The sequence below is a fragment of the Rutidosis leptorrhynchoides genome, chromosome 10 (genome assembly GCF_046630445.1).
Source record: "Rutidosis leptorrhynchoides isolate AG116_Rl617_1_P2 chromosome 10, CSIRO_AGI_Rlap_v1, whole genome shotgun sequence".
Lineage (NCBI taxonomy): Eukaryota > Viridiplantae > Streptophyta > Magnoliopsida > Asterales > Asteraceae > Rutidosis > Rutidosis leptorrhynchoides.
The window spans coordinates 247,619,402-247,691,490 of NC_092342.1; the positions used below are offsets into that span (position 1 = coordinate 247,619,402).

The following is a 72,089-nucleotide window of genomic DNA, read 5'->3' on the forward strand; positions in this document are numbered from 1 at the left end:
ACCAAAGGGAAGCCCTAGTGGAACGAAAGAAAAGATTGAGACGAAATCAGAAACTAGTGGTCCCACTCCGAATTTGACACTAATAGTTTACGAAGAAACATTTGAAGAAGAAGAAGAAGAAATGGCAGAGAATCCGAATGATCAACCGATGTGGACCACTTGACAAACTGAACCTCCAGCAATTTTACCCGTCATTCGAAGGCCTGACATTACGGGCTAGACTTGGGAGGTTAAGAGTCAATTTATTCATATGTTGCGTGATACATTATTTGATGGAAGGACCAACAGTAATCCAATTGAACACATGGAACAATTCGAGGATTTGTGTCAATTGTATAAGAATCAAGGTGTAATTGACGACGCTTTTAAATTGAGAACTTTTCCGTATTCCTTATCAGGTGATGCTAGTGCATGGTTGAAATCTCTGCAACCAGACTCCATTACTACGTTTGCTCAATTGAGGGATAATTTTATTTCGAGGTATTTTCCACCGGCTAAGACCGAAAAGTTACGAATGGAGATTAATTCCTTTGCTCATAAACATGATGAATCACTTTATGAGGCTTGGGAACGATTGAAGAGAATGTTGATAAATTACTCGCAACACGGGTTACAAAAAGGGTAAATCGTCCAAACTTTTTATCGAGGGGTCGATGAACATACACGAGGTATTCTTGATTCTTCGGCGGGTGGTGTATTTTTGTATAAGTCTCCAAACCAAGCTTATCAATTGTTGGAAGACATTTCCGTTCATACGTATGAATGGACACCTTCAAGGGACACCCCGATAAGAAAGAAAATAGCAAATGCGGCTTCGGAGGATGATAGTGGTGAGAGGATTGCTTCATTATCTAATCAATTCAAAAAGTTTGGAAATGAAATTGAGAAGTTAACCTCAACGGTTTTCGCTATGCAAGTGGGATGTGAGATTTGCCACGACCCTCATCTTTCTAAGGATCGTGATATTAATGATCGACCGATGATTTAAGATGTGAATTTTTTGGCTAATGCTCAAAATCAAAGTGGAAGTTCAAATGCATACCAAGGAAGGAACATGGGTTACCAAGGTGACCAAGGTAATCAAATGACCTTTGCTTTTTAGCGGAATGGACCCCCAGGTTTTAATAACTGAAACCAAAACCAAAATCAATACCAACCACGTCAACCACACTATCAACCACCCTTAAACCAATACCAAAACCAAAATCAATACCATGCACCCGTTCAACCCCAAGTTCAACGACAAGTCCCGAAGAAAGATAACTTGGAGGATTTGGTGCGCGGTTACATGGTTAAACAAACACAGGAGGAAGAATTAGTGCAGCAACAATTGCAAACTCAACAAGCCTCGATCCAAAATTTGGAGCGAAATATGGGTAAAATGGCAACAATGTTAGTGGAGAGACCACCGGGTACTCTTCCATCAAACACCCAGGTAAACCCTAGTACAGGTACAAGTCAAAGTGCACAAACGAACAAGGCACCCCAATTTTCCAATTACTCGCAGGTTAACGCCATTGCTACTTCTACGGAGTATGGTGATTTTGTATTTCCCAATTATACCGACAAGCTAAATTATACTCATCTCTGTGACTCAGGATTTATGAGAGTGAAAGAGGAAGAGGACAACTTGGAAGTGAATAGTGGGTTGAGTGTGAAGAGTTTGAAGAATATATGGGAAAGTATGAATAATGTTGATCTTAACATGGACGATGGAATACGAGTTCGTGATATCTCTTCTGAATTTGGGAACTCTTAAATTTTTGAGATGTCCAATAGTTCCGAATGCTCTACATATCCTTCATTGAATGTTTCGGAAGTGAATAGTATGGACACTACCGAGTTTCCAAGGTTAAAAGTTCAAGATTTTATGAAAAGGTTTGAAGCGAAGGTAGAAGCTAAGGTGAAACCGTCACCTAAGTGGAAACCGGTTGCTCTCTCGACAAATGTTCAAGTGAATTCAAATGTCGAGCTGACAAAAAGCAAGCATGTAAATTCTATTACCACCCGGGGTGGTTTGATTGTTAACACGGAGACTTCCGAGTCTCTACCTATTGTTTATCCTAATGTTTTGCAAGTACCGATGGTGGAGGAGACTGTGATTGTTGAGAAGGAAAAAGCGACCGAGTCTCATATGTCTCGAATTAAACGTGAGATGGAAGCTAGGTGGCGGATGAAGTGAAAGTTCAAAGTTCACCAAAGTTGAAAGTTTATGAACCTCCAGTTCCATACCCGCGAGCGAGAGACCGAAGGAGAATGGTTTTAAGTCTAATAATACTAATAATATTTGTGTGAATGTGCCCTTGGTTGATATGCTTGCAGGTATGCCTAACTATGGGAAGTTTTTGAAGGATTTGTTAGATAAGAAGGGTGAGCACGAGAAAGCATCTACAACATTTCTTGAAGTAGAATGCAATGCTCTTATGAAAAAAAGTGAGTTGCCACATAAGTTGGGTGATCCCGGGCCATTCATTGTGCCTTGTCGAGTGGATGGATCTGATTTGATTCGTTCTTTAGCGGACTCAGGTGCAAGTATCAAGTTAATGCCCTATATTTTATACTTGTGGTTAAATTTAGGTGACCTGGAGCCAACAACCACGGGTGTGAGATTAATTGACCAATCAGTTAGTGGACCCATGCCAAGATTTGATTATTAGAGTTGGTGCATTAGAATTTCCCGCTGACTTTGTAGTTGTTGACATGAAAGAGGATACGGTTGTACCACTTATTTTAGGTAGACCATTTTTAGCGACTGCAGGTGCTTTGACTGATTAGAAGATTGGGAAATTAACTTTGAGAGATAGGGGTAAGTGTATAAGTTTCCTAACCATGCATAATGTTAGTCCATCACCCATTCCCGTAGGTTCTATAAATGTTGTTGATAGTGATGAACCCGCTGACGATACGACAAGATTGGGTAAAACGCCTAAGTGTGGGAAAATTCTGATGGTAAACCTTTGTTTAAACTGCCCAAGGATGAAGTTCTTGATAAATCGATGCGAAAGTTATATGGGCGAGTTCGTAATGCCATGATTGTGAAAGATGAACATGTGAGGAAAAGGTTGGTATCTAATTTGTCGAGAAAGGAAAAGGATAAATTGAAAGAGTTTTGTGAGGAGTCAAAGATGGCGGAAGTTTGGTTGTTGACTCAGGTTGTTAGTAATTCTCGTGGTGGTTCCGAAGGTGTGAAGGATGGAACCTACTACCATCCCGGGATTAGTTGAGATGTGGTCGAGTCTCGTGCGCGACTCGTTAATAAACGTGCACATGTACCATTGTACAATATTGTATATGTTAATTTGGTTTCTTTTTCTTTTGTTTGAATAAACAGGTGGATGGCTTTGCTTATTTGTTGGCTTGCGTGCTCGGGACTTTGTGCTCGTACTTCTTGCTCTTATTATTTGTCGATTGTTTTTCGCTGGGAAGTTCTCGCTCCTTTACACTTTTGCCTCTCAAATTTATCGTTGTAGTCTGATTTCATGCAAGTGAGGGCATTGCATGATCTTAAGTGTAGGAGGGAGATAAATTTTCGAGGGTTTGTTAAAGTTGGATTCTTATTTACCTGTGACAAGCTTAAAATGGTCTTATTTTTCGGAACCATGCTTAATTGGACTTAATAATTATTCGGGTAAGGATTTCCTTTCTTCCGATACTATTGTTGTTGACATACGAGATGTATCACTTGTGGAGTCGACCGTAAGGTTAAAACTACATGACTAGTATTTGTGTGTAGGTTGTGCTGACTTTAGACTTTAGTGTGAGTGTTTGACCTTAGACGCTCGTTTTTAGGTCCCTGCCTATAGATGTGTGATGTTGTGTAGTGTATTTACCTGCTCCCTTTTTGAACCAAGTGGGATCACATTTCTTGTGATATAAGTACGGTAGATGATAAGTAGAACATTAGGAATCTTATAGCTTTTTATTTTAAAACCAATTTGCAACCAGTCCACCCAGGTCGCTAGCACCCATTCTGTGTGCTAACATTCCATCTAGTTACCCTTAGAAGCCTAAGACGCTAGAAAACCACAACAAAAACCATATTCCCATTCCTACTCGATTTTTAAGGGTTTTAGCCAGTGGCGGAAATAGCATGGGGCAAGGGGGGGCAGATGCCCCCAGTCGATTTGCAATTTTTAGTGTAAAAATTTTGGGTTTTTCGACTTTGCCCCAGGTGAATTTTTTTTTTGCCCCAAAACCTCCATATTTTGCCCCAAAACCTCCGTATTTTGCCCCCAAAACCTTCATATTTTGCCTAAAAACCTCCACATTTTGCTCAAAAATCACCATATTTTTCCCCAAAACCTCCATATTTTACCAAAAAAAGTTGATACGCTTTAAAAAAAATTTCGCCCCGGGTGAAAAAAAATTCTGTTTTCGCCACTGGTTTTAGCTCCTTATTACCTTTCCTTTGACTCGTTACTTAGTGATAATGGATAAAAGAATAATTGTGGCTGCCTTGATTGCAGAAGTTTTCACACATGGGAGAGTGAGGGGTTTAGAGCATTTTTTAGTGATCTTTTTGTATGTAATGGCCATGATACGCATTGTGAGGGCCGTGACTTCCAGAGAGTGTTGTTCATTTATGTAATTTGCTTTTCATTGTATGGTATATGCTTCTTGAGGAGTCAAAAAAAATCATCAGAAAAATGAAAAAAAAAGAAAAAAAGAGAGAAAATGATGAAAAGAAAAAAAAGAAGTAAATTGTTATGTTATTTTTGTTTCATTGTAATGATAGTATCGAATAAGGTTCCAAAGGAAAACTCCCGTGTGTGAATCCGAATTTGGTTAAGTGAATAAACCGTAGTGGCTTGTCACTCGATTGGTAATAACTAGTTAGCTTCGCTTTTACACCATTTTATATATGTGTCATGACCACCAAATCCACCCATCCGTATATCTTACCCATATTATGTCCTCCTTTGATATCATGCTTGGTGCTCACGTCGGTTCGGATGTATGTTTAGTGGCCCAGACTATACTGGCTCATCCTTATTCGTGGAGTGTAAATTCCACTTGACCCGATGTCTTGCCAAGATGGAAAGTTGAGTGTTTAATCTTTACCCATTTGGTGAGGTGCTATGTCATGCTATCTCGGCCCTAAATGTGATTTCTAGAGACGATTACTTAATTGTGATTGTTAGGCATCTCGTAGTTTTGAGAAATTAAATTTGTATGATATGCGGGATTGCTTAGGTGACTAACGTTGCTCGAGTCCTTTGCTTGTTCATACATTTCTCTTAACGCTTGTCTTAAACTTGTGCTGGAGGAGAACTTAGACTTAATTGTTTTAATATATTTTCTACTTATCTCTTGCTTGAGAGCAAGCAAGGGTCAAGTGTGGAGGGATTTGATATTGCTCCATTTATATACATTTCTAGTCGCAATATCGGTCCGAGTTGTTGTGTTTTTGAATCGATTGTGTGAACTTTCGGTACTTATTTGAATGAAGTATGAACTCAGGTGTACGTGAATGAAAAAGCTTGGATTAGTGCTAGTTTGTGGAGTTTTATTGAAGATTTGGAGTCGAAGGCGAGTCCCAAGCCAAAAAGTCAAAAAAGAGAAGAAATATGTCAGAACTTGATCCCATTCCGGGATCCATGCTTCCCATTCCGGGATCTATGCAGTTTTTGGTTGATTTTGATCAGAACTTGATCCCATTCCGGGACCAAAGAGATCCCATTCCGGGACCAGGTCTGAGTGAAAAAAAAAACGAAGTGTTGCAGCTGTGGTTCGAACCTGTACTAAAGTTATAATTCAAGGGATCCCATTCCGGGATCGTACAATCCCATTTCGGGAAGTGCCTAATTTCGGCCAAACTGCTTTTAATCCTAAAAATTTGAGTAGCTAAACAGTTTTTTCATATACCACTTTGTTCCAGAACTCTACAGGGGCGATATTGAGGGTTTACCCCCAATTTTTCATCATCTTTTAATTATTGTAATCATCATATTGTGGGATTGATTCAACATCACGATTGGTACTATCGAATCTCTTTTCTTATCAATTTAAGTATGAAATTTGTTGGTGTTGATTACTTGTTTGATCTTTCTCATAATATGTTAGGCTAATTTCATTGTGTGTTTACTTGATTGTGAACCCTTGATTGTGGATTGTTAATTTACATGATTTTATAAAGTTGATTGGACTTTTAATCGTTGTGTTCAACCAAAGACCCATCGTTGTTTAGATTTGATACTTTACTCCAATTACATAAATTGTTGAGCGATTAACGAGAGTTGATTTGCAATATATGATTTGTGCTTCAACACCTCCAGTGATCTAGACAACTACTTTAGTACTTCCGAGAGATCGGTGTACAAGTGTAGTTGGTGATTGGTTGGTATTGAAATCTTTACAATTGTGTAATCACATTCGGGAGACTGTTGTGGTTTGTGGTTTTACAAGAGTAGAACTGGGTTGAATCTCACGATCACTAGTCAGGTATAGCTTGATTGACAAGGAAAGATTGACGAGAGTTGATTGATTCTTGTTAGTCGGGGTTTCGTGATTATTGGCCAGTAGTCATAAGACTATATATCTTTCAACAATATAATTGGTTTAACTGTTTACAATCCACATCGAGGGGAACAATTAAGTGGACATCGTCTTTTATCATTGTTTACTTGTTATTATCTTATTTCGTTATTTAAATCATTATCACTATATTGAGAAAACTCCCCCCTTTTGGTTTAATTAATCGCGATTCAATTCTTAAACACACTACTCCCTGCGTATCGATCGGACTTACCTTTAACGAAGCTACATATGATTGGGATTTGTTGCCCATTTGTGTGTTAGTAAAGTGGTTGTTTTGTCCCATTTTTATAAGTATAGTAAACACACATCAATTTTAGTAATTTTGATTTTTGTTTGCGTTTAATTGCTTTTCGAGATGATCTATCTTTTCAATTACATGCAATCACAGGGTGTGATAGAGAATAAATGAAAAGCATGAAAGACAAAGACTTACGTATATATGAATGTTGTTCATGTTGAACAATGAAGACACCATAGATACAACATATTATTAATTAACTATTTAATAGATCTTTGAAACCTATATAAATCCTAACTCACAATCAAGCTTTGACTAATCAAATACTCCGTAATTGCTTTTCTCTCTTTTTTATATGACCATGTTCACATAATTAGTCCACTTTGCATATCTCTGTCTCTACCTTATATATAATAAGAAACATAAAAATTGATATCTAAATTTCTATCGGTTAATCTTAGTCTTTCATTCTTAACATTTCTCTTAATCTACACCCTTAAAATCTCCACATCATAATTATGACCTCATAATCTAAATAATTAACACTAATTTGACTAAATTAGCCTTCATTTTAGAAAAAAAAGACATCAATAAGAAAAAATAGGGTTCTTTAAATTTCAAATCATTCACTAGACACTATACAGTTACGTCAAAAAAAAAAAAAAAAAAAAAAAAAAAAAAAAAAAAAAAACTAATTCCCTCTAAAAACAGCCAATCTTCAAGAACGCAAATCAATTCTTTATTCATCTACATCGAATTCGTACACGGTAAAGGCACAAGAAGATATCTTGTCGTTTTCCAAGTCAATCAAACGGTACTCTTATTGGGAAGAATTATATTTGAACAATTAAGATTCGATTGTTGGAGCAAATGTCGATCCACCAAAGATCTCTAATCAATCTCCTGCATTCGACTATTACGCTAACGGAATGGTTTTAGTCTACAACGCCAAGTTTATAAGGTAAGGTAATAAAAGTTTTATTTCAGTTACTTTTAATTATTGTATCCATATCGAATCACTCACAATATGAGTATGAGTGTCTGATCGTCTATGATTTGGTCATATAAGTATAAGATGTTACTTAAAATATATTATTAGAGGGATACTTAAATTATACATTTGTGTTGATCCATATACATTTGTGTTGATCCATAAAACGCATAGTGTTCATCATTGATTAATGTGAATTGTCTTATATGAATGTATTATATGAACTTATATGAATATGAATATGAATTCCTGATCTGAACTTAAAAATATTTAGTAGAGATATGATTCATCAACGGATTTAGTCGTAAACAAGGAAAAAAGCCCGCGTTTCGCTGCGGGGTTATTTTGGTCAGTTAACGATCGGTTAATTAAACGCTTAAAAATGGTTAACGGTCGGGTAATAAAATGTTTTGAAAATAAAGGAATGAAAAAGAAAGTGAAAAAAAGTCGTTAAAAAATAACTTCACTGTGGGGTGATTTTGATCGGTAATTTGACGTTTAAAAAACATGGATTATGGTAGGTTACTTAAACGTTTAAAAAATAAGGGAATATAAAGGAAGGGGGAAAAAAGTGTAAAAAAGGAAGTGAAAAAATAAGATTACATAAATTCAAAGGTTGCATTAATCGTCTTACAATATTTGATGTTATTTATACATATACATATCACTTTGAAAGCAATTTAATAGGAGTATATAGAGTTGTAATCTCTTGCATCCAATAATTTGCTTGAAATTCAACGAACCAATCAGAGTGCGACATGTGACGCGACAATCACATGTGATTGGAAAAAAAAAAGGTCAAAACTTTTTTTTTAAGTTTTTTGAAAAAAATTTAAAATTTTTTTTTCAAATTTTTTTTTTTTTAATTTAGCATGTCAAATTCAATCACATGTGATTATCAAACCCAATCACATGTGATTGTAAAACACAATCACATGTGATTCTGCATGTTAAATACAATCACATGTGATTGAAAAAAAATTCAAATTTTTTTTTTTAAATAAAATTTCAATAGGAAATAGACTTTAATTCGGTGATTTGATTAAGTTTGTTAGCGTTTCGTGATCATATCTTCAAAATCTCAGACTTTAATTCGGTGATTTGATCAAGTTTTGATCAAAAACTTGGTGTTTAAAGATTTTAGCACAAATTTACTGAAATTCGTCATTTTACTAAATAAAATTTTTTTCAATCACATGTGATTGGATTTGAAATGCAGAATCACATGTGATTTACTGCATGTCAATTCAATCACATGTGATTAAAAAAAATTCGAAAAAATAAAAAAAACAAAATTTAAAAAACTTTTAAAAAAAAAAATTTTGAAAAAAAATATTTTTTTTTCCAATCACATGTGATTATCGCGCCACGTGTCGCACTATGGTTGGTCCCTTAAATCTCAACTTAAAACTTGATTTCATTTGAATATTTCTCAGGAGTATATAATATATAATATAAGAATGTAAGATTGTATGTATTGTAATATATGTATTATATATGATAAATACATATAATTATAATAGCTAAATATATGTACTTGACGTACAGATAGTACATAAAATTTTATGATTATGGATGGCGGCGACTTTACATTGTTACCCGTAGGGTCACGGGACACTGCTAGTTTGAAATTTTTTAGTAAAAAATACTCTGTAAATTATACATGACACCACTAAATTTAACTGGAGGACCCTATATATTTTTCGAATTTATAGTTATTCCTTTAAAATGTATAGGACACCACTGTATTTAACTACTCGGACCCAATATATTACTTGCACTTTTAGTTTTTTGAAAGTAAACAACTACTAAAATAAAATTTAAATTTAATTAGTACTGTAAAAAATTTCAGGATCTCATTGAATTTATATCCTAGAATCACCATTGATGGATGGGGGTCATGGTACAAAGGTTATCATATACATATGTACGTTATCGGTTCACTGTATAGCAAAAGTAGCATATAATGCATCTTGTTACTTCGCGTTTAATGCATCGGGACTGCAAAGCTTTGGTTGACAGAGTTAAAAGCAAGATTGATGATTGGAAAAATAAATTTTTGTCTTTTGCGGGGAGGGTGCAGCTCATCAGTTCTGTGATTACCTCTATGCAAATCTACTGGCAGTCAGCTTTTATGTTACCTGCGGCTATTATCAAAGAAATCGAGGCCTTGATGAGGGGTTTCCTATGGTGCCAAGGGGAGATGAAAGCAGGAAAAGCTAAGGTTAAGTGGTCAAAGGTGTGCTTACCAAAAGATGAAGGTGGTTTGGGCATCAAAAGACTCAAAGATTGGAATATGGCTTTGATGTCGACTCATATTTGGCGTCTTTTATCATGTAAGAATTCACTATGGGTGAAATGGGTTCATACATATCACCTTCGTAACAGTAATTTTTGGGATGCTCCGATTCCTGCGGGTATAAGCATAAGTTGGCGTAAACTATTGGGTATTCGAGATGCTATTCGTGGAAATTTTCTGTATTTGATTGGTAACGGATCCTCTATTTCAGCTTGGTATGATAATTGGAATGACTATGGGCCACTTGCTGATTTTATTTCTTTTCGCTCCATTGTTAACGTTGGTTATGATCGAAACACCAGAGTTCGTGAGTTAGTTAGCGCTGATGGTTGGCAATGGCCGAGCTCATGGATCGAGAGGTTCCCTGGTCTTGCGAATATTCCAGTGCCTGATCTTGTAGATAGGAGTGATGAGATTAAGTGGCGTGATAAGGATGGTTTGTTGTGTAAGGTTTCTGTTAAAGTTGTTTGGGATACTATCCGCCCAAGGGCTACTTGCGTTCCATGGTTCAATGTGGTGTGGTTCGCTAATTGCATCCCTCGACACTCTTTCATTGTGTGGCTCCTTATGGGTGAGAATCTTCGTACTCAAGATAAACTAAGTGCGTGGGGTTTGCGGTCTGCCACGCCTATGGTATGTTCTCTTTGTCGTATGGGTCAAGACTCTCATGGGCATCTATTCTTTAACTGTCCATATGCGGCGAAGGTGTGGCGGTTGGTTAAACCTAACATGATGCATCAGATCAAAGCTAGTTCATGGGAGGAATTTGTAGAAGGTGCTTGCTCGTGGCCTGCTACTCGAACTGCAGCAACTATATGCTCCAAACTATTATTTACTGCGTCAGTTTATTATATTTGGCAGGAGAGAAATGCTCGTTTGTTTAAAAAAGAATTTCGAACTCATGATAAATTGGTTTCGGTCATCTACTCCACGGTTCGATTAAAGTTGCTATCTATTAACTGGAAGAAGACTACTCAGCTTAGGGCGTTTAAGGATGCTTGGAAAATCCCTTAATTGTTTTATATGGGTTGTGTGCCTCTGTGCTTGTGTTTTTTTTGGTTGTGGCTGTTTGGCCGGGTTGTGTGTTTAGTGGTGTTCCACTTTACACTTTTTGTTCATAACGTTTATATCGTTCTTTTAATAAATTTTCACCGGGTATGAACCCTTTACCCAAAAAAAAAAGTAGCATATAAATTTGTGGGCTTGTCTTGTGAAGAAATCATTATGGCCCGTCTAAGGCTTGTTGGGCCTATCTTGTGAAAGGAAAAAGTCATCAGCATAATGTCTACAAATAATTACCATGAAGTGTATACTAATTACCATGAGTAAAGTTACTGTAATACCCCTGTGAACAGTAGAAGTTCATGGTAATTAGTATAGAGTTATAATAATGGTCTTATATTAACATCTGATTAAGCTTAAAAATATTGTATGAATATTTTTTTTTTCGAACGGCAGAAATTTTATTAACGAAAACTAGCTAAACGCTAGAAAGAAAAAAGAACAAAATATTTACAACAAATTACAGGGAATGCAATGGAGACATCAACCATTGATTCCAGTTACATCTTTTCTTATTAAATCTAGCAAGGAGCCAATTAAAAGTCGTCGTCACAATACTATCAATAATATGGCACTTCCGAAAAGAGCGATCGTTGAAGGAGATGCTGTTTCGTAGCCTCCATATATTCCAAAGAGCTGCGTATACAATGATCTTCACTATGAGCCTCTGATTTTCTTGAATAGGAACCCCATCAATCCATGCCCATAAATATTGTATGAATATGTTACTTAAGTTTTACATGTGTACTGATCCATAAACGAATCATGATCATCAATGGATGTTGTGGATTATCTTATTGCTAAACTTTTTATCAGGTTTATACAAACAAAATTTTGTGACTAAATGCTCTGAAATTAGCGTGTATAATGAAGCAATGATTTTTTGTTACATCTGAACATAAATATGATACTCTAATACATTCATAGTTAATCACTTTGATGTAGATTAGTAATAGATTAGTATTTGTATAATAATAATAATAATGAGTCTTATGAGGTTTTTGTTGGAAAATCGTGTGTACTTTTAAATCGGATTAACGCATCGGATAGTTAAAATAATAATCAATTATTATTTTATAAACCATTTACAAGATTATATAGTCATATATTTAATGAAACATGCACACGATTAATTTATCCCAATAGTCCAATTACACCATAATAATTGCCATGAATATTAAATCATAAGATGAGTTAACGATATCTTGAAGAAATTGATGAACGGGGAGAAACTTACGATCGAAGAGTATGATCGTCTCTTTGGATAGTCCACACTACACTTCAAACAATGCCAATGGATGCTAGTCCAAACCCAAGTAACAAATTAATCAACCCTTGATTAATTGTGAAAACAATTAAAATGATAATACTCGTCCTTGATTTCAAACAGAACCAGTGGTGGAGAATTTGGTTGTAATAAGCATGAGACTTTTAGTTGTTGTGTAATATCAAAAAATTTGTGTGAAAAATGAGTACCAAGAGTTGATATTTAATCCTCTTTTTCATATTACTATTAAAATGCCTTTTATGGTTTTTATCTGTTTTCTTGAGCAATCACACAAGTAGACTTTTTAAAATTTGATATCAATCCAAATCTTTATAAATCTACTTTTAATATTTGATATCAATCCAAATTTTATTTTCCGTTTGATTTGGTTTTAAAAAGTCGTATTTCTCAAATACTTTAGGGTTATGTTATGTAACTTATAATTAATAATTTCTATCATGTCGCTTTCATGTGAATAGCAAATTAATTAATTTCGTTTCATTTACTATTCATATGAATAGTAAATGAATTAATTTCGATTTACTATTTTGTTACTTGAGTAATATATATATATTTTATTTGACGTCTCGGTGTATATGTGTGACCCCGAAGGCTCAAATGAAGTTGGCCATATAGTTATATGTTGTACCTTGCACATTAATCCTACAGACTCTCACTTGTGCATGGCACAACACCAAGTAACTATACAAACAATGGTAAGCGTCTAGCAACACGTCACTGTCCCAAATTCATGTGAGGGTAGTTTCTCGAAACTGTTTATGGTAAGTTTTAAATGTCATTCGTCCTTTTGTTTCAGATACTTTAGTTAAACTTGAGATATGGATCATCGGTCATTCTCATTTGTTTAACAATTTTGTTTCTCGATCTTAGAACTGAATTAGATCACTAAATTAATTAAGTAACACCTTAATTACATCTGGGTGAGGCCACACAAATATCTTATTCATTCATCGAGGAGCTCAAAAAGTATCTAACTCCAAACATTTTAGAGGAACAAATCCTATATTGCATACACGTGTCGATCACGAGCTTTACATTATACCCAATAATGGCCTTAATAACAGCCTTATTCAGGACAGCGTTTATGTAGAGACCCGTCCTAATCCATTCGGACGAAGTCCATATCGATTATAAACGATTCACAACAGTTGATTACATCGCGAGGTACTTGACCTCTATATGATACATTTTACAAACATTGCATTCGTTTTTGAAAAGACAATCTTTCATTACATCGAAAGTTGACGGCATGCATACCATTTTATAATATATATAACTATAATTGACTTAATAATAATCTTGATGAACTCAACGACTCGAATGCAACGTCTTTTGAAATACGTCATGAATGACTCTAAGTAATATCTTTAAAATGAGCAATTGCACAGCGGAAGACTTCTTTCATACCTGAGAATAAACATGCTTTAAAGTGTCAACCAAAAGGTTGGTGAGTTCATTAGTTTAACATAAATAATCATTTCCATCATTTTAATAGACCACAAGATTTTCATTTCTCATAAATATACGTCCCATGCATAGAGACAAAAATATCATTCATATGGATTGAACACCTGGTAACCGACATTAACAAGATGTATATAAGAATATCCCCTATCATTCCGGGAAATCCTTCGGACATGATAAAACAACATCGAAGTACTAAAGCATCCGGTACTTTGGATGGGGTTCGTTAGGCCCAATAGATCTATCTTTAGGATTCGCGTCAATTAGTAGATCGGTTTACTAATTCTTAGGTTACCAAGCAAAAGGGGCATATTCGGCTTCGATCATTCAACCATATAATGTAGTTTCGATTACTTGTGTCTATTTCGTAAAACATTTATAAAAATTGTGCATGTATTCTCAGCCCAAAAATATATATTGCAAAAGCATTTAAAAAGGGAGCAAATGAAACTCACAATACTGTATTTTTACATATGACTATTTTGAACAACTGAACAATGCAGGGTTGGCCTCGGATTCACGAACCTATATCATTTGTATATATATTAAAACACATACTCGTAATCGAACAATTTCATATCTTATAATCTTATATATTTATATTTAGTTTGTATATATATTTGAAAATAATTATTATTTATATGGTTATATTAATATGTCTATATCTGAAAAATACCTAATTTGTTGTATATAAGTTTTTATATAAGTAAAGTTAATATGCTTTATATATAGTTATATGGCTTATTAATATAATTTTAGTATATGTAATAAGTATGTTTTATATTCAAAATATTTTTTTGTTTAAAAAAAAATGATGTTTTTGATAATAATGTTTCACTAAGAAATATAATAATACTAATAATAACTTTATTAAAAATATGATAATTTTAATATTAATAATGATATTGTTAATAATGATACCTTTATCTAATTATAAGATTAATAATACTAATAGTTACAAAAGTGATACTAGTATTAATATTAATCATAATCATATTAATAATATCACTAAAATGACAAGGTTTATAATAATCTTACCTATAACCAGTGTTGTAAATCTCCCGAGATCTCCTCCGAGATCTCGTTTTTAGAAGGCAACCGAGACGAGATGTTCATCTCCCGAGATTTCTCGGTCAACGGGGTCAAACTTAGTCAAAGCCATGATTTCTCGAATTTTCTTACTAATTTGTAAGATTTTCTTGTAAAATTCGTAATTTCTAAGATTATCTCGCTCATTTCTCGGATATTTTTGTAAAATCTCGTAAAAACATATATAAATATACATATATTTATGTTTTTATGTATATGTTTATTAAAAAAACTATAAAGTCAACGAAAGTCAACGTCCGAGATCTCTCCGAGATTATTCCGAGATGCCGAGATCTCCCTAAAAAAGTCCAAACGAGATCTCCCCGAGATCTGAGTTCTCCAACCTTGCCTATAACAATATTAATGTTAATTATTGTTTCTAATACTTATAAAAATAATTATAATATTTGTAATACTAATAATATCAATAATAATAATAATAATAATAATAATAATAATAATAATAATAATAATAACAATAATCCTAATATCTAATAAATAATACTAATAGTAATCCTAATCATTTTACAAAAATAATAATACATACATTAGTAATTAGTAATGGTACTAATAATAATAATCATAATACTTGTAATAATAATAATCAATAATCATAATAATAATAACAATAACAATAACAATAACAATAATAATAATAATAATAATAATAATAATAATAATAATAATAATAATAATAATAATAATAATAATAATAATAATAATAATAATAATAATAATAATAATAATAATAATAATAATAATAATAATAATAATAATAATAGAAAAAGAAAACTACCTTAGAAATAAAAGAATGCACCAAGACGGGTTTGAACCCGAGATCTCTCGTTCATAGACAAACACCCCGACCACTGATCTGCTCACGTTTTTCTGATTAAACCTAGAACTAAAATTATAAAAACCGTATCTCTTTTATTTCCCGTGTTCTTCTTCGTTTTCATAAACCCAATCGGCTGAAATCTCCCAAACTCAACAGCACAATTAATTCAATTTAGGACATGTATTTGAAACCTAAACGATCTATGATGGGTGTATGGATTTAACAGAAAAGAAAACGAAAGAAAAAAAAATCAAGCAGTAGCAGGAACACGATGAACCATTTAAACTCAAACTTTGATTTTACAATTCACACATTTTTAGGTTATGGTTACTACATGAATTATGTAGTATTTCCATCATAAAACCTTCGGAGATAATCAATTTATTCTAAAACATAAATACGACTTCGAATTCGAAGATGAACACATGTTTGACTTTTTATATTTAAAGTTTGACCTCAAAAATTCTTACTTGGATTTGTAAATTAACGACTGAATTTTGCAAATAGTTTGAGTAAGGGATTCCTAACAAGTCTGAATTTTTTTTTTTTTTGGAAATCGGTTTGGAATTGGGCTGTGGTTTAGAACATGACGCGAACAGGGCAGTACCTGCGTTCATTTTTTTTTAATTTTTCGGTTTAATTCACTGATATAAACTGTCAAAGGTATTTGTGTTTGATATTGGTGGAGGATAATCGATTGATTTTTGTATTAACAACTTGAGAAGATGAATCATTATGTAAAAGAATTTAGGGCGACAAGAAATTGACAGGAAATATAAGAGTGAAGAAAAAGAATGAAATTGAATTGTGATGTTTAACAGATCTTGTTTTCTTTATACCAATTAATCGACAACCAATTCAATCAGACAAAAAAAATAAAGTGAAATGGATACAAAGCAAGATTTGATCCTTTTTCTTTGATTCTATAAATATAATATATATTTAATACTAATAATTAGTAAATATATTTATATAGATAATAATAATAATAATACTTTTAATATTATTTGTAAAATTAATAATATTAGTATCAAAATAATACTAGTAACACTAATGATAATGATAAAAGTAATAAAAATTTTGCTAATGATAATTTTATATAAGAATAATAAATTTTTAGTAACAATTTTAATAATAATCGTAATAATACTAAAATTATAATTTTTCTACTATTTACAATAATAATGATATAACAAATTAAATATATATCAGTTTTATATCTATATATTATATTAAAATAACCATATACTGATTTTAATATTAATATTAATATTAACATTAATAATAAGAGTGATAATAATATAAATTACATGTAACAGATTTCATATTAATATATTATCTTTAATAATATAACCAATACTGATATTAATCATTAATATTAGTAATAATAATGAAAGTAATAATAATATTACTATAACATCTACATTTTATCTTGTTAATAGTATTTTATTAATTATGTAATATTTGATAATTATAATAACTTTTATAACATGTAATTATTTCACATAGAAATCCTATATATTTATATATATAGATTCATTTTTAATTTACACTTAATTATTTTGTATTCTATTTTACATATTTAATTCTAATGCTTAATCTATATTTTATAATTTTCAAATTGATATACATATATTTACATTTACATATACATATTTATTTACAAACAATTGTTCGTGACTCGTCGAGATTAGTCAAATGTATACATGAACAAAGTTCAAAGGTTTTGAGACTTCAACATTACAGACTTTGCTTATCGTGTCGAAACCATATAAGATTCAAGTTTAAATTTGGTCAGAAATTCCCGGGTCATCACAGTACCTACCCGTTAAAGAAATTTCGTCCAGAAATTTGAGTGAGGTCGTCATGGCTAATAATAAATATGTTTTCCTGACGAATATGAGCTGATAAATAGAGTTTTATCATTATTGAATAATACAGATAAAATAATTCGATTATTCGAAGAGCACGAATGAAGCTATCACAAAAAAAATGAAATGAATAAATGAAGTTTCGTTTTAACTTTTGACATTGCCTTGGTTGAATTCCAGAATTCAAGGAATTTAAAGAAAATCTTCGAAATCTATAAGATTTGATTCTTCAGCGAATAAGAAAATTAAGATCTCTATAATTAAATACGGTGATCTGACTCAATTACTCTGTCTGATATCTCCATTATAAATTAAGCTCTTTTATTCCATTATTCTCATCATTCCTATACTTTCTTTCTTAATTCTTACCTCCAAACAATTGTGAAAATGCTTAATCCCGTTCTAATCCTTGATATTTTCCTAATTATCATTTTTGTCATCCTTCTTTTCGATCTTTCTCCAGAAGAATCTGTTTACTTCTACTATTACCTTGGGATGATACTATTCTTAATTATACCGTGTCTTTATATTGCTTTTTGTATTAATATCCACTATTTGTAATCTCTGTGTTGTTATTGGGCTTTATATTTTCCTTTATATTTCGAAGTCTCTGCTTCTGTCTTTCCATAATCATTGACATCCACAGTTAATACTATCCCCAATATACTGTGATTTATACTCCCATTGATATTTTGAAGCTTCATGCTTTTGTTTTATCTTCCCGACTTTAAATCAAGCGAATAATGGTTCAGAATTCGTAAGTATGGAGTTTTCGAATGAATTTAATGTTCTAAACAAAAAAGAACGTATTAGCACGATTTGATTTGTCAAATTACCAGAATCACTGAGAATAGAACTATCAAGAATGTACTTTCTTGATATGTTCAGAAGTTAAGCAGAATGAAAGAGTTATGTAACATGGCACATGATGACCTTACGATCTGTGAATCATCACGTTCCATTAGAAACTCAGCATGCCTTACTTAATATAATCACGTTGATCAAGTGTCATTATATTATACTAACTCATGCATCAGTTCCCAACATTACTTTAATAACATTCGTATTTTAAGCTTGAAAGTTTATAGAATATAGAAACTAACAGTTTCTATATGATGTAACACTGATAGCACGAAGAGATAAACGATTTCAGATAAGATTAGTTATAAAAATATATTCAGAAATATCGAGGATATTTTATAATGAAAGATATGATAATATCTTTGAATATCTAAGATCGGAGGATGATGGAGACTATTGTCCGCAAGGGTTTAGAATAAGGAGAAAGATATTCGCTAAAGACTTCAGCAGACATTGAATCATTTAGATTCTTTGAAGTCAAACTTATTCTTTGTGATTTGTCCACGGCTTCTTTCATAGTTTCGCATAATCCGCTTTTCGGTACTAAATTTTCTATTGAGTGTTTCCAAAACTCCATTCTTTATCATCAAACTTTCGACGGTTAAGGTCGTGTACAGTTCTTGCTGCCGCATTCAGTTTTTTTTTTTTTTCAAAGTTCAGAGTATTAATTCGCAGACTTGGTGCTTTTTAGAGTTTTAGAATGGAAGATCATAGTTCTAAGAGATAAATGTTATATGGATACATATAACTGTTGATGTGGAAACGTTGCAAGACTCACAATACCGATTTGCTGATTCCCGGTAATTGGTATGGCAATTCTTGTTACAAGATGCGAATGAGTACATGACGAGACTTTAATAGATAAATATAGTGATTTGTCGGAGGGATTTAAACTAAGGAGCGACAAGGTTGCTGGTACATTTGCTGGTAATATGGTGGAATTTAAAAGGTTCCCCGGTAACAATAAAAGAGCACGCATATAAATCAAGGTTATAATAAGGTTGTTTCGAATGAAAAGTCAAAGTTGACTTGCTGGAGCTGTAACAAAATTGGCTAATTTGAAAGGAATTACCAAGTTATTTTGGGTAAATATAACACTAAAGGAATTAGCACAACTATGTGTTAAACGTTTACCCAGTTTTCGAGAGTTTTTCAGATGCATAACTAAATGCGTCAATCTCTTCTTCCGTACATGAAGTACGGTTGGTTCATCCTCTCGGTTGAGGTATTTTCAAGAATCATGAAAGGTTTGAACGCAGACTGTAATCGTCAATATACAAATGAGGTTTAAGATGAAATCAAGTGGCAAACTTGAAGAAATGTTTAGTTTCATATGTTATAATCAATATTTTAATTCATTTTAATTTGTCCAATATTATTAGTCCACAGTCGATAGTCCACATTTAACAGTCTAATAATTCATATATAGTTTAATATATAATATTCGAATTAATTGATACGTGTCGTGACCCGTATACGTCTCAGACTCGATCACAACTCAAAGTATATATATTATTGTAGAATCAACCTCAATCCTGTATAGCGAACTCGATCATTACAGCATATAGAGTGTCTATGGTGACTCTAAATAATATATATATATATATATATATATATATATATATATATATATATATATATATATATATATATATATATATGCGTCAATATGATATGTCAAAACCTTGTATACGTGTCCCGATATTTAAAGTGCGTAAACTAAATACAGAAATTAAATGACGATAAATAAAATGCGTAAAGTAAATAACAGAAATTAAATGACGATAAATAAAATTGCGATAATTAAATTGCGATAAATAAACTGCGATAAAAAAATGTAATCAGTTAGCTAGGAACAGTTAGCTAGGATTTTGTTAGCGTGGATTCTTAACAAATTTTCTCATAGTTAATTTGTTTGTTTCTAACAAATTTTATTTGTCAAATATTTTCTTCATTATGCCACTTGTTGGATTCTGAGAAGTCAAAATCCAAATATGAAATTGAATGAAAATAATTATTTTGTGGTGAACGAATTCGTATATCTGTGGATGTAAGTAGGATAGTAAATGACTATTGAATCATATTCAAAGAATGTACAGTGTAACTTATTAAGGTGAAATTTAAATATTCCTCTTGTATTACCTACCCGTTAAAATATTTTCATCATTAACAGTTTGTACGAAAGAATTTTTAATTACAATCTTTATGAAAATATATATACATATATATTTTCTTCAGATGTAATCATGGATTTAATGAGTCAATATGATATTAAACTCATTTGATTTACCGTTAGAACAAGAATATATAATCTCTAAAACATTAGAGATTACATAATCGCCATGTCGAGCGAAGATAAATGATGTAGAACGATTCGTAGAACGATGATTATACTCGAGGTACAGAATGAGATGTTGAGGCATGGATTGTTGAAACTTGGGTTGTTGGTGGTACTGGTGCCATTGGTGCTGAGGCTGGTGATGTTACTGGTGTTGGTGATACTGCTGGTGCTTGCAAATTGTATACCGTGCTCTCTAAAGTTAATACTCGAGCTCGGAGTTCTCTAACTTCTTCTACTAACCCTGGTTGATTATCAGTGTGAGGTAGAGGTCGGATATCTTCTCTAGTTCCGTTAATGGTAGCTTCAAGATGAAAAATTCTTGCAAATAGGGTATAAACGGTGTTGCGAACGGGTTCGCCGGTGAGCGGGTCAAGTACTCCAAGGTTAGGTGGTAGATTCAATTCATGATATGGAGTACCTTCTTCCCTTCTCCATAGGGTGAGTATGTCGCGAACCCACCCCCATTTTCTCCAGTAATCACGGTAGTTGATTGGTTGGTGTGCTCCTTTCACGCTGTCTTAGGTGTCAGATGAACTTGGTCGATTCGTAGAGGCCATCTTACGCGATCTCAGGAAAGATTTTTGGTATGAAGAGTTTAGTGACAGCAGTTGATAGTTGGATGGTATTCTCAATGCATAATTTGCATAGATATATATAGTACCAGGATCCCTTAAATTAAGGAGAAATTTACGAGAGATATCAGGCAAGGTCTACAGTAACAGATACGCTAAGATATGAATTGTCAGATACGCTAAGATATGAATTGTCAGATACGCTAAGATATGAATTTTGTCTATACACTATTCATGCAGTCAATGCAGCAAAATGTGTCTAGACTAAGAATAATTAGTAGGTAATTTCCTAAGGATGATAAGCAGATAATTTTCGACTAGAAATGATAAGCAAAACTTTTGACATGCAGACATGGTCGAAGTCCAGACTCACTAATGCATCCTAACGACTTTTCAGTTAGACACACTATTGCAGACCTGGTTCGCTAAGACCACCGCTCTGATACCAACTGTAGAGACCTGTCCTAATCTATCCGGACGAAGTCCATATCGATTATAAACGATTCACAACAGTTGATTACATCGCGAGGTACTTGACCTCTATATGATACATTTTACAAACATTGCATTCGTTTTTGAAAAGATAATCTTTCATTACATCGAAAGTTGACGGCATGCATACCATTTTATAATATATCTAACTATAATTGACTTAATAATAATCTTGATGAACTCAACGACTCGAATGCAACGTCTTTTGAAATATGTCATGAATGACACCAAGTAATATCTTTAAAATGAGCAATTGCACAGCGGAAGACTTCTTTCATACCTGAGAATAAACATGCTTTAAAGTGTCAACCAAAAGGTTGGTGAGTTCATTAGTTTAACATAAATAATCATTTCCATCATTTTAATAGACCACAAGATTTTCATTTCTCATAAATATACGTCCCATGCATAGAGACAAAAATATCATTCATATGGATTGAACACCTGGTAACCGACATTAACAAGATGCATATAAGAATATCCCCTATCATTCCAGGAAATTCTTCGGACATGATGTAGAGACCCGTCCTAATCCATCCGGACGAAGTCCATATCGATTATAAACGATTCACAACAATTGATTTCATCGCGAGGTACTTGACCTCTATATGATACATTTTACAAACATTGCATTCGTTTTTGAAAAGACAATCTTTCATTACATCAAAAATTGACGGCATGCATACCATTTCATAATATATCTAACTATAATTGACTTAATAATAATCTTGATGAACTCAACGACTTGAATGCAACGTCTTTTGAAATATGCCATGACTGAATTCAAGTAATATCTTTAAAATGAGCAAATGCATAGCGGAAGATTTCTTTCATACCTGAGAATAAACATGCTTTAAAGTGTCAACCAAAAGGTTGGTGAGTTCGTTAGTTTAACATAAATAATCATTTCCATCATTTTAATAGACCACAAGATTTCCATTTCTCATAAACATACGTCTCATACATAGAGACAAAAATATCATTCATATGGATTGAACACCTGGTAACCGACATTCACAATATGTATATAAGAATATCCCCATCATTCTGGGATCCTCCTTCGGACATGATATAAATTTCGAAGTACTAAAGCATCCGGTACTTTGGACGGGGCTTGTTGGGCCCGATAGATCTATCTTTAGAGTTCGCGTCAATTAGGGTGTCTGTTCCCTAATTCTTAGATTACCAGACTTAATAAAAAGGGGCATATTCGGTTTAATAATTCATCCATAGAATGTAGTTTCGATTACTTGTGTCTATTTCGTAAAACATTTATAAAACTTTCGCATGTATTCTCAGCCCAAAAATATAATGAGTAAAAAAGATTAAATGAACTCACCATAATGTATTTTGTAGTAAAAATACATATGACGATATTGAACAATGCAGGGTTGACCTCGGATTCACGAACCTATATCATTAATATGTATATTAACACATATAATGGTAATCGAACAAATTTAGGTATTACTATTAATTGTTATTTTAGTAACTTGTACGTTTCATTAATAACTAAATTAACTATATTTATTTTTTATATACTTTAAATGGATAATTAATATTTATTACAAACATATTAATATAGTTATGTTTTATGTAAATAGTATATTTTTATATAGAAAATCTTTATTTGACATATTAATAATACTAATAATAATAATGATAAAAATAATATTATTATTGTTAAAAATAATAAGAATGATAATAAAAAAAATAATGATAAAAATAATGATAATTCTAATAATAATAATAATGATAGTTTTATTAATAAAAAAGATAATTTTTATAAAAAGACAATTAATTTCAATAATAATACTACTTACATTAAAAATGATAATAACAATAATAATAATAATAATAATAATAATAATAATAATAATAATAATAATAATAATAATAATAATAATAATAATAATAATAATAATAATAATAATAATAATAATAATAATAATAATAATAAAAATGAGTAATAAGGAAACTATCTCAGAGAAGTCGTCCTAAAATAAAAATGTTTGCCACAACTCAGGCTCGAACCTAAGACCTCTCCTTAACACACAACACCCTAAACCCATGCTCCATCTATTACTTTCGTGATTTACTTATTCCTTAATTTCTTTTAACCCGTTAAACGTCGGTTTTATTTTCTTTTCCTTAGTGTAAATCGACCCAATATGCAAGAGGATATATGGCCCAACTAAATAACCTACATAACCCAATTTATAATCAAGCTCGGCCCAACAGAATATTTACCCCTCTGCAACATGTATTCGGCCCAACTGGAGAGCTTAGGTCTCGGCCCAACATTACACAACATCTTATATATATAAAAAATAATTGTATTAGCCCAGATTCGAACTCATGACCTCTAGTTTAACAACCACTCTACTAAACCATTGAACCATTACTTACTTTCTTGTTATATCTCGCATAATTATATATTTAATAAGTATGATTCTGATTATCATCTTCCTCACTACTAGCATCAAAAATCTAAAAAATTCTCAAACTATAGAAACAAAACACGATAAAAACTGTAACAGCAAAGACTTCATTAATACTCTCAGCTGATCATCGAACTAATATCACTAGTCTTCAATTTCTACTTCCTAAATACGTATACACGTTCCCTATATATTCAAGTCTAAACTTTTATCTCATCAATTCTACTAAAAATACATATAACATATACAGTTAAAATATTAAACATTTAATATACAAGATATACACATGTATATGTATTTATGTATACCTGTAGGAGTAAGATATCTAGTCGTTGGAATAAACTAGTGATCGTTGTTTTTGGTAGATTCCATAACCGTTTCAATCTGTCCACATCATCATTCGATTTACGGCTTCTTCATGATCATCATTATCATGTTCTTTATTCATCTTCATCCTCACTGTCAACCTAATCATCATCTTCATAATCCTCGTACGTTGCCATCATCTTTATCAACTAATCGCCTTCATCATCATCACGATGATCATCATCACAAATCACTTATTTAATTCACGATTACATAATCATCATCCACATCTTAACATCGACTAGTTCTTACAGTTTGGGATAGAAAGGACACGCAGCACAATAGCAGCGAACAGGAAAGAAAGGAAGGGAAAAGAAAAAATAAATAAATAAATAAGTGGGTTTGTGATTGTTGTCGGGTAAGTTACGGTGGTGGTTCGTTGTGGTGTTCGAAGGTGACTGTAGGAGTTTAGTGTTTGTTCGAGTAAAAGAAATATATAAGCATCTTGTGTGTGTGTTTTAATATATGTATGTGGGTATATGCGTAGATGCAAAAATGATGATAATATATTGTTTTGGTCAACATTAGAAACATGTAGTTTTGGTTCGTTTGAGCAGTCACAATGAAAGAAGGAGAAGTATTGGGTGGTTGATAAAGGAAATAGAAAACACAATGATGCTAAGATATTGTGATGGTGTGATATTTCTCCACCTACATGTATACATATAATAGAGATCTTAATTATTATATTTATATAATATAATAATATACTAATAGTTATAGGTAATCAAACACAAAGACGGGTGAAAGATTTTTAAATGGTAAAGTAGCCATTTAGTTGTCATGAGTGCTTAAAAGTTGTAAAATGATATAAATATCTATATTAAAGTTAAAGTAATAATAATTATAATAAAAATTAAATATAATAATAATAACACATATCATTGTTGAAAGAACGTGCACAATAGAAATTTTATAGTATAGCAGCCATAATTATTGATTATTCTACCGACAGTTTTCACGGACTGTGTAACATGCGAAAATCAGTGACGGATAAATGTGTTCAGAAAAATCCCATATTTTTAAATTAATTATGTTTATTTATTTTGGTCATTATGGTATAAAATTCAATCATTAATTTAATAAATAAAAATTACATCAACTGTCCCTCTCATTTATGGGTAAAATATAAAAAGTGTTAAAATTAAATAATTAGATCCTAAATATACTTTTAATAAGTCTATAACTTATATAACTCATTTTCGTATCACCGTTTATTTTAAAATCACATAAGTTCCTTTTTAACTCGTTTACTATTAATCGAATTACAATTGAGCGTTACCGTTGTTTACTAAATAACTTCGAAATCACAAAATATATATAACATACTTTTTATGTATATATATAGATTTATTTTATGTAATAAATTTTATTATCTCTTATATTATTTTATAACTTAAATCATATATTAAATCAAACTATATTTTAAAGTATTATATATATATATATATATATATATATATATATATATATATATATATGTATTTATTTATTTATACGTAATAGTTCGTGAATCGTCGGAAATTATCATAAGGGCAAATGCATTCATGTAGCTGTTCCAAAGTTTTCAAGACTCAACATTACAGACTTTGCTTATCGTGTCGGAAACCTATAAAGATTAAGTTTAAATTTGGTCAGAAATTTTCGGGTCGTCACAGTACCTACCCGTTAAAGAAATTTCGTCCCGAAATTTGAGTGAGGTGGTCATGGCTAATAATAAAAATGTTTTCATGACGAATATGAGTTGATAAATAGAGTTTTATCATCATTGAGTAATATAGATAAAACGATTTGATTACGCGAAGAGTATAATTGAAGTTATCATAAAAGAGTGAGACGAGTAAATGCAGGTTCGTCTTAACCGGTGACGTAGTCACGGGTGATTTTCGGAATTCAAGGGATTTAAAGAAAATCTTCGAAATCTAAAAGATCTTATTCTTCGGGATTTAAGGGAATTAGGATCTCTTTAATTAAATGCGGTCATCTGTCTCGATTGTTACGTCTGATTTTTCCTTTATAAATTAAACTCTTCCGTTCCATTATTCTCACCATTCTTATACTTTCTTTCTTAGTTCGTACAGTCAAAAGATTGTGAAAATGCTTAATCTAGTTCTAATCCTTGATATTTTCCTAATTATCAGTTCTGTCATCCTTCTTTTCAATATTCCACCAGAAAAATCTGTTTACTTCTACTATTGCCTTGGGGTGATACTATTCTTAATTATACCGTGTCTTTATGTTGCTATTCGTATTAATATCCACAGTTGTAACTTCTGTGTTGTTATTGGGCTTTATATTTTCTCTTATATTTTGGAGCTCTTTGCCTTTTTATTATCCTCCTGACCTCTAGTAAAGCGAGTAACGGTCCAGAATTCGTAAGTATGGAATTTCGTATAAACATCATGTTCTAAATAAGAAAGAATGTATTAGCACGATTTGATTTGTCAAATTACCAGAATCACTGAGAATAGAACTATCAACAATATACTTTCTTGATATGTTCAGAAGTTAAGCAGAATGAAAGAGTTATGTAACATGGCACATGATGACATTATGATCTGTGAATCATCACGTTCCAATAGAAACTCAGCATGACTTACTGTAATATAATCACGTTGATCAAGTGTCATTATATCATACTAACTCATGCATCAGTTCCCAACACTACTTCAAAAACATTCATAGTTTAACTTGAAAGTTTACAGAATATAGAAACTAACAGTTTCTTATATGATGTAACACTGGTAGCGCGAAGAGATAGATGATTTCAGACAAGAATATTTATGAAAATATCCTCAGAAATATCGAAGATATTTATGATGATATTTTGGAATTTCTAAGATCGAAGGATGATGAAGAAGATTTGTCCGCAAGGTTTAGAGTCAAGAGCAAGGTATTCTCTAAAGATTTCATCAGAAACAGAATCATCAGGATTCTTAATGGACAAGTTTAGTCCTTGTGATTTGTTCAGAGACTCCTTCGTAGTTTGCTCAATCAGTTTTTCAGTTTCAAACTTTTTCTGAGCTTTGCCAACATACAATTCTTTATCATCAACTTTTGGCTGGTGAGGTCGTTTACAGTTTTTGTTGCTTCATTCATCTTTTCACAATTCAGAGCATTAATTCGCAGACTGGGTGCTTTTTAGAATTTCAGAATGGAAGATCATAATTCTAAGTGATAAATGTTATATGTATACATATAACTGTTGATGTAGACATGCTGCGAGATTTCAAAATACTGATTGCTGATATCCGGTAATTGGTATGGCAGTTCTCGTCATCCGATGCGAATAAGTACATGATAGAGTTTAACGAACAAATATAATGGTTGTTCGGAGAGACTTAGGCCAATGAGTAATAAAGTTGCTGGTAAGTTTACTGCTAATGTGGTGTAACATAAACGGTTCCCTGATGACGATGTCGAAAGGCAAACTTATATATCGAGGTTATAATAAGGCTAATTCGAATGAAAAGTCGAAGTTGATTTGTTGGAGCTGTGACAAAATTGGCTAATTTGAAAAAGAATTGCAATGTTATTTTCGGTAATAACAATGCCAAAGAAGCTAGCACAGATACGTGTTAAACGTTTACTCAGGTTCCGAGTGTTTTAAGGTGCATAACTATCTGCATCAATCTTTTCTTCCGTAGATGAAGTGTGGTTGGTTCACCCTCTCGATTGAGGTGTTTTTAAGAATCTTGATAGATTTGAACGCTGATTGTAATTGTCAAGATAAAATAGAGGTTTAAGATGAAATCAAGTGGCAGACTTGAAGAATTGTTTAGCTTCATATGTTATAATCAATATTTTAATTCATTTTAAATGTCCAATGTTTTTAGTCCACAGTCGATAGTCCAATAAATCATGTATAGTTTAATATATAATATTCGAATTAATTAATACGTATCGTGACCCGTGTACATGTCTCAGACTCGATCACAACTCAAACTATATATATTATTGTAGAATCAACCTCAACCCTGTATAGCTAACTCTAGCATTACTACATATAGAGTGTCTATGGTTATTCCAAATAATATATATAGATGCGTCGATATGATATGTCAAAACCTTGTATACGTGTCCCGATATTTAAAGTGAGTAAAATAAATAACAGAAATTAAATGACGATAAATAAAATTGCGAGAATTAAAATTGCGATAATTAAAATGCGATAAATAAATTGCGATAAATAAATTGCGATAATGTAATAGGGAATTAACAGTTAGCTAGGAACAGTTAGCTAGGATTTCGTTAGCGTGGATTCTTAACAAAATTCCCCATAGTTAATTTGTTTGTTTCTAACAAATTTTATTGTGTCAAATATTTTCTTCGTTATGCCACTTGTTGGATTCTGATAAATCAAAATCCAAATATGAAATTGGATGAATATGGTTATTCTGTGGTGAACGGATTTGTATATCGGTGGATGTAAGTAGGATAGTAAACGACTGTTGAATCAGTTTCGAAGAATGTACATTGTAACTAATTAATGTGAAATCTGAATATTCCTCGGGTATTACCTACCCGTTAAAATATTTTCACAATTAACACTTTGTACGAAAGAATTTTTAATTACAATATTTATGAAAACATATATACATATATATTTTCTTCAGATGTAATCATGGATTCATTGACTTAATATGATATTAAACTCATTTAGTTTACCGTTAGAACTAGAATACATAATCTCTAAAACATTTAGAGATTACTTAATCGCCATGAAGAACGAAGATAATCGATGTAGAATGATACGTAGAACGATGAATATACTCGAGGTACCGAATGAGATGTTGAGGCATGGATTGTTGATGGTACTGGTGCTGTTACTGATGGTACTGTTGGTGTCGGTGATGTTGCTGAAGCTAGTACATTTTGCACCATATTCTCCAAATTTATTTTTCGAGCGCGAAGTTTGTTGACTTCTTCTATTATTCCAGGGTGATTGTCGGTTGGAACGAGCGAATGAATAAGGTTTAGAATTTTAGATAGAATATAATCTTGGCGAGATATTCGGGAAATGAGAGAGAAAAAATAGTATTACAAACAGGTTCGCCGGTAAGTGCTTCAGGTTCATCGTCAAGAGGTAAATTCGGTTGGTGGAATGGAAAGGATCACTTTCTTCTTGTCTCTGTTGGTTTAGTCGACTACGAACCCATCGCCAATTCATCCCGAATTGGTGATGACTGGTTTTGTTGATCCATTCTAGTTATACTGCTTTCGAAGCTCAAGTGTGTTTCCATATCGGAATAGCTGTCGGAATTCGAGGAACTTGAACTGGTTGAGGGATTCATCTCGTACGATCAGATGAAGTATTTTCGATAAGAAATAGACTATAGGATATAGATTAGTACCTTGCAATACATAATTTACATACGCATATATAATACTAAAATCCCATAAGTTACGGAGGAATCTACGGAAGCTGTCAGACAAAGTTACAGTAACAGATACACTAAGATATGAAGTAGCAGATACGCTAAGATATGAATTTTGTCTATACACTATTCATGCAGTCAATGCAGTAAAACATGTCTAGACTAAGAATGATAAGCAAGTAATTTTCGACATGAAATGATAAGCAAAACTTTTGACATGCAGACACGGTCGAAGTCCAGAATTACTAATGCATCCTAACGACTTATCAGTTAGACACACTAATGCAGACCTGGTTCGCTAAGACCACCGCTCTGATACCAACTCTAGAGACCCATCCTAATCCATCCGGACGAAGTCCATATCGATTATAAACGATTCACAACAATTGATTTCATCGCAAGGTACTTGACCTCTATATGATACATTTTACAAACATTGCATTCGTTTTTGAAAAGACAATCTTTCATTACATCAAAAATTGATGGCATGCATACCATTTCATAATATATCTAACTATAATTGACTTAATAATAATCTTGATGAACTCAACGACTTGAATGCAACTTCTTTTGAAATATGCCATGACTGAATTCAAGTAATATCTTTAAAATGAGCAAATGCATAGCGGAAGATTTCTTTCATACCTGAGAATAAACATGCTTTAAAGTGTCAACCAAAAGGTTGGTGAGTTCGTTAGTTTAACATAAATAATCATTTCCATCATTTTAATAGACCACAAGATTTCCATTTCTCATAAACATACGTCTCATACATAGAGACAAAAATATCATTCATATGGATTGAACACCTGGTAACCGACATTCACAATATGTATATAAGAATATCCCCATCATTCCGGGATCCTCCTTCGGACATGATATAAATTTCGAAGTACTAAAGCATCCGGTACTTTGGACGGGGCTTGTTGGGCCCGATAGATCTATCTTTAGAGTTCGCGTCAATTAGGGTGTCTGTTCCATAATTCTTAGATTACCAGACTTAATAAAAAGGGGCATATTCGGTTTAATAATTCATCCATAGAATGTAGTTTCGATTACTTGTGTCTATTTCGTAAAACATTTATAAAACTTTCGCATGTATTCTCAGCCCAAAAATGTAATGAGTAAAAAGGGATTAATTGAACTCACCATAATGTATTTTGTAGTAAAAATACATATGACGATATTGAACAATGCAGGGTTGACCTCGGATTCACGAACCTATAACATTAATATGTATATTAACACATATAATGGTAATCGAACAAATTTAGGTATTACTATTAATTGTTATTTTAGTAACTTGTACGTTTCATTAATAACTAAATTAACTATATTTATTTTTTATATACTTTAAATGGATAATTAATATTTATTACAAACATATTAATATAGTTATGTTTTATGTAAATAGTATATTTTTATATAGAAAATATTTATTTGACATATTAATAATACTAATAATAATAATGATAAAAATAATATTATTATTGTTAAAAATAATAAGAATGATAATAAAAAAAAATAATGATAAAAATAATGATAATTCTAATAATAATAATAATGATAGTTTTATTAATAAAAAAGATAATTTTTATAAAAAGACAATTAATTTCAATAATAATACTACTTACATTAAAAATGATAATAACAATAATAATAATAATAATAATAATAATAATAATAATAATAATAATAATAATAATAATAATAATAATAATAATAATAATAATAATAATAATAATAAAAATGAGTAATAAGGAAACTATCTCAGAGAAGTCGTCTTAAAATAAAAATGTTTGCCACAACCCAGGCTCGAACCTAAGACCTCTCCTTAACACACAACACCCTAAACCCATGATCCATCTATTACTTTCGTGATTTACTTATTCCTTAATTTCTTTTAACCCGTTAAACGTCGGTTTCATTTTCTTTTCCTTAGTGTAAATCGACCCAATATGCAAGAGGATATATGGCCCAACTAAATAACCTACATAACCCAATTTATAATCAAGCTCGGCCCAACAGAATATTTACCCCTCTGCAACATGTATTCGGCCCAACTTGAGAGCTTAGGTCTCGGCCCAACATTACACAACATCTTATATATATAAAAAATAATTGTATTAGCCCAGATTCGAACTCATGACCTCTAGTTTAACAACCACTCTACTAAACCATTGAACCATTACTTACTTTCTTGTTATATCTCGCATAATTATATATTTAATAAGTATGATTCTGATTATCATCTTCCTTACTACTAGCATAAAAAATCTAAAAAATTCTCAAACTATAGAAACAAAACACGATAAAAACTGTAACAGCAAAGACTTCATTAATACGCTCAGCTGATCATCGAACTAATATCACTAGTCTTCAATTTCTACTTCCTAAATACGTATACACGTTCCCTATATATTCAAGTCTAAACTTTTATCTCATCAATTCTACTAAAAATACATATAACATATACAGTTAAAATATTAAACATTTAATATACAAGATATACACATGTATATGTATTTATGTATACCTGTAGGAGTAAGATATCTAGTCGTTGGAATAAACTAGTGATCGTTGTTTTTGGTAGATTCCATAACCGTTTCAATCTGTCCACATCATCATTCGATTTACGGTTTCTTCATGATCATCATTATCATGTTCTTTATTCATCTTCATCCTCACTGTCAACCTAATCATCATCTTCATAATCCTCGTACGTTTCCATCATCTTTATCAACTAATCGCCTTCATCATCATCACGATGATCATCATCACAAATCACTTATTTAATTCACGATTACATAATCATCATCCACATCTTAACATCGACTAGTTCTTACAGTTTGGGATAGAAAGGACACGCAGCACAATAGCAGCGAACAGGAAAGAAAGGAAGGGAAAAGAAAAAATAAATAAATAAATAAGTGGGTTTGTGATTGTTGTCGGGTAAGTTACGGTGGTGGTTCGTTGTGGTGTTCGAAGGTGACTGTAGGAGTTTAGTGTTTGTTCGAGTAAAAGAAATATATAAGCATCTTGTGTGTGTGTTTTAATATATGTATGTGGGTATATGCGTAGATGCAAAAATGATGATAATATATTGTTTTGGTCAACATTAGAAACATGTAGTTTTGGTTCGTTTGAGCAGTCATAATGAAAGAAGGAGAAGTATTGGGTGGTTGATAAAGGAAATAGAAAACACAATGATGCTAAGATATTGTGATGGTGTGATATTTCTCCACCTACATGTATACATATAATAGAGATCTTAATTATTATATTTATATAATATAATAATATACTAATAGTTATAGGTAATCAAACACAAACACAGGTGAAAGATTTTTAAATGGTAAAGTAGCCATTTAGTTGTCATGAGTGCTTAAAAGTTGTAAAATGATATAAATATCTATATTAAAGTTAAAGTAATAATAATTATAATAAAAATTAAATATAATAATAATAACACATATCATTGTTGAAAGAACGTGCACAACAGAAATTATATAGTATAGCAGCCATAATTATTGATTATTCTACCGACAGTTTTCACGGACTGTGTAACATGCGAAAATCAGTGACGGATAAATGTGTTCAGAAAAATCCCATATTTTTAAATTAATTATGTTTATTTATTTTGGTCATTATGGTATAAAATTCAATCATTAATTTAATAAATAAAAATTACATCAACTGTCCCTCTCATTTATGGGTAAAATATAAAAAGTGTTAAAATTAAATAATTAGATCCTAAATATACTTTTAATAAGTCTATAACTTATATAACTCATTTTCGTATCACCGTTTATTTTAAAATCACATAAGTTCCTTTTTAACTCGTTTACTATTAATCGAATTACAATTGAGAGTTACCGTTGTTTACTAAATAACTTCAAAATCACAAAATATATATAACATACTTTTTATGTATATATATATATATTTATTTTATGTAATAAATTTTATTATCTCTTATATTATTTTATAACTTAAATCATATATTAAATCAAACTATATTTTAAAGTATTATATATATATATATATATATATATATATATATATATATATATATATATATATATATATATATATGTATTTATTTATTTATACGTAATAGATCGTGAATCGTCGGAAATTGTCATAAGGGCAAATGCATTCATGTAGCTGTTCCAAAGTTTTCAAGACTCAACATTACAGACTTTGCTTATCGTGTCGGAAACCTATAAAGATTAAGTTTAAATTTGGTCAAAAATTTTCGGGTCGTCACACATGATAAAACAACATCGAAGTACTAAAGCATCCGGTACTTTGGATTGGGTTCGTTAGGCCCAATAGATCTATCTTTAGGATTCACGTCAATTAGTAGATCGGTTTACTAATTCTTAGGTTACCAAGCAAAAGGGGCATATTCGGCTTCGATCATTCAACCATATAATGTAGTTTCGATTACTTGTGTCTATTTCGTAAAACATTTATAAAAATTGCGCATGTATTCTCAGCCCAAAAATATATATTGCAAAAGCATTTAAAAAGGGAGCAAATGAAACTCACAATACTGTATTTTGTAGTAAAAATACATATGACTATTTTGAACAACTGAACAATGCAGGGTTGGCCTCGGATTCACGAACCTATATCATTTGTATATATATTAAAAAATATACTCGTAATTGAACAATTTCATATCTTATAATCTTATATATTTATATTTAGTTTGTATATATATTTGAAAATGATTATTATTTATATGGTTATATTAATATGTCTATATCTGAAAAATACCTAATTTGTAGTATATAAGTTTTTATATAAGTAAAGTTAATATGCTTTATATATAGTTATATGGCTTATTAATATAATTTTAGTATATGTAATAAGTATGTTTTATATTCAAAACATTTTTCTGTTTAAAAAAAAAATGATGTTTTTGATAATAATGTTTCACTAAGAAATATAATAATACTAATAATAACTTTATTAAAAATATGATACTTTTAATATTAATAATGATATTGTTAATAATGATACCTTTATCTAATTATAAGATTAATAATACTAATAGTTACAAGAGTGATACTAGTATTAATATTAATCATAATCATATTAATAATATCACTAAAATGACAAGGTTTATAATAATCTTACCTATAACAATATTAATGTTAATTAATGTTTCTAATACTTATAAAAATAATTATAATATTTGTAATACTAATAATATCAATAATAATAATAATAATAATAACAATAATCCTAATATCTAATAAATAATACTAATAGTAATCCTAATCATTTTACAAAAATAATAATACATACATTAGTAATTAGTAATGGTACTAATAATAATAATCATAATACTTGTAATAATAATAATCAATAGTCATAATAATAATAACAATAACAATAATGATAATGATAATAATAATAATAATAATAATAATAATAATAATAATAATAATAATAATAATAATAATAATAATAATAATAATAATAATAATAATAATAATAATAATAATAACAATAATAATAATAGAAAAAGAAAACTACCTTAGAAATAAAAGAATGCACCAAGACGGGTTTGAACCCGAGATCTCTCGTTCATAGACAAACACCCCGACCACTGATCTGCTCACATTTTTCTGATTAAACCTAGAACTAAAATAATATAAACCGTATCTCTTTTATTTCCCATGTTCTTCTTCGTTTTCATAAACCCAATCTACTGAAATCTCCTAAACTCAACAGCACAATTAATTCAATTTAGGAAATGTATTTGAAACCTAAATGATTTATGATGGGTGTATGGATTTAACAGAAAAGAAAACGAAAGAAAAAAAAATCAAGCAGTAGCAGGAACACGATGAACCATTTAAACTCAAACTTTGATTTTACAATTCACACATTTTTAGGTTATGGTTACTACATGAATTATGTAGTATTTCCATCATAAAACCTTCGGAGACAATCAAATTATTCTAAAACATAAATACGACTTCGAATTCGAAGATGAACACATGTTTGACTTTTTATATTTAAAGTTTGACCTCAAAAATTCGTACTTGGATTTGTAAATTAACGACTGAAATTTTGCAAATAGTTTGAGTAAGGGATTCCTAACAACTCTGAATTTTTATTTTTGGAAATCGGTTTGGAATTGTGTTGTGGTTTAGTACATGACGCGAACAGGGCAGTACCTGCGTTCATTTTTTTTTTTAATTTTTCGGTTTAATTCACTGATATAAACTGTCAAAGGTATTTGTGTTTGATATTGGTGGAGGATAATCGATTGATTTTTGTATTAACAACTTGAGAAGATGAATAATTATGTAAAAGAATTTAGGGCGACAAGAAATTGACAGGAAATACAAGAGTGAAGAAAAAGAATGAAATTGAATTGTGATGTTTAACAGATCTTGTTTTCTTTATACCAATTAATCGACAACCAATTCAATCAGACAAAAAAATAAAATAAAGTGAAATGGATACAAAGCAAGATTTGATCCTTTTTCTTTGATTCTATAAATATAATATATATTTAATACTAATAATTAGTAAATATATTTATATAGATAATAATAATAATACTTTTAATATTATTTGTAAAATTAATAATATTAGTATCAAAATAATACTAGTAACACTAATGATAATGATAAAAGTAATAAAAATTTTGCTAATGATAATTTTATATAAGTATAATAAATTTTTAGTAACAATTTTAATAATAATCATAATAATACTAAAATTATAATTTTTCTACTATTTACAATAATAATGATATAACAAATTAAATATATATCAGTTTTATATCTATATATTATATTAAAATAACCATATACTGATTTTAATATTAATATTAATATTAACATTAATAATAAGAGTGATAATAATATAAATTACATGTAACAGATTTCATATTAATATATTATCTTTAATAATATAACTAATACTGATATTAATCATTAATATTAGTAATAATAATGAAAGTAATAATAATATTACTATAACATCTACATTTTATCTTGTTAATAGTATTTTATTAATTATGTAATATTTGATAATTATAATAACTTTTATAACATGTAATTATTTCACATAGAAATCCTATATATTTATATATATAGATTCATTTTTAATTTACACTTAATTATTTTGTATTCTATTTTACATATTTAATTCTAATGCTTAATCTATATTTTATAATTTTCAAATTGATATACATATATTTACATTTACATATACATATTTATTTACAAATAATTGTTCGTGACTCGTCGGGATTAGTCAAAGGTCAAATGTATACATGAACACAGTTCAAAGGTTTTGAGACTTCAACATTGCAGACTTTGCTTATTGTGTCGAAACCATATAAGATTCAAGTTTAAATTTGGTCAGAAATTCCCGGGTCATCACAGTTTAACCATATCAAAGTACAATGATACACTCATCAAGACGGGCGTGCATCTCAAGTCTAAGGACACAAAGACATAATCACTAAAAGATTCACTAGTGACTACGATCCATGTAGTGACATCTCATGGTTGAGTCATTCCAATATTCATCATCAATGAATACACATCATCAATGGATATAACCAAAACTTCACATTAATCTTAATTCATGTTATTCCCGTAACATGACCGATTATGGAGATTTTGAATAATCAATAATTATTCATTTATTAAACATGCTAATATAGAACATAGTGATATAAATGAAAATGATCATACTAACTATATATCAATTCAAAAATATAAAACTGCTTAATGTTCCAAAAATATCCAAATACTAAATTACAAATGAAAAAGATCAGCAGCATAACGAAGTCCAGTATTATTAGAATGATCATCATGCTTGTTGTGCATCATGGGCTTCATGAACGGGTCAGCCACATTATCATTTGTATGAACCTTTAAGAATACTAATATCATTCCTCTTAATGAATGTAGTCAAACTTTTGAAGAATGTGCCAGATACTTTTATGTACATGTGATTCTTTCAAAAGTATATTAACACTCAAACTATCACAGTACATATTATAGAAGATTAAATGTTGTGTACTACTCTGAGTATAACAACAAACTTCCTTATCCAGACAGCTTTCTGAGCAGCTTCTCAGTTAATAATGTATTCTGCTTTTGTTGTAGATTGTTCAATAGTGCTCTGCCTAGAGCTCTTCCAATCAACTGTCTTGCCCATCATGATAAAGAAACAACGTGACTGGATCGAGAATCATCTTGATCAGTTTGGAAACTAGAATCAGTATAAAACTTAATACTTAACTCTTCTTCCAAACCACTGTAAACCAAGAACATATCATTAGTACTCTGCAAATACTAAAGGATATTCTTAACATCCAATGTACTTCACCTGGATTATGTTGACAATGACTCGTCAAACTCAAAACTAACGAAACATCGAGTATAGTACATATCATGGCATACATAATGGATCATATAGTCGAAGCATATGTGATACATTTCATTTGTCTCATCTCATCTGCTGTGATAGGACTTTTGAGACTTTCTCATGGTTATGCCCTTTTGCATTGGCAAAGCTCCATGTTTGGCATTTTGCATGCTAAATCTCTGCAAGATAATGTATGTACTTTGATTCAAACCAATAAGCCAATTGGATCTATTGTATAGATCCTCATTCCAATAATATAAATAGCTTCATCAAGATCCTTTATGGAAATACATTTTCCAAGCTAAGACTTGACATCTTGCAAGTTGGAATGTTATTTTTAGTAAGTAATATGTCATCAACATATAAGATCAAGAAGACTACTTTGCTCCCACTAGCTCTAATGTAAACTCAGGGCTTATCTTGGTTTTGGGAAAAATTAAACACTTTGATTTTCTCATTAAACTTAATATTCTAGCTCCTGGATGCTTGCTTTAATCCATAAATGGATTTTAGAAGCTTGCATACTTTATTAGGATGCTTAGGATTCATAATCCCTTCCGGATGAACCATATATATGTCCTTTCTTAGGTCGCCATTTAGGAAAGAAGTTTTGACATCCATTTGCCATATTTCATAATCATGAAAAGCAGCTATGGCAATAAGTATCCTAATTGATTTAATGCTCACGACTGGTGAAAAAGTTTCCTCATAATCAATTCCTTGAGTTTGAGTATAACCTTTTGCCACCAACCGAGCCTTAAAAGTGTTTACATTACCGTCCATGTCAGCCTTCTTCTTGAAGACCCATTTACTCCCTACTGTTTTGCAATTGGGTGGAAGATCAATCAAGTCCCATACTTGATTATCTTTCATGGACTGCATCTCTGCCTTCATAGCATCTCGCCATTTTTCAGATTCTTGATCTAACATGGCTTCACTGTAGCTAGAGGGTTCATCATAATACCCTAGATGAGGTTCATCTAAATTAATCAGAAGATTTAACCTCTTAGGTTGATGAGAAGTTCTACTAGATCTACGAAGTATAGGTGCAACACGTTCTGGCTCACTAACAGTGTGTTCAGCTTCAACGTACGGTTGGCTAGTACCTTTCGAAGGTATGTTACTTTGTGATTCTTGAATTTTCTCAAGATCTACTTTACTCCCACTGACTTCTTGTAAGAGAAGATCTCTTTCAAAGAATTCAGCAAACCGAGCAGTAAACACTTTGTTTTCAGCTTGGTAGTAAAAGTAGTAACCCATTGTTTCCTTTATGTATCGTACAAAGTAACATTAGATAGTTCTGGGTTCTAATTTGTTTGAAGTGTCATGCTTCACGTACGCTTTACAACCCCAGACTTTCAGATAAGACAACTTGGGATTCTTCCCATGCCATAACTCATATGATGTCTTTTCTACCTTCATAGTTGGAATCACATTGAGTATACCTGCAGCAGACTCTCATGCATATCTCTAAAAGACGGTAGTAGAGAAATCAGACTCATCATAAATCAAACTATATCAAGTAAAGTTCGATTCCTCTTACTCAGACACACCATCATGTTGTGGTGTGTAAGGTAGAGTGAACTATGAGACAATCTCATAATTCTTTAGGTGGTCCAAAAACTCTTGACTCGTAAACTCAGTTGCTCCATCGGAGCGAAGTGCTTTAATGGTCTTTCCAAGCTGATTATCTACTTCATTTTGTAATACTTTTGAATGTTAAAATAGCTTTATATTTATGTTTCAGCAAGTGAACATAATCATAGCTACTATACTCATCAGTAAATGTAATGAAGTGAAATTAACTAAATCTATACATTGTTCATAAAGGGCTACATACAACAGTATGTATTAGTACTATAAGATCTTTAGCTCTTTTACCTAAATCGGAGAAAGAAGCATTTGTCATCTATGCAGATAAACATGAAACACATACATCAAATGACTCAGAGCCAATTGATTTCAAAAGTCAATTAGATTGGAGTTTTGAAATGCATTGTTTGTTTATATGACCAAGATGACAATGTCATAGATTGGTCTTATTCATCTCTTGCTTGAATCGTTTAGCAGTACAAGTATACATAGAATTCTCATTTGAAATCACACCATACATACCAATTTCAAAAATACCATCACTTGGATAGGCATTAAGATAAATAAAATATTATCCTTAAAAATTGTAATACCAAAGTGCGTAAATGCAAGTTCAAAATCAGCATCTTTCAAATCATATTGCTCCTAATACTAGGAGCATAATAACATTGTTTCAACAAAACAATAAGACCACTTAGAAGAGTAAGCTTATAGTGGCCAATGGCTTCAATAAAAGCTTGATTTCTATTGCCCACTCGCAAATCTAGTGTACCTTTCTTCAGTTTATTATTTCTTCTCATTCCCTTTATATTGTTACAGGTGTGAAGACCACTACTGGTTAACAATGATCTAGGAATCACTAGAGGAAGTATATAACTGTATATGAAATATACTTGAGATTTCTAGTATTACCAGCATTGCCTTTTCTCAGCTTAGATTGGTAGATAGGACAACTTCCTTCTCCAATTACCAACCTTCCACAATGGGAACATTCGGTGTCTTTTGTTGGGATTTCCTTCTTGGAAGGTGGAATATTTTCTTGACAAATGATTTACCATATGTCTTCTACAAAGTATTCGACTTATTCTTTTTCACCCTTCCATCCTATTTCTTCCCGATCATCGAACAACATCCGATAAGCATTTTGCTGAGCAGCAGCAACTGCCACAGCAGGAAGAACGGATAAAGGGTTCTAAATTTTGTTCAACTTCCATTTATGCATGAGAAAAAGTTCTCAGGTTGCATTGCCAGTCTAGGAAGTTTGAACATTGAGTTTATCCTTCTCCAACAAAGAAGGAAGTGTGTTTTGGTTTACGTTTTGATTATTTGACATCTACAACAGATATAAGATTCAATTTAGTATTTTCGATATTAAGTTTTAATAAATTAACTACCCAAGTTTTTTTTATGTATTTAAAAAACAATTAATTTACGAAAGCCTAAGATCCACATAGAGGTTTCATAGCCACATCTGTTGATCAGCTAGCAGTTATGGAGTCTATTGGTAGGTAGCGGGTACCAATTGCATTACAAGTGCAACTCTTAGATCTTTATGGGACCTTGAGATATGTGTAGTCTAACAAACCACTATTATCTTTTGGCATGTTTGTCTCATCCTTGCCTCGAACTCAGGTCTCACTGTGAATACGATTAAGTCGTCCATTTAATATGAATAGTAAATTAATTAATTTCGTTTCATTTAATATGAATAGTAAATGAATTAATTTCGATTTACTATTTTGTTACTTGTGTAATATATATACATTATATATATATATATATATATATATATATATATATATATATATATATATATATATATATATATATATATATATATATATATATTATTTGACGTCTCGGTGTATATGTGCGTGACCTCGAAGGCTCAAATGAAGTTGGTCATATAGTTATATGTTGTACCTTGCACATTAATCCTACAGTTTTAATATAATTCACAGTGATTAATGATAGACGAACGTTTAGTTGTTCATAACATATTGTATGTATTTGATTATTAAGTTTTGCATGTAGTTTACATTAACTTTGTTAGTTGTTTATAACATATTTAGTCTTGAGAGGTCAAAGGAATGTATGATTATTAAGTTTTACATGTAAATTCGTCACTTTTTGATAATTCCTCTAGCAGAGATGTGACTTGAAGGTCAAATATACAAAATCAATATGATGATTAATTAATTTGATTGCCTATAATAATCTATTTGTTAGACCTATATAAATTAAATATGAAAAATATAACGTCTCATTATTTTGTCGAAAATTTTAGGATTCAGTTACAGATTAGAATAATAAAATAATACCATAATCACTCCTTTATATAAATCATATAAATCAATCAAGATCAAACTTCCTCTCTATACGTATAATCTAATTAAATGCAAACTAATCAGACACTCAATAATTTGTGTTTTAGGCTATTCTTTTCACTATTTAAAGGGATGAGTACTTTGCACTATCTCATTCACAATTCGTATTGTTCCTCACTAACCACAATTCTTACTGCTCAATGGCTAATGTCGAATTAGTCACTTCTCTTAATCAATTCACCAAGGGAAGAGATGACTATAGGGTTAAAGTGAAGGTCCACTATGTGTGGAATTTTTTTCCCAACAATCCTTTTGTTGCATCCCAACTGGATAGGGTCCGGGTGGACCAAGAGGTACGTTACTTTATATGTTTGTCTTTATAAATAACACATCTGCATTGTCTTCACATTTTTAGCTTTAGATATTGTATTTTTGGTATATATTTGCCTAAGTAATGATTATAGTGACAATAATATAGCATTTTGTATCAGTTAGATATCGGTTCCGTGTTTCACCCGTGAATGACCTCCGCCCTTCAAGGACTCCAATATTAGCAATTAGTCCTTGAAGGGTCATTGAAGACCCGTACTCCAAAATGTCGTTGCACAGCAAATTCGGTCACGGAAGCAAAGTAATTTTTTGTTGTACATAATGCTTTTAAACTTGTACCCGTAAATAATTAATTAATTTAGTGGGTGTGAGAAAGTGTGTGATGAGTACGTCATGGTTGTTAGTATTTAGTGGTTGGTTAGTGATGGGAAGAAGGTGTTAATGTGACGTTGATGTGGCAGTTAGTGATGTCATGACTTTGCGTCATATCAGTTTATTGAAACGATATTCAAACGGAATTTAATTCAAATAAAAATTTTACTAGTATTTCCACACATAAAGCACAATTTAAGAGGTATACTTACAAACTAAATACTGTAATAAATTATAAGTGCTAATAAATTGGCATAATTTGTTAGGCTGTCTGTATTACATGTGGTTTGATGATGCAATCAAATGGCTGGTCTAGGTATACTTAAGTACTGCATAAAATATGTGAAGTATCTATACATTCCACAGTTTATTAAAGTGGTAAGGATATATTGTGGTTGGATGATGTACTAAAATATGAATGACTTAAAAACATAAAGATTTTTAATTACATTCATTATACTTGGCATATGTTTTGTCTTTTCCCTGCCCATATTGGATTAATATATTTTTTACTCTTAAGGATGGTAAATAAAAAATAACTAGAATATATCTATGTTAAACATTAAAATTAAGCAACCTTGAGAAAAATGATAATTGGTGAACAAATGATATATGATGAATCCACATAGTAGCAAATGATATCAAATCTATTAACCAACACAATTACTTTAAATTCCTGCACGAATATCATATGGATACTTTGATGGAACCATCATCTTGATATGTTTACTGAAACATATTGATGTCATGATATACGCCTACGACTTCCTCTGTATAGCGAATAACATCATTTTGATGTTGAGCAGAAACATAGTTTCATGTCCAAATATATATAAGCACTATCCAATCACCCCGTAAGCTAAATCTTCACGAGCAATTGGATCACCAGTTAGTGAATTACCAATTTTTCAGTAACAATCTGCACTAATTATCTAGACCTTTACTTAAATAACACACGATGGGGGCCCATTAAACGACAAGTAGTCCAGCATAATTAGCCTAATACAATAGTGGAGTGATTGTTTGTATGTTATGTTAAACAAAAAAATTTGGGATTATATAAGGAGATGTTACTCAAGTTTATCGTTTTGTGTTTTTAGGTCACCTATATTTAAAAATGATTTTGTAGGCCACTCAAATTTATCATTTCGTGCTTACAGATCACCTATATTCGAAAATAATTTTGTAAGTAAATCAAAGTTCGTGTGTTCTTCCATCAATACCAAATTTGGCTAAAATCTCATTAGAATAATGTAAAATAAGACAAATAACCAAAATTTTCTTAATTAACATTATTTATATGACGATTAGTTCATACCAAATACATGAGTATTTACATTTTTTTTTATAATTTTTTACAAAAAATTTTAGTCGGATTTGATATATATGTAACAAGATACGAATTGAATGGCCTACAAATCATTTTCAAATATGAGTGGCCTACAAACATGAAAAGTTAAACTTGGGTGGCTTACAAAATCATTTTTAAATATGGGTGACCTACAAACATAAAAATATAAACTTTGGTGGCCTATCGATATATAATCCCAAAAAAAATTCAATCATTAAAAGGAGTACAATAGAAAGAAAAGGAAAAAAAAAAAAAAAAAGGAGTACAATATTACAGAAAGTAGGAATTGAATTACTTAAAAATCAATTATTCAAAAGGAGGACAACATTACAAATAAAATGGAAAATTTTTAAAATAGTCTATCAGAAACATTTGTTGAAAAGTTGTTTGTTAATTAAGGCGACGGTGCTGATATGTTGAAATATAAAAATGACACGTTTGAGCAAGTTATATACCATGCATAACTATTTGATGAGGTGATTAGAATATATTTCCTTTCTTCAATCCTAATGTTACGTCTTATACCAATACTTGATAAATTACACGTGATTACTACTTTTTAATTAAAGTTTCTCTAATCTTATTGTTTTTTTTTTACATTGCAGGCAAATGAATTACGCGCCGTTACATTGAACCATATCCAAAGTATATTGTTAATAAAGCAAACGGCTTTCATTATCTTTATAATTCATCAACACATTAATGTATTGGAATCGTGGAATAAGCTGTGAGAAACGAGACCTAAAGTTTAAGATGAAAGTATACCTTTCAGTGTTATTAAGACTTACAATTTATTTATTTTTTGATGTTTTTTCAATATTAGTAGATCATTATTCTATTATTTTTGCTTTCCTATCAACTATTCAACTACTATATAAAATTCTATTACTTGATCAAATTCAATATCGATTGGACCATAAAAAATTTCCGCGAATTGGCGGGTCTTAAACTAGTATTATTTATATCTTTTTTGTAAAAATAATGAACATAGCACTGTCATTGCTCCATAATTAATGGGTTGTACAACTAAAATATTAACTAAATCAATAAAATTTGACACTAAGCCAAAAAATATTGATGTTTAGCACGAGATACCCCACCCATGTTTAGGGGTTGTTTTCTTAAGAAACCAATATAATCTGGTTCATTAAACCCAAATCCTTACTTGAAGAGGTTGAGCTTTTAAAATTTGAAGCACAAACCCTAAGCTTAAAAGGGACACATGCCGAACACACCATTGGGTTATAAAAAACAACATATTTAACTCATGACAAGTTATAACTTTGTGAAGTCTGTCTTCATAAAAGTTATTACTAAATCCATACAAGAAAATATTACTATTATATGCTAATTGGGACATTATAGTAAGTGATCCCCAACCTTTACAAGACTTGCAGGATGAAACATTATTCTCACATTGTTCGTTTGTAATGTTTGCATAAACACTTGTACCTATAGTTAATGAACCAAACTTTTAAACCACATATATTTTGGTATTCAAACTGTGCCCTATACATTGTTGAATTCGCTTACTTCAACCATATGTTGGTTTAGCCTGCGTAAGCGAGAACCAGGGACTGAGCGACCATGTGTCACAATAAAGATTTACAGTTCCTTACTTCCTTGTTAGCCCTGACCAAATATTACAGAACAAAAACACGTTCGGTTTCAATTCACTCAATTTGAGCATCGTTACTCACAACAGTAATTGCATCTTCGATTGCTTGAGTGAAAGTGGCAATTTTGTATGTGAAAAATCCAACTAACATCGGTATTAGCTCTAGGTGCATCAATCCATATTCAGGAACTACAATTCTGCAAAAGGGATGTAAAAATTATATTAAGTGAGAATCGTATCAATTTCCAATGCACAAGAATTGTGGGTGGCAATTTATATCCATTTACTTATAATGGGTTCATTTGGGTCATATTTATCTTTAAGTGGCAAGGTGAGTTAAGCTAAAACACTTGACTACAAAGGAAACGTGTCTAAAGTCATTCAATGTGCAACCTAAAGCATAAGCCTCCTAAATAGTATCTTGAAAATAGTTAAGATGTTAAGATGATTACTAAAATAGTAATAGTTTCTAACCATATTGAGCACATTAGCTAACTATAAACTAACCAGAAAAATGGATTAGATATGGAAACTCTCATGTACCATAACTTGCAATATGTAAATTAAATTACTATCCCATTGGAGATAGTCCTTTTATAAATTAATATCCCATTAAAAATTAAATTGACTTTCAAATGAAAACAATTTTTATTTAAAGATAATAAGGCTTACCCGTTCCATCGGTTAAAGATCATGACCAAGGCAACAGGAACTAACAATCGCGGCTGCCCAATTGCTCCCCTGAAAGTAAATCATCTTGTAAAATAAGTAAATATATACACCAATAATAGTGTGTGTCGAAATGTCTTCAAATGCATATAACCTCCTAAATATTTTATGATGAAAGTTAAACTAAGATTCTAACAACATAGTTCTTGCAAACGAATTAATGACATTAATTATGCAATGAAATTAGATAAAAGTATTTGAAAAAGCGTTTGCGGGGGCTACAGCAACCCATTTTGACCCATTACCCAACCGGCATTAGACCTACCTATTATTCCACATCTAGCAACTTGATGTACGAGACAAAAGGAGGGAAAAGAACTTACTTGATAGCACCTCGGGCCCCACCTGCCATTCCATCCATGCTGTTCCCTAGCATACGCATATATACCAGAGAACCAACTAATCCAACACCATAACTGGACACATACAAATATAATCAACATCAGGCATAATCTCAAATTAGAATGACATTCTTGTGGGTCACCCAACCCAGCCCATATTTTCTCATACCAAAAGGTGACCCGTTTTGATTTGAATTTGTTATAATCTGCAAGCGCATTTTCCAAACTCTATCATACATTAATGACACTAATATTGAAATAAGAGACAAAACTAAGTAAAGTGAAGTTACCTTGCTGCAATTTCTGGAGTGTAAGAAATATAAGCTGAGACTAGCCCAATACCGCCTATTGCCACTGTCAGAGTCTGTAACTTCTTTTTTAACTGTAAATTCAATTCAATTGGAGGGAAAAAAAACATAAGGGTTATAGGACATGGGATACTGTTAAAGACCTTGCACTAATTTCAAATGTTATAACCTTTAGATATTGTTCTCTTGACTTAGCTGCCAGTACTTTAGGGTCTTCCTTAGAACGTCTTAACTCTCTGAACATTACGTCCTACATACACGAAGATTACAATTTCAAACTTCAGCACATATGTATATTAATACTACACCGTATCAGTATACTAAAGGTGACAATTTCAACCCATTTATGTGAAAAAGGCTACTCCAGTGGATAAAACTAGTTATTTAGCTGAAAAGGAAACACGTAAAATGATTGAATGCTTCTCAAGGATTTATAAACTTCTGGAAGTACTCTATTGTAATAAATGAATATTTTTGAGAGAGCGTTTTTTAAACATACTAAATATCAGCGGTTGGTGGCCTGCCTCCTTTAGGGGAGGTCAGGACTTCGACCCCCGCTGGCTACAGATTAAAAACACAATTTCATCCCTGCCATGAAGTATCCACCCATGTCACCTTTCCCATATCGCTTGGGGGGTAAAGGGGAGGGGGGGTTTTACTTGGCCGTGCCCTTGGATCGGTTTCAAGGTTTCCTCCCGGGCAGCGATGGGGGCGGGGTTATTATCGCTGCATCGGCATAGTCGAAACGGGAGATGATCGCAACGGGTGGTTTAGTCCCCCTCGGGTGATCCCAATCGCTGTTCAAAAAAAAAGTCAACCCCTTGAGTGTCACCGTGAATATTAACATGTTTTGACTTGAAACTATTTTAACCAATTACCTAACCCACCTGACCAAGCCATTTTACCACCTATTACTATATATATGACCAAAGTTGTTAAATCATTTAAGATGGAATGCATACACTCCCTCCGGTTGCGGCTTTAGTTGCTCTAGCCCATTTGTCTTGTTCACGCCGTGTAGGTGCAGGTCTCCATTTTACTGATGGCATGTTTGTAGCCTACCATTATTTCATCATAAACAAATCATCAAAAGAAAAACATTACAATCGAAAATATATATATACACAAAAAAAAGATTAATGGATACATTTAGTCATTTATTAATGTGCAGAGTAACTTACTTGAGCAGCATCAACTTGCTTTTCTATAATTGGAACTGAAGTCTTTATTAGCTCTTTGCTCAAATCAACTTCCATACTACATATATAAATCAAGATTACCAATTTATTAAATGAATAACATAAAAAGATTCAAACTTTCACTAAAATTAATTAATAAAGATATAAAATATGAAAAAGATTCATGCCTGTCAAGACTCATAACTCTATTAAAGCTTAAAAATCCAGATGGTTCTTCCTATTTCACAATGCAAAAACAGATACATAATTACATACAAATAACAAAATAGCAAATTTAGCAAACAATTAAGTGAATAAATTGAAACCTTAACAGTAGATAAACGAGGATCGGAATTAGAAGAATCGTTAACAGAAGTGTCTCCAATTAATCGTTTCATATGGGGCATAAAGTCTCTATTCCAAATTAATTCATCAGATGTAATTGGGTCTTCTTTTTCACCACCCCAGTACTTTCTGAGCTTGGTGGTAGTGGGTGGTCCACCGTAGTCTCCGGGAGCAACGCCGGTGGACCATTTTTGGGGCTTTTTGTTGGGTAAGATGATTTTGGTGGGTAGAATTGGTTGTTGAAAAGAATTGGAAGAGTCTTGATTGATGGGTGTTGATGTGCAGGTTACTGAAAGATAATGGCAGTTGATGGTGGTTGACATTGTTTTGGGATGTTTTGGTTACAGGAATAGGATTAGGGGAATATTTTGGTTGAAAAACATGAATATATATATCTTCTTGATTAATTCTGAGGAGAAATTGATATGGTCTTTTGTGTGGATGGAAGTTGAGGGTGACTGGTGAGATATACGGAGTAACAGTGAGACAAAAAAAAATAAAAAACTGTTGATTTAAAAAAACTCATATTATTATACTTGTAGTGACTCGAACTTTTTCATATTTATATTTATATATATTAAATAAAATTGATATTTACATGATTAAGTGTTTTCAACATGTTAAGCAATCAAACTTGTTAAGACTTGATTAATTGAAATAGGTTTCATATACACAATTGACCACCCAAGTTGACCGGTGATTCACGAACGTTAAAACTTGTAAAAACTATATGATGACATATATATGATTATATATACAATTAGCATGATATTATGATAAGTAAGTATCTCATTAGGTATTTTAACAATGAGTTATATACATAAAATTGTGTTTATTGAATTAAGAAACTCGAAACGATATATATAACGATTATCGTTATAACAACGTCTTACTAATTACATATGAATCATATTAAGATATTGTTACACTATGTTTAATCATGATAAATGATAAGTAAACATGTCATTATGTATATTAATAATGAACTACATATGTAAAACAAGACTACTAACTTAAGAATTTCGAAACGAGACATATATGTAACGATTATCGTTGTAACAACATTTAACTGTATATATATCATACTAAGATATATTAATATATCATAATATCATGATAATGTAATAATTTAACATCTCTTTAGATATAATAAACAATGGGTTAACAACATTTAACAAGATCGTTAACCTAAAGGTTTCAAAACAACATTTACATGTAACGACTAACGATGACTTAACGACTCAGTTAAAATGTATAAACATGTAGTGTTTTAATATGTATTCATACACTTTTGAAAGACTTCAAAACACTTATCAAAATACTTCTACTTAACAAAAATGCTTACAATTACATCCTCGTTCAGTTTCATCAACAATTCTACTCGTATGCACCCGTATTCATACTCGTACAATACACAGCTTCTAAATGTATGTACTATTGGTATATACACTCCAATGATCAGCTCTTAGCAGCCCATGTGAGTCACCTAACACATGTGGGAACCATCATTTGGCAACTAGCATGAAATATCTCATAAAATTACAAAAATATTAGTAATCATTCATGACTTATTTACATGAAAACAAAATTACATATGCTTTATATCTAATCCATATACCAACGACCAAAAACACCTACAAACACTTTCATTCTTCAATTTTCTTCATCTAATTGATCTCTCTCAAGTTCCATCTTCAAGTTCTAAGCGTTCTTCATAAATTCTATAAGTTCTAGTTTCATAAAATCAAGAATACTTCCAAGTTTGCTAGCTTACTTCCAATCTTGTAAAGTGATCATCCAACCTCAAGAAACCTTTCTTATTTACAGTAAGATATCTTTCTAATACAAGGTAATACTCATATTCAAACTTTGTTTCAATTTATATAACTATAACAATCTTATTTCGAGTGGAAATCTTACTTGAATTTGTTTTCGTGTCATGAATCTACTTCAAGAACTTTCAAGCCATCCAAGGATCCTTTGAAGCTAGATATATTTTTTCTCATTTCCAGTAGGTTTATCCACAAAACCTGAGGTAGTAATGATGTTCATAACATCATTCGATTCATATATATAAAACTACCTTATTCGAAGGTTTAAACTTGAAATCACTAGAACATAGTTTAGTTAATTCTAAACTTGTTCGCAAACAAAAGTTAATCCTTCTAACTTGACTTTTAAAATCAACTAAACACATGTTCTATATCTATATGATATGCTAACTTAATGATTTAAAACCGAAAAACACGAAAAACACCGTAAAACCGGATATACGCCGTCGTAGTAACACCGCGGGCTGTTTTGGGTTAGTTAATTAAAAACTATGATAAACTTTGATTTAAAAGTTGTTCTTCTGGAAAAATGATTTTTCTTATGAACATGAAACTATATCCAAAAATCATGGTTAAACTCAAAGTGGAAGTATGTTTTCCAAAATGGTCATCTAGACGTCGTTCTTTCGACTGAAATGACTACTGAAATGTCCCGTTCATATTGATTATAAATGTTCCATATTAATTGATTTCGTTGCGAGGTTTTGACCTCTATATGAGACGTTTTTCAAAGAATGCATTCATTTTTAAAACAACCATAACCTTTATTTTATCAATAAAGGTTTTAAAAACATTACGTAGATTATCAAATAATGATAATCTAAAATATACTGTTTACACACGACCATTACATAATGGTTTACAATAGGAATATATTACATCGACATATGTTTCTTGAATGCAGTTTTTACACAATATCATACAAACATGGACTCCAAATCTTGTCCTTATTTTAGTATGCAACAGTGGAAGCTCTTAGTATTCACCTGAGAATAAACATGCTTTAAACGTCAACAAAAATGTTGGTGAGTTATAGGTTTAACCTATATATATCAAATCGTAACAATAGACCACAAAATTTCATATTTCAATACACATCCCATACATAGAGATAAAAATCATTCATATGGTGAACACCTGGTAACCGACATTAACAAGATGCATATATAAGAATATCCCCATCATTCCGGGATACCCTTCGGATATGATATAAATTTTGAAGTACTAAAGCATCCGGTACTTTGGATGAGGTTTGTTAGGCCCAATAGATCTATCTTTAGGATCCGCGTCAATTAGGGTGTCTGTTCCCTAATTCTTAAATTACCAGACTTAATAAAAAGGGGCATATTCGATTTCGATAATTCAACCATAGAATGTAGTTTCACGTACTTGTGTCTATTTTGTAAATCATTTATAAAACCTGCATGTATTCTCATCCCAAAAATATTAGATTTTAAAAGTGAGACTATAACTCACTTTCACAGATATTTCCTTTCTCGGAAATAGGACTTGGCCACGGATCGATTCACGAACCTATACAAATATGTACATATATATCAAAGTATGATCAAAATATAATTACAACCATTTTTATTATGTTTTAAAGATTTGAGTGTATTAAGTCAGCTGTCCTCGTTAGTAACCTACAACTAGTTGTCCACAGTTAGATGTACAGAAATAAATCGATATATATTATCTTGAATCAATCCACGACCCAGTGTATACACGTCTCAGGCTAGATCACAACTCAAAGTATATATATTTTTGGAATCAACCTTAACCCTGTATAGCTAACTCCAACATTACTGCATATAGAGTGTCTATGGTTGTTCCAAATAATATATATACATGGGTCGATGTGATATGTCAAAACATTTGCATACGTGTCTATGGTATCCCAATATTACATAATATATTAGAATACATGTATAATACAATATAAGTTAGCTAGGATATGATTTATATAGATTTGTTAAACATTTCCCGTAGCTAAAAAGATCAAAAATATCCAATCTTGTTTTACCCATAACTTCTTCATTTTAAATCCGTTTTGAGTGAATCAACTTGATATGGTTTCATATTGAACTCTAATTTAAGAATCCAAACAGAAAAAGTATAGGTTTATAGTCAGAAATTTAAGTTACATGTCAATTACTAAAGAGGTAGTCATTTCCGTCGAAAGAACGACATCTTGATGACCATTTTGAAAAACATACTTTCACTTTGAGTTTAACCAAGATTTTTGGATATAATTTCATGTTCATATGAAAAATCATTTTCCCAGAAGAATAACTTTTAAATCAAAGTTTATCATAGTTTTTAATTATCCAAACCAAAACAGCCCTCGGTTTCACTACGACGGCGTATATCCGATTTTATGGTGTTCATCGTGTTTCCAGGTTTTAAATCATTAAGTTAGCATATCATATAGATATATAACATGTGTTTAGTTTATTTTAAAAGTCAAGTTAGAAGGATTAACTTTTGTTTGCAAACAAGTTTAGAATTAACTAAACTATGTTCTAGTGATTACAAGTTTAAACCTTCGAATAAGATAGCTTTATATGTATGAATCGAATGATGTTATGAACATCATTACTACCTCAAGTTTTCTGGATAAAACTACTAGAAATGAGAAAAATGGATCTAACTTCAAAGAATCCTTGGATGGCTTGAAAGTTCTTGAAGCAGAATCATGACACGAAAACAGTTCAAGTAAGATTTTCACTCGAAATAAGATTGTTATAGTTGTAGAAATTGAATCAAATTTTGAATATGAATATTACCTTGAATTAGAAAGATAACCTACTATAAATAACAAAGGTTCCTTTATCTTAGATGATTACTTGGAATGGATTAGAAAGCTTGGAAGTAGACTTGCAAACTTGGAAGTATTCTTGATTTTTATGAAACTATACTTATGGAATTTATGAAGAACACTTAGAACTTGAAGATGGAACTTGAGAGAGATCAATTAGATGAAGAAAATTGAAGAATTAAAGTGTTTGTAGGTGTTTTTAGTCGTTGGTATATGGATTAGATATAAATGATATGTAATTTTGTTTTCATGTAAATAAGTCATGAATGATTACTAATATTTTTGTAATTTTATGAGATATTTCATGCTAGTTGCCAAATGATGGTTCCCACATGTATTAGGTGACTCACATGAGCTGCTAAGAGATGATCATTGGAGTGTATATACCAATAGTACATACATCTAAAAGCTATGTATTGTACGAGTACAAATACGGGTGCATACGAGTAGAATTGTTGATGAAACTAAACGAGGATGTAATTGTAAGCATTTTTGTTAAGTAGAAGTACTTTGATATGTGTCTTGAAGTCTTTCAAAAGTTTAAGAATACATATCAAAACACAACATGTATATACATTCTAATGGAGTCGTTAAGTCTTCGTTAGTCGTTACATGTAAGTGTTGTTTTGAAACCTTTAAGTTAACGATCTCAATTAATGTTGTTAACCCAATGTTTATTATATCAAATGAGATGTTAAATTATTATGTTATCATGATATTATGATGTATGAATATCTCTTAATATGATATATACATTAAAATATCGTTACAATGATAATCGTTACATATAAGTCTCGTTTCGTAATTCTTGAGTTAGTAGTCTTGTTTTTACATATGTAGTTCATTGTTAACACACTTAATGATATATTTAAATATCATTTTATCATGTTAAGTATAGTGTATCAATATCTTAATATGATACATATGTATTTAGTAGACGTTATCATAACGATAATCGTTATATATATCATTTCGAGTTTCTTAACTTATTAATCTCATTTCTTATGTATATCACACATTGTTAATATACTTAGTGAGATACTTACTCATCATAATCTCATGTCAACCATATATATATATGTCTATATATACCACAACATGTAGTTTTCACAATTTTGTAACGTTCGTGAATCGCTGGTCAACTTGGGTGATCAATTGTCTATATGAAACTTATTTCATTTAATCAAGTCTTAACAAGTTTGATTGCTTAACACATTGGAAACATTTAGTCATGTAAATATCAATCTCAATTAATATATATAAACATGGAAAAGTTCGGGTCACTACAGTACCTACCCGTTAAATAAATTTCGTCCCGAAATTTTAAGCTGTTGAAGGTGTTGACGAATCTTCTAGAAATAGATGCGGGTATTTCTTCTTCATCTGATCTTCACGCTCCCAGGTGAACTCGGGTCCTCTACGAGCATTCCATCGAACCTTAACAATTGATATCTTGTTTTGCTTAATCTTAACCTCACGATCCATTATTTCGACGGGTTCTTCAATGAATTGAAGTTTTTCATTGATTTGGATTTCGTTCAACGGAATAGTGAGATCTTCTTTAGCAAAACATTTCTTCAAATTCGAGACGTGGAAAGTGTTATGTACAGCCGCGAGTTGTTGAGGTAGCTCCAGTTGGTAAGCTACTGGTCCGACACGATCTATAATCTTGAATGGTCCAATGTACATTGGATTTAGTTTCCCCCGTTTACCAAATCGAACAACGCCTTTCCAAGGTGAAACCTTAAGCATGACCATTTCTCCAATTTCAAACTCTATATCTTTTCTTTTACTATCCGCGTAGCTCTTTTGTCGACTCTGGGCGGTTTTCAATCGTTGTTGAATTTGGATGATTTTCTCGGTAGTTTCTTGTATTATCTCCGGACCCGTAATCTGTCTATCCCCCACTTCATTCCAACAAATCGAAGACCTGCACTTTCTACCATAAAGTGCCTCAAACGGCACCATCTCAATACTAGAATGATAACTGTTGTTGTAGGAAAATTCTGCTAACGGTAGGTGTCGATCCCAACTGTTTTCGAAATCAATAACACATGCTCGTAGCATGTCTTCAAGCGTTTATATCGTCCTTTCGCTCTGCCCATCAGTTTGTGGATGATAAGCAGTACTCATGTCTAGACGAGTCCCCAATGCTTGTTGAAACGTCTGCCAGAACCTTGAAACAAATCTACCATCCCTATCAGAGATAATAGAGACGGGTATTCCATGTCTGGAGACAACCTCCTTCAAATACAATCGCGCCAACTTCTCCATTTTGTCATCTTCTCTCATTGGCAGGAAGTGTGCTGACTTGGTGAGACGATCAACTATTACCTAAATAGTATCATAACCACTTGCAGTCCTTGGCAATTTAGTAATGAAATCCATGGTAATGTTTTCCCATTTCCATTCCGGGATTTCAGGTTGTTGTAGTAGACCTGATGGTTTCTGATGTTCATCTTTGACCTTAGAAGACGTCAAATATTCTCCTACATATTTAGCAATATCGGCTTTCATACCCGACCACCAAAAGTGTTTCTTGAGATCTTTATACATCTTCCCCGCTCCGGGATGTATTGAATATCTGGTTTTATGTGCTTCTTTAAGTACCATTTCTCTCACATCTCCAAAACTTGGTAACCGAATTCTATCAGCCCTATATCGGGTTCCGTCTTCCAGAATATTAAGATGTTTCTCTGATCCCTTGGGTATCTCATTCTTTAACTTTCCTTCTTTTACAACTCCCTGTTGCGCCTCCTTTATTTGAGTAGTAAGGTTAGTACGAATAATTTATTCATAGCTTTTACCCGTATAGGTTCTCTGTCCTTTCTACTTAAAGCGCCAGCTACCACATTCGCCTTCCCCGGGTGGTATCGAATCTCAAAATCATAATCATTTAACAGTTCAATCCACCTGCGTTGTCTCATATTCAGTTGCTTCTGATTAAATATATGTTGGAAACTTTTGAGGTCGGTATTGAAATGTCCCGTTCTTATTGATTAAAAACGTTCCATATTAATTGATTTCGTTGCGAGGTTTTGACCTCTATATGAGACGTTTTTCAAAGACTGCATTCATTTTAAAACAAACCATAACCTTTATTTCATCAATAAAGGTTTAAAAAGCTTTACGTAGATTATCAAATAATGATAATCTAAAATATCCTGTTTACACACGACCATTACATAATGATTTACAATACAAATATGTTACAACAAAATAAGTTTCTTGAATGCAGTTTTTACACAATATCATACAAGCATGGACTCCAAATCTCGTCCTTATTTAAGTATGCGACAGCGGAAGCTCTTAATAATCACCTGAGAATAAACATGCTTAAAACGTCAACAAAAATGTTGGTGAGTTATAGGTTTAACCTATATATATCAAATCATAATAATAGACCACAAGATTTCATATTTCAATACACATCCCATACATAGAGATAAAAATCATTCATATGGTGAACACCTGGTAACCGACATTAACAAGATGCATATATAAGAATATCCCCATCATTCCGGGACACCCTTCGGATATGATATAAATTTCGAAGTACTAAAGCATCCGGTACTTTGGATGGGGTTTGTCAGGCCCAATAGATCTATCTTTAGGATTCGCGTCAATAAGGGTGTAACAACCCAAACCAACCCGCGAACAAACCACGTGAAAATACAAAATAAAAAAAAATTGCTGCACAGTGAACTGGCGCGGCGCGCCATTCGGGTCTGTCCGGAAAGTCTCAAAATGCGAAAAAGATTGACTAGTTCCCGACACTTTTAGACGAAACGCTTTTTACCATACCTCCAAATATGTAAAACTAACCTATTTCAAATATAAAATCAATGTTTTACAAGCGGGGCCCACATCGGTCGTTTTACGAGTTTAATACAATTTACGAGTTTCGACCACCAAAAAGTTTAAGTTCCAAACTACACAATGAGCATGGCGTTTGGGATTAAACTACCCAACTATCGGTCAAACTCCAAGAGCTACTAAAGCCAAAAGCGTCCCCTAGCATCAAGCGGGATCTCTAGTCCAAAACGATGCCCTTACCCTTGTTCAAAACCGAACCTATAAAAATAGTAAACAACGAGAGGGTAAGCAAAGCTTAGTGAATGCAATAATTATACGAATACATATATAATTATACCTACTTGCATACACTTACACACCAAACCGCAAACACGCTAGCATACACATTTAGCTTATCGTCACAATAACAAGCTATAAATCTCCAATACCACAAGCTAGCATAACAACCGCATATGAATATAACTCGAATAATATAATACGCTTACAACACAAATAACCATGGTTAACCAATAGTACAAGGGAACGGCGCTCGCGAAAACGCCATCGGTGTTCATAACATCCGTTAGGGCACTTAACACCTCGCACCACTAACCCCTAGGGTGGCACCTTAACACCTCGGCACATCACCCTGAGTGGCATCTTAACACCTCGATGCATCACTCATTATTTTTATGGAGTGGTGTCTTAACACCTCGACACTACACTCCTAGGTGGCATCTTAACACCTCGATGCTACACCCGAGTGGCATCTTAACACCTCGATGCTACACTCTTCACGTGAAACGTGGTGTCTTAACACCTCGACACTACACATTTCACGCTACAACAAATAGATACATTATATACCTACACATATAATTATTCCACTCACCTTGTCGCCTTGAAGAATGCTACCGAATAATCTGCAACTCGTCAATGGAAAGTACCTATTCCATTATCACAAATTCAACAACACACTTAGATTGGATTTACAAACCAACCCAATTTGACACTTAGTGCAAATTTGACCCAAATGCACTTCCAAGTACAAACCGCGCCCAAAATTAACCAATAATCACTAACACAAGTGAGAATGGTCTTAATACGCCAATTAAACCCAATCATAGGAGTTAAACACCTATCTTTCCCATAAAGACACTTAAACCCTAATTTGACCCATAAGAAGTCAATAACACGCCATTAGCAAGTTTTGACACCAAAACATATTTAACTCGGTTTTATACTTCAACTTAATCCATTTTAAGTTTATAAACCTTACTAAATCGACAATTGGGTCATAACCGTCACCAAACCCAAATTTTGACCCATAGTCAAAATTAGTCAACCAAATAACCCTAAATGGGTTCCAATACTTCCATAATCACTAAACCTAGTGATTAAACCCAAATTCAAGTTCTAAACATAACCAATTTGTTCACCAACCCAAAATCCACCAACACTAACAATAAACCCAATTACTAGCATCACTAAACCCACTTCATGAGTCTAAATGGGTTTATCAACAAATCAAGTTCAAACCCTAACTTTGAATAGCAAAATCAACAATGAAATTCGGAGTTAGAACTTACCAATACCGCCAAAATGATGCCGTTGACGAGTAGAACAACTTTAATGCTTGAGGTTTGACCCGAAACAACCTCCTTCTTCTCCAAATGGAGTTCTCTCTCACTAGAACTCAATCTCTCTCTAGGGTTTGAGGATGGGAGTGTTTGTGTGGGTGAGAAATGAGCTCCAATGGAGTTCTAGGTCAGTCTTGATGACCCCAAACCGACCCTAATTGAAAAGACCAAAGTACCCCTCATTTAAACCTTTTAAAAAGGCTGAAAATTGCCTCTGCAGCAATCGACGCGCCGCGCCAGAAGGTGGAGCGCCGCTCCAAATAACTGGAAATTGTGGTCGAGCCCAAAACAGGTTTCAGCAACTTGTTTTAGCCATAACTTTTCGACCGTAACTCCGTTTTCGATGAATCAAATATCGTTGGAAACGTAATAAGATATTCTATCCAATGGTAAGGCTTTGAAACATCAACTCAAACTTTATTTGGGGTTGAAAAGATACGTACACACCTTGTCACTTCGGACAACGTCCAGTTTCCTTCGACGTTCGAGCAAGCAACACGTACACTTCATACACGCATCGTACACCATAAATACATTATGTACAATAAATATTTGGGTCTTACAACTCTCCCCCACTTAAACTCGATCACGTCCTCGTGATATTCTCCACTTAACCAATTCGGAAGTACTCAACGGTCCTCAATTATAAGTCCCAATCCGACTTTTCTAAGCAATTCTTCCAAATGAATCGCCTTTAACAACTAAAATCGTCACCCGCGATTTTATCGAAACTAAAATCCGAGCACTAAAACCTGCTCAATCCCCCATACATCAGGAAAACTCAACCGATCTCGTACCGAGATATCAACCCTATAGTGTACCCTTTCCAAGTACAATGCTAAAAACAACCAAATATCGACCTAAGGTCAACAACCCAAACGATGAAGACCAAGTAAAGACGAATCCTTACGGATAACACTTACCATCTAACACCCTTAGTAGTGCGCAAACATAGCTAATACGCAACTACCCAATTATGTGAGCAAAATACGGCTATTACATCACTAATCACACAACATGGTCCTTACGACCGAACCATCAGAGCTTAAAACAACCAGTGGTTCTCAAGTCCAACAACGCGAAGGTTAGTTCACACGAAACCCATGGTGTACAAAAACGGCTATCGTGATATATCCGTAGTGTGCAAAAACGGCTATTGCGACACTACCAACCATATGTGAGCGAAACATGGCTATCGCATCACTATTTACCAACGTGTGAGTAAAAATCGGCTATCACTCACAACCATGTGCACAAAACGGCTATGTGCACAATTTATACGGGCAATTAGCATCATAACCCTACAAGTAATGGTTCCTTCCAAAAACCGCTCACCATCAATCACAACCACGAGTGGTTAACGAAGAGCTAATCCTTCCGGATATCCCTCGTCACCTATCATAAGTCAAACACGGTCAACATAGAGATAACCCCAAATAAACACCACATAATAACCTTGTAGTTCACAAAATGGCTATTGTGTAACTACCACCCAAGGTATACGATAATGAGGCATCGTAACCTTTCTCAAAGTCCCATTACTCTATTCCCAAAGGTAACCACACGGCTACCACAATCGAGCCAAGAACCACCCATATTACTCATAGACACAACAATAATTTCCTAGAAGAGAATCCGGCATACACATCCCTTAACCGAGGGATCTTACTTTGCTCGTCGAACACGTAACTTATCTCCCAATGAGATTTACCACCTTACCACCTCGGTGATAATTTAAATCCAAAAACCATAAGTACAATTTATTCCAAATCGTACTTTTACCACAATCGACCAATGTAGGTCTCAACACTAGCTTCGAATCCCTACGAGCATCATCCAAATATCACTGCAATAGAACACCTTCGTGCAAGAGTACAAACTCCCTCACTTAGAACTCTGCTTCGTAACCACATCATCGAACAATAGCATCCCGTGGAATGACCACTTATCAACATACACAACCAATATCCTCATTGGTCATAGTCCTTGAATTCTCGCGAATTCGTCCTTTACAATAAATCCCGACGATAAACACATGCTCACTTTCGCAGAAAGAGTGACCACTAACCTAACAACTAATGCGCCAAATCGCATTACCGTAACTCCTATGAGAGAGACGAGGTTCACCCGTCTTGCATCTCTTAATACGCACATTACCATAATCTTGCTCCAACCTTGAGCATACGAAGGAATTTAACCTATCCTTAAACTCTTTGAACGAAGAGTCTACCACAATTTACACCAACCTTACACTTGCAATAATCCAATTGCTATAGTTTGTCAAATTTCCACCTAGTCACTCATGTACCTAAGGGTTTCTATCCGGTACCCTAAGTACAATGTAACCGCAACACCATCGGAGTCGAATACCACGCTAGTAGGTATGAAAGAGGCACCTAACGTTGCGTCCCATAGACTCCATTTCCAACATACATCGAGACCCAAAACACTCGATCTCAAGGGTTCTATCCACCCGTCGAACCTCATGGTTCAACAACTTCAACACGAAAGCAAAACGCTCTAATAATCGAACACCAATGCACATACCTATGGCTTGGTAGAAACATTTCCTAACACTAAAGAATGCTTGGTTGCACCAAGTCTTACGCCCTTCGCCCGACAACCAAACGTCATCATAGGGTGTTTCCATTAGGAATGCCACCCATACTAATACTACGTATTACCGCCATGCATTCGTCCCCAGGGCGCATTTCCACGAGTCAACGACTCAAAAGCTACCCCGGTGCACTATCATCAAAATCGCTAATAAACCGAATCTTCACCGAGTTCACTAATCCCGCACCCTTATGGGTACCTTTGAAACATACACTCACTTGAGACTAATTAGACCACGAAACAAAGTTTAAGTCTCTAATACATACATGAATCCATCGGCACACAATAAAAAATAATAAGGCATATTTGTACCAAAGACGAAAATACCTGAAACATCATCGTTGGACTTCTGTGCTTCACTATCCATCGAATACTCGCGCTCTAACCTCTTAACTCGATCGGCGAACGATTCGGAACACTCCGACCTTTTGTGTCCCTCCTTCCGGCAATTAAAGCACATGATCGTACTTGAAGGCATATTTGCACAATCGCATGTCATATAACCTCGTTGTAGATGATCATAACCCATAGGCGCGAAATCCCCCAACTTACAATCTCTTTTAGCAATCAATTTAGGACACTTTGGCTTTTGGTGCCCTTCCTTCCAATAGTAAAAACATAACTTCTTGCCCGACGGGCACTCGCAAGCCTTATGTCCCCTTTGCCCACATTTGTAACACTTCAACCCACAGGGGCCCGACGCTCCCTTCTTCATGCTACTAGCCGCCTCAATTACACCTCTACTTTGATTATTAAACAACTCGGGACACTCCGACTTCTGGTGTCCCTTTCTTCGACACTTGAAGCATATGTCGTCTTTAGGAGGCGCAAGCGTGCAATCACGCGACAGGTGACCCTTTTCAGCACAATTATAACACGTAGGTACATGACCTCCCTTACTCCTCTTCTTCACGTTTCCGACGCCTTCAGGCGCACTTCTTGTCCTCTTACCAGTAGCACTTGGCTCAATCTTGCAAGTACATCCTCATTACTACTACCTCGAGGTTTAGAAAACCTCTTCTCAAATTCTTCCCTTACAACCTTAGTCACTTGGTCTCGGACCATTTCGGTTACTCGTCCTTCGATTGACTCTTTGACTACTTGACTAACTCCGTTGGCGAAACCCAAGACGCATTGCTCAATCGCGGTGTCAACCATTACCGCTAACTCGCCCTTCCTTTCATGAGTAGGCCCTTCCATTCCGTATTCATCTTCCTTCTTCATTCTTAAGAAATGAAATAGATTAACCAATGGAACGGAAAGATATAACACGTATGTATATATATATATATACATATACCACACTACCCCATCTTGCTCAACAATCGTTGTACATTGCTTGTTTGACATGATTTGCACCCGTAACAATGGTAGCTAGTCGTTGTTACGCGAGCACGTCGCGTTAACTCGCTAGTACAACGTCTATCTCGCTTGATGATTGCTAAACACAACACAAACAATTAGTACATGATTAGTTCACATAAACCTATGCACTAACCAATCCTGTTCCGACTCAAATTCCTACAAGTCCCGCATAACGCGCACACAAAAAGTCTAAGTCTAGGCGCCTATCTCAAGTCACCTAAATCCCTTAGACCATGCTCTGATACCACTTGTAACAACCCAAACCAACCCGCGAACAAACCACGTGAAAATACAAAATAAAAAAAAAATAGCTGCACAGTGAACTGGCGCGGCGTGCCAGGATGGCCGCGCGGCGCGCCATTCGGGTCTGTCCGGAAAGTCTCAAAATGCGAAAAAGATTGACTAGTTCCCGACACTTTTAGACGAAACGCTTTTGACCATACCTCCAAATATGTAAAACTAACCTGTTTCAAATATAAAATCATTGTTTTACAAGCGGGGCCCACATCGGCCGTTTTACGAGTTTAATACAATTTACGAGTTTCGACCACCAAAAAGTTTAAGTTCCAAACTACACAATGAGCATGGCGTTTGGGATTAAACTACCCAACTATCGGTCAAACTCCAAGAGCTACTAAAGCCAAAAGCGTCCCCTAGCATCAAGCGGGATCTCTAGTCCAAAACGATGCCCTTACCCTTGTCCAAAACCGAACCTATAAAAATAGTAAACAACGAGAGGGTAAGCAAAGCTTAGTGAATGAAATAATTATACGAATACATATATAATTATACCTACTTGCATACACTTACACACCAAACCGCAAACACGCTAGCATACACATTTAGCTTATCGTCACAATAACAAGCTATAAATCTCCAATACCACAAGCTAGCATAACAACCGCATATGAATATAACTCGAATAATATAATACGCTTACAACACAAATAACCATGGTTAACCAATAGTACAAGGGAACGGCGCTCGCGAAAACGCCATCGGTGTTCATAACATCCGTTAGGGCACTTAACACCTCGCACCACTAACCCCTAGGGTGGCACCTTAACACCTCGGCACATCATCCTGAGTGGCATCTTAACACCTCGATGCATCACTCATTATTTTTATGGAGTGGTGTCTTAACACCTCGACACTACACTCCTAGGTGGCATCTTAATACCTCGATGCTACACCCGAGTGGCATCTTAACACCTCGATGCTACACTCTTCACGTGAAACGTGGTGTCTTAACACCTCGACACTACACATTTCACGCTACAACAAATAGATACATTATATACCTACACATATAATTATTCCACTCACCTTGTCGCCTTGAAGAATGCTACCGAATAATCTACAACTCGTCAATGGAAAGTACCTATTCCATTATCACAAATTCAACAACACACTTAGATTGGATTTACAAACCAACTCAATTTGACACTTAGTGCAAATTTGACCCAAATGCACTTCCAAGTACAAACCGCGCCCAAAATTAACCAATAATCACTAACACAAGTGAGAATGGTCTTAATACGCCAATTAAACCCAATCATAGGTGTTAAACACCTATCTTTCCCATAAAGACACTTAAACCCTAATTTGACCCATAAGAAGTCAATAACACGCCATTAGCAAGTTTTTACACTAAAACATATTTAACTCGGTTTTATACTTCAACTTAATCCATTTTAAGTTTATAAACCTTACTAAATCGACAATTGGGTCATAACCGTCACCAAACCCTAATTTTGACCCATAGTCAAAATTAGTCAACCAAATAACCCTAAATGGGTTCCAATACTTCCATAATCACTAAACCTAGTGATTAAACCCAAATTCAAGTTCTAAACATAACCAATTTGTTCACCAACCCAAAATCCACCAACACTAACAATAAACCCGATTACTAGCATCACTAAACCCACTTCATGAGTCTAAATGGGTTTATCAACAAATCAAGTTCAAACCCTAACTTTGAATAGCAAAATCAACAATGAAATTCGGAGTTAGAACTTACCAATACCGCCAAAATGATGCCGTTGACGAGTAGAACAACTTTAATGCTTGAGGTTTGACACGAAACAACCTCCTTCTTCTCCAAATGGAGTTCTCTCTCACTAGAACTCAATCTCTCTCTAGGGTTTGAGGATGGGAGTGTTTGTGTGGGTGAGAAATGAGCTCCAATGGAGTTCTAGGTCAGTCTTGATGACCCCAAACCGACCCTAATTGAAAAGACCAAAGTACCCCTCATTTAAACCTTTTAAAAAGGCTGAAAATTGCCTCTGCAGCAATCGACGCGCCGCGCCAGAAGGTGGAGCGCCGCTCCAAATAACTGGAAATTGTGGTCGAGCCCAAAACAGGTTTCAGCAACTTGTTTTGGCCATAACTTTTCGACCGTAACTCCGTTTTCGATGAATCAAATATCGTTGGAAACGTAATAAGATATTCTATCCAATGGTAAGGCTTTGAAACATCAACTCAAACTTTATTTGGGGTTGAAAAGATACGTACACACCTTGTCACTTCGGACAACGTCCAGTTTCCTTCAACGTTCGAGCAAGCAACACGTACACTTCATACACGCATCGTACACTATAAATACATTATGTACAATAAATATTTGGGTCTTACATAGGGTGTCTGTTCCCTAATTCTTAGATTACCAGACTTAATAAAAAGGGGCATATTCGATTTCGATAATTCAACCATAGAATGTAGTTTCACGTACTTGTGTCTATTTTGTAAATCTTTTATAAAACCTGCATGTATTCTCATCCCAAAAATATTAGATTTTAAAAGTGGGACTATAACTCACTTTCACAGATTTATACTTCGTCGGGAAGTAAGACTTGGCCACTGGTTGATTCACGAACCTATAACAACATATACATATATATCAAAGTATGTTCAAAATATATTTACAACACTTTTAATATATTTTGATGTTTTAAGTTTATTAAGTCAGCTGTCCTCGTTAGTAACCTACAACTAGTTGTCCACAGTTAGATGTACAGAAATAAATCGATAAATATTATCTTGAATCAATCCACGACCCAGTGTATACGTATCTCAGTATTGATCACAACTCAAATTATATATATTTTGGAATCAACCTCAACCCTGTATAGCTAACTCTAACATTCACATACAGAGTGTCTATGGTTGTTCCGAAATATATATAGATGTGTCGACATGATAGGTCGAAACATTGTATACGTGTCTATGGTATCTCAAGATTAATAATATACAATACAAGTTGATTAAGTTATGGTTGGAATAGATTTGTTACCAATTTTCAAGTAGCTAAAATGAGAAAAATTATCCAATCTTGTTTTACCCATAACTTCTTCATTTTAAATCCGTTTTGAGTGAATTAAATTGCTATAGTTTCATATTGAACTCTAATTTATGAATCTAAACAGAAAAAGTATAGGTTTATAGTCATAAAAATAAGTTACAAGTCATTTTTGTAAAGGTAGTCATTTCAGTCGAAAGAACGACGTCTAGATGACCATTTTAGAAAACATACTTCCACTTTGAGTTTAACTATAATTTTTGGATATAGTTTCATGTTCATAATAAAAATCATTTTCTCAGAATAACAACTTTTAAACCAAGGTTTATCATAGTTTTTAATTAACTAACCCAAAACAGCCCGCGGTGTTACTACGACGGCGTAAATCCGGTTTTACGGTGTTTTTCGTGTTTCCAGGTTTTAAATCATTAAGTTAGCATATCATATAGATATAGAACATGTGTTTAGTTGATTTTTAAAGTCAAGTTAGAAGGATTAACTTTTGTTTGCGAACAAGTTTAGAATTAACTAAACTATGTTCTAGTGATTACAAGTTTAAACCTTCGAATAAGATAGGTTTATATGTATGAATCGAATGATGTTATGAACATCATTACTACCTTAAGTTCCTTGGATAAACCTACTGGAAAAGAGAAAAATGGATCTAGCTTCAACGGATCCTTGGATGGCTCGAAGTTCTTGAAGCAGAATCATGACACGAAAACAAGTTCAAGTAAGATCATCACTTGAAATAAGATTGTTATAGTTATAGAAATTGAACCAAAGTTTGAATATGATTATTAACTTATATTAGAATGATAACCTACTGTAAGAAACAAAGATTTCTTGAGGTTGGATGATCACCTTACAAGATTGGAAGTGAGCTAGCAAACTTGAAAGTATTCTTGATTATATGTAACTAAAACTTGTAGAATTTATGAAGAACACTTAGAACTTGAAGATAGAACTTGAGAGAGATCAATTAGATGAAGAAAATTGAAGAATGAAAGTGTTTGTAGGTATTTTTGGTCGTTGGTGTATGGATTAGATATAAAGGATATGTAATTTTGTTTTCATGTAAATAAGTCATGAATCATTACTCATATTTTTGTAATTTTATGAGATATTTCATGCTAGTTGCCAAATGATGGTTCCCATATGTGTTAGGTGACTCACATGGGCTGCTAAGAGCTGATCATTGGAGTGTATATACCAATAGTACATACATCTAAAAGCTGTGTATTGTACGAGTACGAATACGGGTGCATACGAGTAGAATTGTTGATGAAACTGAACGAGGATGTAATTGTAAGCATTTTTGTTAAGTAGAAGTATTTTGATAAGTGTATTGAAGTCTTTCAAAAGTGTATAAATACATATTAAAACACTACATGTATATACATTTTAACTGAGTCGTTAAGTCATCGTTAGTCGTTACATGTAAGTGTTGTTTTGAAACCTTTAGGTTAACGATCTTGTTAAATGTTGTTAACCCAATGTTTATAATATCAAATGAGATTTTAAATTATTATATTATCATAATATTATCATGTATGAATATCTCTTAATATGATATATATACATTAAATGTCTTTACAATGATAATCGTTACATATATGTCTCGTTTAAAAATCATTAAGTTAGTAGTCTTGTTTTTACATATGTAGTTCATTGTTAATATACTTAATGATATGTTTACTTATCATAGTATCATGTTAACTATATATATATATATCCATATATATGTCATCATATAGTTTTTACAAGTTTTAACGTTCGTGAATCACCGGTCAACTTGGGTGGTCAATTGTCTATATGAAACATATTTCAATTAATCAAGTCTTAACAAGTTTGATTGCTTAACATGTTGGAAACCTTTAATCATGTAAATATCAATCTCAATTAATATATATAAACATGGAAAAGTTCGGGTCACTACAGTACCTACCCGTTAAATAAATTTCGTCCCGAAATTTTAAGCTGTTGAAGGTGTTGACGGATCTTCTGGAAATAGATGCGGGTATTTCTTCTTCATCTGATCTTCACGCTCCCAGGTGAACTCGGGTCCTATACGAGCATTCCATCGAACCTTAACAATTGGTATCTTGTTTTGCTTAAGTCTTTTAACCTCACGATCCATTATTTCGACGGGTTCTTCGATGAATTAAAGTTTTTCGTTGATTTGGATTTCATCTAACGGAATAGTGAGATCTTCTTTAGCAATACATTTCTTCAAATTCGAGACGTGGAAAGTGTTATGTACAGCCGCGAGTTGTTGAGGTAACTCAAGTGGGTAAGCTACTGGTCCGACACGATCAATAATCTTGAATGGTCCAATATACCTTGGATTTAATTTCCCTCGTTTACCAAATCGAACAACGCCTTTCCAAGGTGCAACTTTAAGCATGACCATCTCTTCAATTTCAAATTCTATATCTTTTCTTTTAATGTCAGCGTAGCTCTTTTGTCGACTTTGGGCGATTTTCAACCGTTGTTGAATTTGGATGATCTTCTCGGTAGTTTCTTGTATAATCTCCGGACCCGTAATCTGTCTATCGCCCACTTCACTCCAACAAATCGGAGACCTGCACTTTCTACCATAAAGTGCTTCAAACGGCGCCATCTCAATGCTTGAATGGTAGCTGTTGTTGTAGGAAAATTCTGCTAACGGTAGATGTTGATCCCAACTGTTTTCGAAATCAATAACACATGCTCGTAGCATGTCTTCAAGCGTTTGTATCGTCCTTTCGCTCTGCCCATCAGTTTGTGGATGATAGGCAGTACTCATGTCTAGACGAGTTCCTAATGCTTGCTGTAATGTCTGCCAGAATCTTCAAATAAATCTGCCATCCCTATCAGAGATAATAGAGATTGGTATTCCATGTCTGGAGACGACTTCCTTCAAATACAGTCGTGCTAACTTCTCCATCTTGTCATCTTCTCTTATTGGCAGGAAGTGTGCTGATTTGGTGAGACGATCAACTATTACCCAAATAGTATCAAAACCACTTGCAGTCCTTGGCAATTTAGTGATGAAATCCATGGTAATGTTTTCCCATTTCCATTCCGGGATTTTGGGTTGTTGAAGTAGACCTGATAGTTTCTGATGCTCAGCTTTGACCTTAGAACACGTCAAACATTCTCCTACATATTTAGCAATATCGGCTTTCATACCTGGCCACCAAAAATGTTTCTTAAGATCCTTGTACATCTTCCCCGTTCCAGGATGTATTGAGTATCTGGTTTTATGAGCTTCTCTAAGTACCATTTCTCTCATATCTCCAAATTTTGGTACCCAAATCCTTTTAGCCCTATACCGGGTTCCGTCTTCCCGAATATTAAGATGCTTCTCCGATCCTTTGGGTATTTCATCCTTTAAATTTCCCTCTTTTAAAACTCCTTGTTGCGCCTCCTTTATTTGAGTAGTAAGGTTATTATGAATCATTATATTCATAGATTTTACTCGAATGGGTTCTCTGTCCTTCCTGCTCAAGGCATCGGCTACCACATTTGCCTTCCCCGGGTGGTAACGAATCTCAAAGTCGTAATCATTCAATAATTCAATCCACCTACGCTGCCTCATATTCAGTTGTTTCTGATTAAATATGTGTTGAAGACTTTTGTGGTCGGTATATATAATACTTTTGACCCCATATAAGTAGTGCCTCCAAGTCTTTAATGCAAAAACAACCGCGCCTAATTCCAAATCATGCGTCGTATAATTTTGTTCGTTAATCTTCAATTGTCTAGACGCATAAGCAATCACCTTCGTTCGTTGCATTAATACACAACCGAGACCTTGCTTTGATGTGTCACAATAAATCACAAAATCATCATTCCCTTCAGGCAATGACAATATAGGTGCCGTAGTTAGCTTTTTCTTCAATAACTGAAACGCTTTCTCTTGTTCATCATTCCATTCAAATTTCTTTCCTTTATGCGTTAATGCAGTCAAGGGTTTTGCTATTCTGGAAAAGTCTTGGATGAACCTTCTGTAGTAACCAGCTAGTCCTAAAAACTGGCGTATGTGTTTCGGAGTTTTCGGGGTTTCCCACTTTTCAACAGTTTCTATCTTTGCCGGATCCACCTTAATACCTTCTTTGTTCACTATGTGACCGAGGAATTGAACTTCTTCCAACCAAAATGCACACTTTGAAAACTTAGCGTACAATTCTTCCTTCCTCAATACTTCTAACACCTTTCTCAAATGTTCACCGTGTTCTTGGTCATTCTTTGAGTAAATAAGTATGTCATCAATGAAAACAATGACAAACTTGTCAAGGTATGGTCCACACACTCGGTTCATAAGGTCCATGAACACAGCTGGTGCATTAGTTAAACCAAACGGCATGACCATAAACTCGTAATGACCGTAACGTGTTCTGAAAGCAGTCTTTGGAATATCATCTTCTTTCACCCGCATTTGACGATACCCGGAACGTAAGTCAATCTTTGAATAAATAGACGAGCCTTGTAGTTGATCAAATAAGTCGTCGATTCTCGGTAGTGGGTAGCGGTTCTTGATGGTAAGTTTTTTCAACTCTCGGTAGTCGATACACAACCTGAATGTACCATCTTTCTTCTTGACAAACAAAACAGGAGCTCCCCACGGTGATGTGCTTGGTCGAATGAAACCACGCTCTAAAAGTTCTTGTAATTGGCTTTGCAGTTCTTTCATCTCGCTGGGTGCGAGTCTGTAAGGAGCACGAGCTATTGGTGCAGCTCCTGGTACAAGATCTATTTGAAATTCAATGGATCGATGTGGGGGTAATCCCGGTAATTCTTTCGGAAATACATCGGAAAATTCTTTTGCAATGGGAACATCATTGATGCTCTTTTCTTTAGTTTGTACTTTCTCGACGTGTGCTAGAACAGCATAGCAACCTTTTCTTATTAGTTTTTGTGCCTTCAAATTACTAATAAGATGTAGCTTCGTGTTGCCCTTTTCTCCGTACACCATTAAGGGTTTTCCTTTTTCTCGTATAATGCGAATTGCATTTTTGTAACAAACGATCTCTGCTTTTACTTCTTTCAACCAGTCCATACCGATTATCACATCAAAACTCCCTAACTCTACTGGTATCAAATCAATCTTAAATGTTTCGCTAACTAGTTTAATTTCTCGATTCCGACATATATTATCTGCTGAAATTAATTTACCATTTGCTAATTCGAGTAAAAATTTACTATCCAAAGGCATCAATGGACAACTTAATTTAGCACAAAAATCTCTACTCATATAGCTTCTATCCGCACCCGAATCAAATAAAACGTAAGCAGATTTATTGTCAATAAGAAACGTACCCGTAACAAGCTCTGGGTCTTCCTGTGCCTCTGCCGCATTAATATTGAAAACTCTTCCGCGGCCTTGTCCATTCGTGTTCTCCTGGTTCGGGTAATTTCTTATAATGTGGCCCGGTTTTCCACATATATAACAAACTACATTGGCATAACTTGCTCCGACACTACTTGCTCCACCATTACTCGTTCCGACACCATTTGATCCTTTCGTTCTATTAACCCCTGGTCCGTAGACCTCACACTTCACCGCGCTATGACCATTTCTTTTACACTTGTTGCAAAATTTAGTACAGAACCCCGAGTGATACTTTTCACACCTTTGGCATAGCTGCTTCTGATTGTTGTTGTTGTTGCGGTTATTATTGTTGTTGGGATGATTGTTGTAGTTG

At 33.0% G+C, this 72,089-nt stretch overlaps 1 protein-coding gene and 1 non-coding gene across 2 annotated transcripts; both read right to left on the reverse strand.

Moving 5' to 3' along the window:
* Window positions 1-506: 506 nt before the first annotated feature.
* Window positions 507-612, reverse strand: LOC139874120 (small nucleolar RNA R71). Its single transcript, XR_011767824.1, has one exon. It is a non-coding gene; the product is annotated as a small nucleolar RNA R71 (small nucleolar RNA).
* A 45,266-nt stretch (window positions 613-45,878) lies between these two features.
* Window positions 45,879-49,408, reverse strand: LOC139871794 (protein CONSERVED ONLY IN THE GREEN LINEAGE 160, chloroplastic). Its single transcript, XM_071859524.1, has 9 exons — window positions 49,014-49,408; window positions 48,876-48,925; window positions 48,691-48,766; window positions 48,472-48,567; window positions 47,679-47,759; window positions 47,492-47,583; window positions 47,184-47,276; window positions 46,804-46,872; window positions 45,879-46,328 (listed from the first exon to the last, which is right to left on the reverse strand). Exons 1-9 carry the CDS (start codon window positions 49,353-49,355, stop codon window positions 46,187-46,189), a joined length of 1,041 nt encoding a protein of 346 aa, XP_071715625.1. The 5' UTR covers window positions 49,356-49,408; the 3' UTR covers window positions 45,879-46,186.
* Between the last annotated feature and the right edge of the window lie 22,681 nt (window positions 49,409-72,089).

What these genes read in the sequence shown, in the direction of transcription:
- LOC139871794 (XM_071859524.1), bottom strand. Translation starts at nt 49,355, where the DNA reads ATGTCAACCACCATCAACTGCCATTATCTTTCAGTAACCTGCACATCA. An exon ending in AGAGTTATGAGTCTTGACAG is followed by an intron (nt 48,767 to 48,875) that starts GCATGAATCTTT and finishes TTATATATGTAG; the next exon opens with TATGGAAGTTGATTTGAGCA. An exon ending in AAGCCGCAACCGGAGGGAGT is followed by an intron (nt 47,760 to 48,471) that starts GTATGCATTCCA and finishes TCGTGTATGTAG; the next exon opens with GACGTAATGTTCAGAGAGTT.